General features: G+C 45.0%; 1 protein-coding gene across 1 annotated transcript; it reads right to left on the bottom strand.

The window, feature by feature from the left end:
- Positions 1–30,482: 30,482 nt before the first annotated feature.
- On the bottom strand, positions 30,483–67,080 carry SYNDIG1 (synapse differentiation inducing 1; the record flags this gene model as incomplete). Its single annotated transcript, XM_084202872.1, has 3 exons — positions 30,483–30,641; positions 58,607–58,744; positions 66,601–67,080. The coding sequence occupies 3 exons, from the start codon at positions 67,078–67,080 to the stop codon at positions 30,483–30,485; spliced, it is 777 nt and encodes a 258-aa protein (XP_084058998.1).
- Positions 67,081–71,766: the final 4,686 nt, after the last annotated feature.

Here is a 71,766-nt window from a genome sequence, read left to right as displayed (position 1 = left end):
ATTTAACTTTCCCAAAAAACCAGTTCATTTCAAGGAGTAATTTACTTCAGATTAATTTTAGAGCAAGTAATCTAAGAAGCCTGAGGAATGGAAATTTAGGCAGTCTGGAGACTAGGACATCAGGGGATTGTAGTTCTGGAGAGGTGACTCAGGGTGCTAAACTCTGCACAAGGGGAATGACTTTTAGAAGCTGGTTTGCTTCAGGCACATGGGTTGTTGTGTGGGTGTGAGGCAAATCAACTCCATACTTTTAGAGCAGAAATTGTTTTCCTGCCTTATTAACGTGTCAGGCCCCATAACAGCACAATCTGCAGAGGTTTGGGTTTGTGTTTTGTTGATTGTTTGCTTGTTTCTCATTTCCAGAAAGCTGAATGAATAGAGGTAAAGGACAAATGGCTCCTTTCTACACACCTTCCAGCAAGAGGGAGGCTGTGTACTCCTGGCTCCAGTTCTCTGCCAAGGGACCTGTTGAGTGTGTCAAGCTCCCCACTCACTTTTCCCTGCGTGCCTACATTGCCAGCTGGCTGCTGCTGCTGTTTGCAGAGATGTTTTATCTTCTAAAATAAAGGAAAGTTTTCACATCTCCTGCTCTGGATTACAGTAGGTTTCTGGAGCCTGCTTTCTAGAGGGGCCACAGCTCTCTAAGGTGAGCCCTAGGCAAGGATGCTTGTCAACAAGGGGTGCAGAGGGGAGGACAAGCTGGTAACATTCAGATCCACCCAATCCTGCAGCTGCTTTTAGCCACAGTGGAAAACCAGAGTGTCCCCTGAATGCAACCTGTTGACTTGTTGACTTGTTTCAAAAAGTCTGTCCCTAACCCAGCAGAGCTGTGTTTGTGCAAACTGTTTTAATTGCACTGTCCAGCTCTTCTGTACTTAAATATTTTGTCAGGATGGCTGTTTAGTATGGACTTGTAGTGGCCTTAATTTTAATTGTCTAACTGCTTGCAGTTCATCTGGATGGCTCCAGTCGGGCATGAAGTGCCCCGAATTAAAACGATTTAATTGAAAATGGTTTCTTTACAAAAGTATTAAGTTACTTGCTCTCACTTCTTTGCAAAAGTAAAGTATTTAGAGGCATACTGAAGTATCCTGAAACATTGCTGTGGAGAGCTGAGTGTCTTGGTTTGGAAAGACAGGTGCCTGCTAAGGAAGGCAGGGGCCTCCCCTGAAATGGAGAATGCAAACCCTCCCCACCCCTCTGAATTGCTATGAATTTTAAATTAAGGGGCTCTCAGGCAAAAGATACGGGAGCAGGAAATAACAGGGGAGCAGGAAATAACAGCTCTTTCTTAGGGAAGGAAAATAAAAAAGGGATAAAATAAAACAATGCAATACACTAAAACAAGACTGACAGAGTCAGAACTCAACCTGACACCCTGTGGGTGTTGGTAGCAGTCCAGTTGGAAAAGGGGCTGCAGTCCTCCTGGAGTGTCAGGCGTGGTTCTGTTGGAGCAGGGGAGTCCTGTAGAAAGGGGTGTCTTCTTCCTCCGCTGATCCAGTGGAAGAAGAGGCAGCTGCTGTTCCTCTGGGGAGTCCAGTGGAGAAGAGCCGTGCTGGTGTGTCACAATCTCCAGATTATATCCAGGTAGGAATGCTTGGCTCCTCCCTCTGGGTGGAGTATCTCCCAATGGGATGCTGTAGTTCTTATCAGCCATGCAGTGACATTCAACAGCCCCTTATCAGCAGGCATCCCCTGCCACGGGAGGAGTGATTGTGATCACTCAGGAAGAGAGATAAGGAGAATTGCCCACTTGACACCAGACAACTGCCATACAGATGGCAATAGAATACATCTTGCCTTGCAATCTGGAACAAAACTGCTTCAGGTGTCCCTCCTTTGGGGGACTTGGGGCAGTTCTCCCTGTCCCCACAAGACCTTGCCACCTGATCAGAGCTCAGGGACCTGTCCAGTCTGCTACCCAAAGGGGGAATAGAGGAACAGGGAAGGGCCAGGAGCTAAGTGTGTCACCCAGAGGTGCAGTGGCAGAACTTGGATGCATCCTGCACTTCCTGAGGGTTTGGCATCGTGGCTTAGGCCAGCTTAGGCATGGTGGAGGCATTCAGTTTTTGAGAGAGCTGTTGGAGGAGGTGCTGATAAGAGGGTCAGTGGGGACTCCCCCTGCCTTTGATGGCACTTGTCCTTTAAACTGAAGGTCTCACTGGGTCTGTCCTGCCTGCCTTTCAAGGGATTGCATCCTTGATGGTGAATTTCACAGTGGTTGGCATTAGATGGGGCCACTGGAGCTGTGCAAGCCCCTTGCTCAGGTAGGGTCACCTGGACCTGGTTGCAAAGCTGCCAAGGCTGGAGACTCCACAGCCTCTGCCAGGGCTTGGTCACTCCTAAGTGCTTGCTGTGTTCAAACACAATTCCTGTGTCTCAGTTTGTGACCACTGCCTCTTGTCCTCACACTGGATGCCACTGAGAAGTGCCAGGTGCTGGTTTCTTCACACCCCCACTGTCCTTAGATATCTCTGACATTTGTCTGGACAAGATCCTAATCCTGGCTGGACCCACTTTGAGCTGCAAGTTAGACTACAGACTTCCAGAGTCCTCTCCAAACTTTTATTTTCATGTGATTTTTTGTGGGGGAGACTAAGGATTGTAGATAACACTGAGGTGTGTTTGGTTTGTTTGTTTGGTGGTGAGCACCCTTCTGTAGGTAAAACCCTTTCTCTCTTTTGTACACTCTTTGTTATTAATATTATCGTGGCTATTGCCATTTTCAGTAAATTGTTATTCCAACTCTCAATCTTCTAGTGTTCCCCCATTATTGGAAGAGGCAGGGGAAAGGGAGCAGCTCGAGTGGGTTTAATTTTCCAGCTGTGCTTCAAACCACCACACAAGCTCAGCCAACAGCAGCAGCACTGAGCAAAAGAATACAATTATGGGCAATTTTGCCCGGGTTCCTCTTTAGTCAGAGCACACTTCTTTTTGTAAGAAGCCTTTAATTTTGATTACTGCAAACACTCCAGTCAAAGGCACTCAGCAGGTAGCTATGGCAACCCTGAGATAAGTTGTCTAAAATATACCAGGTAAAATAACGAGGGGATAATAATATGGTTTTAGTTCAAATAAACTATTAAGTGTGAGTAACAGTTTTGCATTTAAAAAATACGACGTATTTCTGGGCTACAAATTAGTCATGGTTCAGGGCCCATTGTTCATCTCACTGCTGTAGGTGGTCTCCAAAGAATTCTGCTAATATATGCTTCCTGCATTTGTTAACCCAGCACTCAGCAGGAAAAAAAAAATACCTGGTAGCTCCAAAAATTAAAATTGTTAAAGAGAGAAGAGACAGGGGAGAGAGCTCTGGTTAGGAAGATTACCCATGGAGAGAGAGCTACAGGCCCTTCTCAGAGTCTGACCTAGCTAATTTATTGTGACTTTGCCCTTTATATTCCTTTTGTCCCCAAACCCTCTCTACTGGACCCAAATCAAAACTAACATTTAGCAGCTGGGTCAAAAGTGTTGTGCATGCTCAAGATGGGACAGTCACTACCCAAAGAAAACTTGTGGTTTAAATTGTCTTGTGTGTTTTCTTGACTTGTGGTGAAGGAAAGGAGACCTGGTCACACAGGACTAAATAAACCTGTCCTAACATCGAGGAAGAATTTGTCCTTCAGACCTGTGACAATGGCCACAAGGATTTTGGATCATAAATCCTTCAGCAATCTTTGCAGCTTCTTTAGCTGGTTCTCTTTGAAGCATCTGGTACATAAAAGATTATTATGTCATTTTTTCACAAACTACTGGCACAGTACTGTCTGAAGCAGACATCATAAATAACAAATTATACATATATAAAATTATTTATATTGATTTATTTATATCTATATATGTATCTCCCCCTTTTGGGTATCCTCCAATATTTCAAGATAGATATAGAAAACAAAAATAATAAGCAAAGGGACTTTGCTGAGTTAGCTTCCCTTACTAAAAACAAAACATAATTCAGTGTGGTTTAGGTCAATGGAGCTGGTCATGTGAGGAAAAACATAGCTCTCCATGGGGTTGCTTCTTGAAATGGACATTGTCATTGATTTTTTGGTTTTCAGAGGCTCTTCCTGACCAATTTAAATTCCTTCTCCAAGAGCTCTAAGTATCTCTGGATGCTTGTTTTTCTCAGGTATTGGCTCTGAAAGAAGTTTTCTTTGTATCACAGCAACAGTGTCTTAAATAATGCAGTTTGCAGTGTTTAATCAGCCATTACCCAGGGCAAGACTTTGCAGGTAGGAAAGGGAGGAGAAGGTGGAAATCCTTCACCCTCTTCCAGGTGGAGGCAAATAGACTTCCAGCCCTCTCCAAAGCCCAGCAGTGTTTTCCTTTGGCCGGCTGGGCTCTCCTGCTCTTTCCCATCAGCTGTGCTTCATTATTAATCCTGCAGTGCCTTGGATTTTGTACCTATTGGTAGTTCCTGGAGTTTCTAGGGCATTCAGAGAGGAGGGCTCCTCACAGGAGTGGTCTCAGGAAGGCAGGGTGTTCTGTCAGGCCTGGGGTGAGCTGGAGATCAGTGTTCCACATCTCTCTGTCAGTCTGGGCTTCAGACTTCCTTTTCCCATCCAGTCTCACCCCTCTGTGTTTGGCACAGCACAGTCTGGCTGTCAGGCAAGATGATGCTCAGGAGCACAATCAGTTCCTCTCCAGCTCCTGCTCTTCTTGATCATTATTTGCCTTTTTTTTAATTCTTTTTTCTTTGTCTGATTTCCTCCTGTTGCCTCCATGCTGCCCCTTGGACCACAGTGAGGATTTCTCAGCCTCTGTCACTGGCTGTTCACACAGACAACAAAGAAAGGCAGGACTGAGGTCTGCTGTTGAATTTTAATCCTCTTGTTGGCTGGTGGCAGGGAATTAGCCAGTGAAAGTCACTGGCACTGACACTTTCCTGCTGCCCAAGTGCTTGACTGAGTGTTTTAGCAAAAACTGCCCAGCCTTGCACCCCAGTCTCCCAAATCTTCCTCTGCCTTTGGGTGCTGTCTCTGTCAGCTGTGGTGTGTGCAGCAGGATACTGGGGTGGGCACGGCTGACCCTGCAGGAAATGCTAACAGCATAAAAAAATTAGTTTGTATTCACTGTGACTATTATTCACAAAGTCTTACATTCTGTGTTAATGTAAACCAAGAGCTACAAAATAAGGGGTAAATCAAAGGAGGGCAGATGGGGTTGTTTTGGAACTTCCCATAACATTAGGATATTCAAAGCCATTAGGAACACCAGCATGGAAAACTGAGGTGGAAAATCCTCTGAGCCCCTGAGGCTCTGGACAAGCCTGCTGTGGGACTCCTGGAGAGAGGTTGCACGTCTGGGAGAGAGACAGGCTGCAGGACTGCCAGTGAAAGGCAAAAGAGCTGTAAAACCCCACACAATCCTGTGTCTGTCTTGCTCATTTGTGCTCACTCCTGCAGCTGGCAGGTTCTGAGGAGCAGCCTGATTTAATGGGGTACTGGGAAACTGCCCTGTCCTGGTCCCTTCCCCTTTCTGGACTACCAAAAGCATTGAGCTCCTGCACACTGAGAAGTGCAGGACTGGGTTTTATTCTTGCCTGCAATGCCTCCCTGCTTCTTGGCTTCTGCCTTGCTCTGGGTTTTACCTGGTTTCTGCAAGCAGGGTTGTGTTGTATCACCCCCTTTTTATTTCATGGAGAGATGTTGTCTCACCAAAACCCATCTTCCTATTAACCTGTGTTAGCAAACTCAGCATCTCCAAATTTTTTAGAAGAAGCCAGGGAATCATCCTGCTTTCCCAAAGTGTGCTCACCAACACCAGCAGTCACTGTAATATCCATACTTCTGAGTGTTCCTCTCCCATGGGCAGTTTTTTTCCAGCTGTGCCATGACTTCTCATAAGGCTTAACCTGGGCTTGCTCATGCAAAACACATTGCAACAAACAAACAAATGAGACACAGAAAGGAAGAAAAAAAAATGGAGCAAAAATCCCCTGCCAGCCAGCCCAAAACAGAAATGAGGAAGAACTGAGCTGCTGGTTTCTCAAGAAGAAAGGCAAGTGAGAGGTGACAGCTTGTACACTCAGATGTGGAAGTGCACATCTCTGTGGTGCAGAGAAGATTGAAAATACAGGAGTGTTGAGAGACAGATTGAATTTCCTAGGCTGTACAGCAGGATATTGCACAGAGACTGTCATTACACCATAAATTGACTCTAGAAGAGATCAGTGGACCGAATCCAGAGCTGCTTGGAGTGAAGATAGGGAGCCCTGCATAGGTGCTATGCCTCCACACTGTGCTTTGTGCAGCAGAGAGCTTAAAAAGAGAGTTGAAGGAACACTGCATGCTTCATCCTTTCCTGATAAAGCGCAGCTTGCCCATGTCTGTTGCAGTATTCCATGCAAAAATTTATAAAAAACCAAGTTAGGTAAACGCTGTTGGGCGCCAGCGTGAGCACTTCAGAGAGGCAAATTTGGGATTCCCTGTCACCTTGAAATAGGTCAAAGAATTGCTCAGTCCAGCTGGTGAAAGGTGTAATATTTACTTTTTTTTTTTGGTGATATTGATTTTAAGTAATCCAAGCTCCGTTTAGCAGGAGGAAATAAAACAAAGTGAGAAAAGATTTTGTAAAAATATCTGAAGTGTCTCTATACTAACTGAAATGTGAAATGTAGAAGAGTTTTGCCAGGGTGTTGGAAATGGCCTGGGCCACTGCCAGCTGCTCCAGAAAGGTTTTCCTGATTGCTCTGGCTGGGGTGTCTACCTGGGGTGGATTGTCCCAGCTGTGTGGTGGTGGGTGGTAGGAACCACACTGGGACAGTGATCTAGCAGCCCTTGCAGTGGCAAGGAGCTTTTGTGTGTTCAGAACATGACTGTTCTGCTAAAAGCTTGCCCTGCCACAGAGGGGAGGTTTGTGGTCAGTCTGGAGCCTGTGTAAATGGGTTTTCCAAACTCCCTTTCGGGGTGGGTGCCAGCAGTGAGCCTGCAGCAGATTTGAGCCTTGTTGTGCTGGAGGATGCTGGGTTTCATCACAGTGACCCTGGGGCCTGGAGCCCTTCCAAGCAAAAGCAGCAATGAATTCTAAGGTGCTTTCTGTGCTAAAAGCAACTTTTGTGGTCACGCATTGCCTGGCATAAATCAAGGCATCTCTTGTTGCTGCATTCTTCTGGTGCCCAGGGCTGAGGCAAACCTGTTGCTGCCTTCTCTCCGTGGGTGCAGACAAACCTGCACGGACTGGGGAGCTCAGTGGAGGTGTCCAGCGTCCCCATCCAGCAGTGCAGTGTGAGGGTTTGAAGGATGCACTTGCACATCTCAGAGCACTGCAAAAGAAGGAGGTTCCCACAAGATAAGCCACCGCCACAGGAACTTGAGGTAAGCACAGATGGCAGAACAGGAAGGCATTAATTCCAGACCCAACATTCACACGGTGGCAAGACGTGGGAAGTGACACAAACACCAGCCCAAGTTGTGGGAGTGACATCTATGCTCTGTGGAAAGCCAGACTTGGACTAGATAAAAGGGGTACCCCCAAAGGAACAACTCAGAAACCCCCACTACCAAAGACCAGGGTGGAGAAGGACCAGCAGGACTCTGCAGGGACCCACGTGATGGTGATATCTTTGTACTTAATCTTTGTCTCTCTCTCTCTCTGCCCTCCCCACCCCCTTCCTCCTAGATCTTTCTATCTCTCCACCTCACATTTACTGTTAAATGAAATCCATAGTATTGACTTTGGCATGTGGTTTCTTTTGCACCTTAATTTGGGCAGAGGTGCGGCATTCACATTTTCTGGAAAAAATCCCTTTGCCCAGGATTTTTCTCCTGGGAAGCTGAAAAGCCTCAGAGAAAAAAGGAAAACAATTCTTATCTCATTTGCTTCTCCTGTGTTGTGCTCATGTGGAATGTGTTTGGAGATTGTTCACCCACAGGTGATTGTTCCATTGGATTCTGGTGTGAGTTGTTTTGACTCTCTGGCCAGTTGGGGCCAAGCTGTGTTGGGACTCTGGAGAGAGTCACGAGTTTCCATTATTATCTTTTTAACCTTCTGTAAGTATCCTTTCTGTATGCTTTTGTATAGTTTACTATAGCATTCTTTAATATAATATCATCAAATAATAAATTAGCCTTCTGAGAGCATGGAGTCAGATTCATCATTCCTTCCTTCCCTCATCTAAGGAGAACACAAATACAATGAGAAGCATCTCTTATCCTTGAACCATAACATGTAGGTAGGCAGTGTGTGCAGCAGCCAGGACAAGCAGCATCCTGTGATAAATTAGCCCCCCTGTGCTGCTGTCCTGCTGCTTCTCAAAAAACTCAGATGTGTTCCATTCTCTAGCAGGCTGTGAGCCTTTTGACTCCTTTTGACTCTGAACCCATCTAGCAAATGGGAAAAACGTTGGACCACAGAATTGTAGAGCAGTTTGAGGTGCACTGAACCTTTTAAATGTCATCAATCCAACGGCTTGGCAGTGAGCAAGGACATCTCCAGGTAGACCAGGCCACTCAGAGCCCTGTCCAACTATGATATTTCCAGTGACCATGGATAGATATTTCCAGTGGTCTCTGGGCATTTACACTTCACTGGTGTTCCAGAGTTTCACCACCATCATTGTATAAAACTTTCTTATACCTACTCTAATTCTATCCTCTCGGTTTGAAACCATGGTAATATAAAAAAGATTTGGATGATATGGGAAGCAGAATGAGGAGGCATTTAATGTTTCTCAAGTGAGAAGTCTCTAGGGAAATGGGGAGAAAACTACTTGAAAATATATGCTGAAATGTTTGTAGCCAGAGAAAAGCTTAAATCAAGGCATTCTCCATTTTGGAAGTGCAATGTGGACAAATTTCCAATATTTTAATGAAAATGAGTCTATTTGCAATAGCCTAGGTTACCAAGAGCAGTGAGATGGATAATTTAGTGTGAGCTGGATAACTTTGCTGCCTATACCTGACCTGATATTGCACAGAATTCTTAGATACAGCCCTCAGATATTATTTTCTGACAGAGCTCTGCTTCATCCAGAAGAGGCTTCTGTCTCTGCAGCTTTGTGCTTCCATTTCCATTCCTAGCTGACAACAGGTTCCAGCTGATACTCTGTGGACAGCAGAGTAGGCAGAGGTTCCTGGTGCACTTCATGCCCAGGAGCTGCAAGAGATGATAAATTAAGATGTGCTGTGGAAACCCCACCTGGATCAATGCTGGGTTTCACTTGTCACATTTAGAGGTGTAAGGATTTCTGTGTGAAAAAAAATAGCTGTTGATTTAGAGGTGTTCATGTTATTAAGAGTCTGGTTGGTTAAGAAGGCTGTAGGGTGGTAGTGACTGCAAGACTTCCTTATTTCACTCTTTTTGTCTCTTGGCAGATGTACTTGCTCAGTGTAGAAATCACTGTTTCTGTGGCATATACTGTAGTGAGTGAAGTCAAAATTTTGTTTGAAAGTGTCAGTTGCCATGTTTCTCTCTGTGTGGCAAGAAGATTTTGATTGTTTGAAAGAGCACTCTGGTTAGAAAGCAGCAAAGAAGTGGCTTTCGGTAAAATATCAGGAAAGAAGATAAATGTAACCAGTGCTGGTCTCTTTAAGACATAAAAGTAAATGAAAGCATAAATCTGACCCCATTATGGAACTATAATAAATCTGGTGATAAATCAGAGGCAGCTGATAATGTGAGGGTAATGCCTGTTTGCAATACAATCAGCACATGATAATAAAAGATAAGTGTCCTTTTACAAAGCAATGATGGAGCAGTTCTGGATGCCTTGAAGATCACCTTGTAAAACTGCTGGGTGAAAGGAAAAAGGTGCCTGGATCCAAGAGAAGTGTCAGTCACACTGGGATATGTGGAAGAAACTGAGCTGCCTTGGCTTGCCCAGCAAGGCTGGCGTGAGGAAGGGGAAATCTGAGCTGACCTCCCCAGCTTGTAGTTCTGAATCTGCCTTTGAGGTGAAGAATCCTACCAAGCAAGAAGGACAATGGCTCTCTTGCAATGCTGCCAGATGGAAACCGTGCCTAAAAAGCTGCTGTGAAACCCTCATAAAGCGTGCAGGAAACATAAACATCGGTTGTGACTGGGAAAAGATGAAGTAAAAGCAGTAACTTACAGCCAGGGTTAACAACCAAAAATTTCCTGTCACTCCATAAAGCTTGGTCTGGGCAGTGGAGCAATGAGCAGGGCTGCATAATTATAGCCAAAGACTTCTCAGCATAGTCAGTGCAGCAGAGTCAGATGAATACTGCTGAGCTTGGGAAGCTGCTAATTAGTTTCATTTCTGTAAATTTCCATCCCATAAGCTGTATCCTCAGCTGGTGTTCCCACTTACTCAGCTCAGATATAGTGCATGCAGTGGAGTTCTGAGGACTTTCTTCCAAGACATTGCTGCCAAAACAAAAGCAGGGCTCCATCCTTCATAGATCTTAAAGCTGGATCAGCTCCTTATGGCTCTGTATCATCCCCTCCTATAATAAATTCAAGCCTTGAAACTTTACCCAGTGGTTTCTCTATCTGGCCCCTAGCTCCTGATTTAGTTAGGATGGATCCTTTACCCAGCTGGCTGCAGACTTACAGTGATTCTGCTGTGTCCTGAGGGAAGTTCCTGAGTGATTGATTTGTAGATTTGTATTAATTTTAGATATGTTCAGATTTCAGTGCTGAACAGTATTTTGTTTTTTTGGCTTTTGTTTTTTTTTTGACATGGAAGAATTCACACTTCTCAGTAACTTTGATAGCCTACATTGATATGGTTAAATAAGGGAAGAGCTCTGGAATACATTTTACTGTATAAGGCATCTATTCCAGAGCTCTGAAGGATTTTTCGCTCTTTTCAGAACTCCTCTTTCTTCTCTATCTTTAAACACAGATGAAATCTAAAAGCGCTCTTTGTTCCTATCTGGTGGTCCCTATGTCATGGTCAAGAACAGGATTTTTTTAAATTTATTTTTTAAATTTGGATTTATTTCTTTATTGTATTTGCAGGGACCCTTGTGGCAGAGAGGAATGATGAATCTGACTCCATGTTCTCAGAAAGCTAATTTATTATTTTATGATACTATATTATATTAAAGAATACTGTACTATACTAAAGAATACAGAAGGGATACTTACAGAAGGTTAAAAAGATAATAATGAAAACTCCTGACTCTTTCCAGAGTCCCGACACAGCTTGGCCAAAGAGTCAAAACTCACGCCAGAATCCAGTGAAACAAAGAATCACCTGTGGGTAAACAATCTCCAAACACATTCTTCCACATGAGCACAACACAGGAGAAGCAAATGAGATAAGAATTGTTTTCCTTTTTCTCGGAGGCATCTCAGCTTCCCAGGAGAAAAATCCTGGGTGAAAGGGTTTTTCAGAAAATGTGAATGCCACATTTCTTCTCTTCTGTAGTCAAAAATTCAAATGAGGGTGGCCAAATTTTTTGCTGAGTTCTGTGAATCAGAAATATTCTTTATGTGCTCTTTGCTCTTCTCTATCTTTTTTTGTCATGGTTTGCAAGACACTGTTAGACATCTGGGTCATTGTTTCCCCTGTCCTGATCCATTCATTTTGCTATCTGTCTTGGAGGCAGGCTGGCACGTTACCACTGAAGCCAAATATCTCATTAACAGCTTTGACAGCACAGGATAATGGCCCTGGGTTCTTCTGGAGCAGATGGAGATTGAATTGTTGAGTGTGATCCCAGTGTTAGCTGTTCTTCATTCCTCTGTGCCCTGGGATCCCACTCAGTGGAGAACAGCATCTGAGAGAGATGCTCTGATCAGGTAAAGGTCAGGATTTCCTTTCAGAGATTGCCTTCCCTGGCCACCAAGAGTCTCTGGCCTGGTGCTGGGGGCTGTGCTGTGCCCTGATGGTGAGCAAGGGGATGTAGGGCTGGGGAGCATCTCCAGTGCCTGCTCCATGCTGAGCTCCCTCCCCTGCTCTCTCTGGAAGGCTGGTCCAGAACAGCCCGACGTTAAAATGATTCAAGAACCCACGGGGAGAGTCCGTGTTTCATTTACAGCTCTGATCAGACAAACTGTTTCTTCCAGCTCCTTCTTGTAAATAATAGGAGTAGTAGCTGTCTTCTCCTTGGTAATGCACTGAGAGGGGTGGAAAAGGGTGTAGAAGGCAGAGACTGTAATGCATGAGGAGTTGACGAGCATCCCTTGATCTGATTAAACATGTTTTGAGCAGATGGATGGGCTAACTGACCTCTGGAGGTCCACTCCAATAAAAATTGTTCTAAAATTCAATGAATATGACTCATCTGAGGCTGTGTTGCTATTTTCACGTGCTTGTATGTTTTCCTTCTGAGACTGGCACTTGAATTTGCTGGATTCACTTAAGCAACCACATTGACGTTTTTAAGAATTTTAACTTCTTTTCGTCCACGTGCCAAAGCAAACCAATAAGGATCAATTGAACAAGCAAACAGGTAAAACACACAGCAGGGCCTTGCTGATAAAACTGCCAAGGTGCTCTGTGCCCTGAACCAAAGCTGTCTCCAACATTGGAACAGAGGGAATCTTTGGGATGTAGGCTGGGATGTATCAGCCACCTCTCTACTGAACTGTCCAGTGCATCCCACCATGGTCTTATGTGTGTCCAGTTTGTTTTGGCATTTTCTGACCTGGTTCTCTTCCATCTTGCTCCAGGCTTTCCTGTTGGTCTCCAGGGTCTGGAGAAAAAAAAAAAAATCAAAATTTAAAATTTTCAAAACTTTCAAAATTAAATATCAAAAAAATTTTGAAATATCAAATTTTTGAAATTGATCTTACTAACAAAAGCTGAAGTTAAGAAGACATTTATTCAACACCTCACTTTTTTCTGTGCCCTGTGTCACCAGGCTCCCCACCCCATTCAGCAGCAGGCCCACATTTCCCCTCAGCTTAAACAGTTTCCATACATAAATGTTTGCATTTCTAATTTTTTCTTTTTAATCCTCCAGGTCAAACTATTTATACTTCATGTTCACAATGGAAGTGAGGTGCTTACCTAGAAGTTCAGAAAATTGTTATCTTGGAGTTAGTGCACTTCAAATCAAGGCACTTAAAAAAAGAAAAGTCAGGTAAGTATAGATTTGGTCATGAGATTGCAGTCCTGTTTGTGGAGAGTAATTTATGCCATTTTTAAATGGCATTCTGACTCAATTTTGCTTTGATGGTAAAATTCAAATTCTTCTGGGCTTATCCTGAGTTTTAACAGGGAGATAACAGTTTTGAAGGATTTAATCTTCAGTTCTTGTGCACTAATGCAGCGTTGGCTGGGGATAGAATATTACAAGGGGGAATGCATCCTGCATGTCCAAATTTCTTACTTTGAACTGTTTTACATTTTTCTTGAGAGCTTATTTAGAAGTCTGCGGGTCAATAATTTAAATGTGAGTGAAGCTGACTCTTTCTAGCACGTCTGATCTCCTCTGCTCTGCCTTCAGTATTTTTTAGCATTCAATGTCTATTACAAATTAGATTCCCCAGTGAATATTTGCTTTAGCTCCACTCAAAAAAACTTGCTGTTGAAAGAAAGAAACTGTAAATAACTCCCCAGCTCGGGCACCCTGGCCAAGTGCCTTATAGCATTTTTCTCTTAGAATTTAATTTGTTCTGTGATTTAAGGTGCAGCATTCACACTGAGCTGAGAAGCCTCTGTGCTTCCCCTCATCACTGTCTTTATCATGGTCAAATGAGCACTTATGGTGTGCAGTGAGACCTCTCCACATTATTAATCACAGCTCTGACCTATGGGGATCCTGCTTTTTTCTGGCAGGGGAGATCTGTCTGCCATGGCTGGGAGCAATTGCAGCTCCCTGTGCTTGCAGGTGAGCATCAGTCAGCTTTATGCACTCCCCAGCTCTGCACAGCCCCTGCCCCCTCAGCCAGCTGAGAACACAAAAGGCAGGGAGATATTTTCCCATCCTGGCTCAGTCTGGAGCCTTCAGGAGGTGTAAGTGGGCCATTGCAGGGAAAACGCTGCAGTGCAGCTGCTGTGAGTCCTACCTGGTGTTCAGAGGGATAAAAACACTTAATTAGCACTCTGCCTCCTTGGAGTTTCTGTGAGAATCCTATAAACCAATTTCAAACTGAAATTTGGGCCAGCAGAGTGACAAACACCCAGGGAAGATTTGAGGGTTCTTTTCACAAGTCATCAAGCTCAATCTCTATAACTGAAGGGTGCATGTTTTTTTGGATGTGTGCATTTTTTTCGTGTTTCATAAATGCAATCTGCTTGCAAGAGAAGTTTACATTTAAAAGCTATTGGAATTCAGAGGTATTTATCTTGTTTTTAGGCTTGGCTTTTCTTTTTCTGAAAGCTGAAAAATGATCCCAGCCTGCATGAGAGTCTATTGTTGCTACCTTTTTAGTATAGCAAACCTTTTAGGTATTTAAACTGAGCAAGAAATGATTAAAATAAGAAGAGACCTGGGTTACAGCCATAATTATGCTCAAAATTTCTACTGTAAACATTGTGGTGAATTTTCAATCAGCATTTTGAGAGCAGAGGGCAACATCCAGCTCTAGTGTTGTGAGCAGGACATTTTGGGTTTCTGGGGGAAGATGTGTGCCATGTGTTGGGGTTGGCTGTAGGGCAGCTCCTTGTTCTCATGGCAAGTGCACGGACAGAAAAATGAGCTTTCAGCCCAGGGATGCTTCAGGTTAAAAGCATGCAGGTGTAGCTTGTGAAATCCCACTGCTCAGCTGCCATTTCAACCCTGCTAGCCCATATACAGGAAAAACATCCTGGACAGCTTTTCCCCACCGTGTGATTTAGGATTCCTTTTCTGATGAGCAGCCCTGTTACCTTCCCAGTCCTGATGAAATTCTCTCCTGAATCTTCCAGCCCTTGGGTTGAGGGACAGGTCTTGCTGTCTTTGGGAAGACAAAAGAGCTTCATGCCAGTCTGTGAGACATATTACTGGTATAAAATCTTTAGGGCCCTTTCAACATTTTTTAATAACACCTCTTACTTCATCTCCCACGTAACAGAGAGAGCTTTCCTCCACGTGCCCCCCGTGGTGGTGAGATGTTCTTGCTCACCAGAAATGATTGTAATGAAGAGGTGATGCCTGATACTGACTGTGGGGCAGGAACCTGTTTGTTTCTGCACATCCCACTGCGATTTAGCCTTCCCTGAGAGAGAAACTCCTGTTGGTGTCTGCTGGAAAGCATGGCCTGCATCAAGTAACGTGGGCTGCAGTGGGGATGCTGCAGAGGGAAATGAGACAAAACTTGACAGGAGACAGCTTGGTGCTTCAAACAGGCAGCCCATGAGAAAAGGCCAAACAAGAAATCTCCCTTGGCCCTGCTCGTGATGCCAGATGAGCTGACACAAACCAGGCATGGTCCTCTCAGTACTGAATTCCTTCTGCTCTTTCACCACTTCCCTTGCCCAGCTCTCTGCCAAGAAGGTTAATGCTCAAATGTCTGAAGAAGCTGCTTGCCTGTACAGTGCCTATTTTTCCTTCCATCTGCACTGGTTTTATTCCAGCCTCCTCTGGGCTGCTCCAAGTCCTTTGAGTAGCTGCTGGTGCTGCTGGAGATCTCACTCAGCTCTGTTTGCTGCACCTGTGTTGCATTTGTGGCTGCAAGAAGAACTGCAGTCTTATTGCCATGGTGGCCTGCACATTCCTGGGGGCCCAGCTGGCCTGGAGGAATGACATGGATTCTAGGATTTGTCTGCAATGAGCTGCCTTGCACCCTCCAGAAAGCTCCTGCCTGCATTCTTTATCATGGAGATCCAGCTCTCCTAGTGAAAGGCTATAGGTTACCGTTATCCTTCTCTTTCCTTGCTGTATTTCTTCTTTTTTTTCCTTTTTTTTCCCCCTCTTTCCTTAAAAAAACAAAACAAAACCAAAAGCAAAGAAACAACAAAATCTTCAAAATAATGCTGCCTAGCTGTCTCAAGATAGCACTGCTGAACTCACCTTGGCAAGCTCCACATGGTTAAAAGACATTTTTGGCAGCTTCTTGCTGCTGTTCTTGAAAAAGAAAGAAAAAAAAAAGAAAAGAAAGAACTGCAATTTTTGGTTGGTTAAGCCCCTAAAATGCCCAGGTGAGATTGCAATGCTGTTTTTTAATGTTCCCAAAAGGGGCTGGTGCTATTTTTCAGGACATGTACTGCCCATCTTGCAATTGGTAGCAGACAATTAACATTCAAATGTCTCATTTGGGAAAAATTGCAAATTACAGTGGCTAGGAAGCTGTAAATTAGAAGCAGCACAGCCCATTATTCCCAGGCCTATTTGTGTGTCAGAGTGCACTGCTAAGGCTTGATTATCCTTTCCAATCTCCCCTACCTGCAGCAAGGAGCTGTGTGAGAGAGGCTGGGTCTGGTCTGGATAGTTTATGTAGGGTTTTTCCTCTCTGCTTTTGACATTTCCATGATTTCTTGACCTCCAGGATGCAGAAGATTTCAGTTTATCCCCGAACTGATGTCCTCATCACAGCATGAAAAGTCAGCCACATGGCATTGATTGGTAGACAAAGATTTTTTTGTCTTTCTGCCCATCCTTGTTCTGTGAGGCCACGTTCAGCCCTACAGCCATTGCATCTCCTGTTCTGGGTTGCAGCCCCTCTTCTAGAAGTTTCTCCTTTCTAGACACAGGGCTATGTATATTCAAGCCAGTGCTGACCCCCCACCCTCAGTGACCCAGACATTTTGGTATCACAGCCTCATCTTATCAGTCCCTGCAGACTTGCTGGATTTTGCTTCATTTTCCAGTTTTATCTGCATCATCTCCCAGAGCACGGCAGCAAAGAGTTCTGGGCATAGTCCAGCTCTTCATGTCCCCTCACCAGGGCTGCTCTGGCTTCCCCTGACTGCTTTCTTCTTGATATTTGTCAGGTAGGCAGTTCTTAACCTGTTTATTTTATGCTTTATTGATGCTACATAGCACAACATTTTAAACCCAAATATCATTTCATACTGAGTCAAAAGCGCTCTGACGATCTAAGCCTATTACATCTGGACAGTTCCCTTTATCAACAAAACTTGTAATCTCATCACAGAGTGAAATCAGGTTTGCCTGACAAGGCCTATTTTCCATGAAAACCAATTGATTTGCCTTGTATTCCCTTTAATTCCTCAGAGAATAGATCCTGTAGGGAGATTTCTACAGCCTTGTCCTAGATTGATGTTATTTATCCCTTTCACTCTGCTTGAGGTTTTACAGTTTTGTCAAGTTGTTGCTAGCCTGTACCACACTCTGCTGTGCTGGGCTCCAGTGCTCTGGGAAGACAGAAACAGGAATTTCTTGGAAACCAGAGCAGGGGATCCCATGGGAAACAGTTTGAAGGGCAAAGTGGCTTAGGTGAAGCTGATGGGTCTTGGAGGACAGCATCCTCCAGGTGCAAGGATGAGCCATCCTGATGTTGATGGCCCACAGGACACCTCCAAGCAAGACACTAGGAATCAGGAAGCAGACCAGGGAATGCTCTTTCTCTTCATCTCCTAATGAGGGGGTTCATAGCTGTCCTCAGTCTCCTGGACTGGGCAAGAAAAATCCAGCTGAAGGTGCTCACTTTGATGGAACCAAGGCTTTAAATACAACTTCATACTCCCTGTCACTTCAGTTTGCTTTCTTCTTTTTTTCCAAAAAGAAGCCAGTTTTTACCCAACTTAATTAACAGAATGGTCTTGTGTGTTATAACCCTTTCTCTTTGCTGGTGGATCTCCCTCTTCTCTTTGAACTACAACCACTCTTTTTGACATGATTTCTTGATTTCTGGGCCTCAAGCTGGGCCCCTGTTGGGGGGAAACCCTCTTAGAGTGGTTCTGTGTCAGGAGAAGGAGATACACAGGACTTTTTTGGTCTTCAGCTTCTTGTTTATTATTATTTTATCAAAAGTTTTGCACGCTATCCTCACCAGACTCAGCGCGCTTGAAAAGCGCCGCAAAAATGGCAAAAATCTCTTGTTACCAGGTCTTTTAAGATTAAACCATCCAATTATGAAATGACACATAGATTATTTTCCCTTTTAACCCAATAACTGATCCCTGGAGGCCCACAATGTGGACTTTTCTGTCCAATTACAAAACATCACCCAAGCCCATGAAGAAGAAGGAAGAAGAAGCACAGAGAAGAAACTCAGGACAGCACCCTGTGCCCTCCATCTGGCTTCCATGCACAACACACTAAAAATCCCAAAACCTAAATTTCTCACCCAAGTGACACACCTACACTGCTCTCTATAATCTATTTCACACTTTTGTGGATTCTAGTCTACCTCGAAGTCTAGGAAACTTTCTCCATGAATGAGGGTCAAAGTCAGTGCTCCCCTGGGGGTCAGGGCACCCCAGAGCAGACAGAGAAATATTCCCGGTGCCCTGGGTTTCCACAGGTGGGCTACCAGAATTTCCACAGCCTATGGAGGAAGGAAGGCTGAGAGTAGAAGGGACATTAAATGGGAATGTCTTGCAGCAGTGCTGTGCTGAGGGCTGGGACTGCTGTCCATGCAGGGCTGAAATGCTTTTGCTGTTCAAGTTCATGTCTGCCTTAATTTCCAGAGCTGGGTCAGACCTGGGTGCTGAGATCCAGCCAAGCTACAGAGGTGGGAACGTGGTGGATGGAGAGGCTCTGCTGCTAAATATATGTTATTGTGGGCTTTTTCCCAGTGGAATGTGTTTGACTGGAAATTTTCATGGCATGTTTGCTTTGGTGTCGCATAGGAGTAGTAAAGCAGAGGAGGAAAACATTGAAAAGGCTTCACAGTGCAGTCTGAGTGGCTCTGGAGTCTGCAATTTTCAGGGTTCTCAGACTGAAGAGTGCAACCTCAGCATGTCCAAGTGTCAGAGGGGGTCATTACAAACTTCTGGAAGTGCCTGCAAGAAGGTTTACAGCCCAACTAAGCACCTCATCCAAGCAGGCTCTTGAAAGACTTCTTATGACACTCACTGCTAAAAAAAAGCTGCTGGGAAGGGAACTGCAACAGTAAATCCCCACAGCTATCAGACCTGGTTGTTCTTCATCACAGGAATTGTGACAGAGGTGTAATTGTGTGTGGTGTGAGAAGAAATAGATATGGACGAAACAACTTCTCTTTTTTTTTAAATTTAAATGGTCTGCAGAAGGTAACTTCACCACTCCTTTGTCATTTTCTGCTTATTTTATTTGGCATCTGCTGTCCATTCATCTTCACTTCAAGCTGTATCCTCAAAAACTTCATTTCCCTGTGTCTTTTTTTTTTTTTTTTTACCTTTGAGAAGCAAAGCATGACAGAGTCAAGATGAAACGAAACCTCCTTGTCTCAGTAACTTTTGCAGCCACAAATTTTGGAAATCATGAGTCCTTAATATTCCTTTAGCATTTAAACATAAAATTAAAAATTAACCAAGGGAGTCCAATTTATAGTTTGAAATTAAGTCAGAAAATTAAATGCAACTTTTTTGGTCTAGCTTTTCAGCTGCTCCATCATGTACTAATTAGCAGGAGCTGTAAAACTCTGATTCTCTATAAAACCATATAATTCTGTTAGCTGAAGTTTTAAATTATACTTATTGCTTCATTTGCTAAAAATACATGCATATATATGTGCACAGATACATAGAAAGTGTGACTACTTGAAGAAGATAAGTTAATTTCCCTGTAGCCTTATATTCCAATACAACTTATGTGTCTTAGGAGATGAAAAGGTTGACTCCTGTGAATGGATTTTTACAAAACAATGTTGGGATAACTAGCCACTCTCTTAAAGAGCAAGAACAGTTTGCACAAGTGGATGGAAATAAATATTTCAAAGTTGTCTGCAGGTGTGAAACATTTAAATTTTGGGATTCACAGCACAAAAGGATGCTCAGAAACTCCCTGCAGTTTCCCACACAGAACTGATGCCTGAAGAGACCCAAGCCCGTAGACCAATGGATGTTTCTTGTTTCTCTGAGATTGGTGAGTGGTGCTCACACAAATCAGCTCTCCCCACGTCTTTGTCACAGGAGGGAAGGCTCAGCAAGCAGAGCCTGCTTGTCCTCTGCCCAAAGGTCAATGAGAGCCATGGCAGCGGATCCTTCTCTGCTCTGCTGTGGCTGAGTGGCTCATGGAACCCAAGGAGAGGAGGAAAAACCTCAAACCTGCTCTCTGGATGAGCAGGACAGACACTGCTCGGTGTCTAAGTGGGAACTGGGCGTGGAATATTCTGTTTTCATAGCAGAGGGAACAATTTTTTTTTTGTTTTGTTTTTCAAAAGGACTAAAAACTTATTAAAACACCCCAACCTATTGATTGTTTTCTGTTGGGCCCTTCTGGGGGCTCCCTGGATGGGGGAAACCCTCCTGTAGCAGTTCTGTGCCAGGAAAAAGGAGACACACTGGACTTTTTCAGTCTTCACCTTCTTCTTTATTGTTATTTTACCTAAAGTTTTGCCCGCCGTTCACGCCAGGCTTAGCACGCTGGAGAAGCACCACCAAATGGCCACAAGATGTAGAATTTCAAGGTCTTTTAAAGTTGACTCATCTAGTGAACTCTTAGCACGTACATTATTTCTACTTCTCCACCAGTAACTCATCCCTTGACTGTCCACATAACCTCTGCACTGTGCTTTCCTTCACCAGTCACCCTGTGCCACCAACACTGCAGAAAATGGAGCAGATGATGATGAAGAAGAAGAAGACAGGGACCACACCCAACTTCCTCCATCTTCCTTCCTATCTACACCATGCTAAAAATCCCCAAACCTGAATTTCTCACCCAAGTGACGTGCTATACTACTCTCTATTCCCTGTTTCACACCTTGGTAGATTCCAGTCTTTCTCAAAGCCCTGGAAGTCCTCTCCATGGGCAAAGGTTGGAGGCAGTGTTTCTCTGGGGGTCAGAACAGACCCTGTGCCCTGGGTTCCCACAACAGCCCAAAACCCAAACAAACACAAAAAGTGAGAACCAAAGGACAAAAGGTATCGTGGTTCAAGCTTTTTCTCACCAGGCACTTGTATCCTGGTTCCATGGTTTGGGTGTTTGGCTATCCAAGCTCCAGCTTTCTTCAGTATTTCTCCAGTATTCAAAGCTTTCTTATGCTGGTGGCATTCAAGGCTTTTTTTGTTGATGCAAGCCACATCAGCAACAGTGGAGAAAATGGAAGGAACGGAGGAAGAATGGGAAAAGAAAAGAATTCTGAAGAAAGAAGTGTAGAAAGGAGCAGGAGATGCTGGTATTTCTGTTCCTGCCTGTAGCTGAGCGTTTGAAATTCATAAGCACTCAGCTGACATTCCAGAAAACAGAAGTACATTTCCTTTCACTCAATTTTTGAATTCTCCAGAGGTAGCAAGTGTTGCAAACAGTTCCTGGGTTTAGCTCTATTGTGTGTGGTGAATGCATACAGCACACCCACGATTAAGCAGAGAAATTGGAGTCAAAGCAGGATCTAGTTACACATTCAAGATGTATCTTCTGCTCCCTCCAATATATTCATTACCTGGTATTGTTCCACAGCTGCTTTCATCAACAGACATTGTACAACAACAGCAAATTGGCATCCATATGGTTATGCAGAGTTGGTAAGTCCCTCATTATTTGCTGGAAGTCCTTTGGAAAGGGTGAGTTTCACCATTTCTCAGCAGGCTGGGTGCAGATGGGGCCAGGCTGTGGCAAAGGCTCTTCCACTCCCAGGAGAAGCTGGAAATATGCTGAGCTGTTGCTTTCTCCAAAAAGCTGTGGCTAGAAGGGAGGCACTGAACTGTCCCTTCCACCTGTGGGTGATGGCTGTACACACCTGGACTACCATGGGAAAGGACACCTAAACCTTGGGAGAACTCAGGGCTGGGACCTCAAAGAGAAATGATTGCCAGGGAAGATATAGAGCTCATAAAGAACAGTGCCTGCCTGGAGTTTGATAATAAAAACTTTTACAAAGAGATGTCTTCTGTGTGAGCACCAAAACAGTGAGCTCCTGAGTCACAGGGGAGGAGCTCTGGGAGAAGAACTCTGCCCCTGGCTGGTTTTGGTGGGAAGGTGTGTTCATGATTCCTGGGGTGGCTCTTTTCAGGTGTTTTAAGGGCGCTGTGTGGCCACAGCTTCCCTTTGACTGCATGGCAGAAGGTGACACAGGGTAACTCCTGGTGGGCTGGGGACAGGGCTGAGGCAGACAAACCCTTGGAAGCACGTTTGGCTTTTCCCAAGTCAAGAGCAGCAGGAGTAACCAGGCCAGGAGAGCTTGGGAGCACCTGCTCTGAGTTTCTGCAGGGTGTTTTTCCAGGGGAAACATCTCCTCACATTTGTCTCACCCCTGACCCAGCACCCAGGCTCACATCTGCCCCAGATATCACTGAGGGGACAGGCAGCTTTGTGCCAGCTGTCTGTGCAAGACTGGGAAGTGGGAGTAAATCCTGCACCTAATCCTGCCCAGAATCATCCTCATGGAGAGAGCTGTAGAGCTTAAAATGGTGTTCAGTCACAGCTTTTTTTGTTACAAATCTTTCCAGAAAGAATTCTTCTCACACACCTGGGAACTGTGAGTCCCATTCATTCAACTGTGAGCCCCTCTCCCTGATTTTGGAGAATTCCCCATTTTCCAAAAGCTGGAGAAAGAGCTTTTTTTTTCTCCTCCAAGACTGGCAGATCATACAGCTGAAAGTAGAAAATTGGTTCATATTAATATGTGAACATGTTAATTTATGCATCTGATTGATATTATTCCATAATTAAATTATATTCCCATGGTGCGTATAACATCAGGGTTGTAGTAATACAAATAATTAGTAATTAGCTCTAATCAGATCAGTTAGCAAATGCCAGATTCCAGATGAATAAGCTGACCAGCAGTGTCTGTGGTGAGGAAAGCCAAGAAAGAAGGAAGAAAAGATAATTTGTGTTGATGGATAAGGAAGGAAGTGAAAATAACAGGAAATCCATTTTCAAGAGGACTGCCCTGCCAAAGAAAACAAGAATGCAGCCTTTAAAGATGCTCTGGGCCACGGCCATCAGCCTGCAGCTCAGCTGTTGGAAGGCATTCCAGTGTGACCTCTCACTTCCTGCCCTGAGTCCCTCCCAAATGCCTCTTAGGATGTTTTGGTGCTGCCCTGAAGGAAGGGCCAGCCCAGAAGCAGGCACAGGGCACATTCAGCCCACAGGACGTTCCTCAGCTGCCCCCAGGTGACAGCTCCCTGGAGGTGACAAGTGATGATGGCACAGCAGTGTCTTCCTCACAATGCCTGTGGCACCTTGGCCTGGGAATTTAGGAATGGGTTCCTACTGAGCTGCCCCCACTATCTCCAGGCAGCTGCAAGGGAGCTTAGGACAGCTGACCCAGGGCCATGGAGAATTTCTCTACAGAAAACTGAAATATAAAAATCTGTGAATGGGATTTCCTGGTTGAGAGGTTAATATTGCAATCGGAGAAGTTTTTCTTGGCTCAAACCAGAAAAATATTGTGCTTTCCCTGTTCTCTCAAAAAAAAAAAAAAAAAAATCAAAAAAAACCCAAACAAAGTGTTTAAAACAATTTCAGTCTGGATCTGTCAAACTAAGTCAGAAAATTCAAGATGTGCTCTTGCCAGGGAAACTGCACTTGGACCAGCACCAAATATTTCAGACAAATAATTTCTAAAGAAAGTACCTGGCATTGCATCTCCAAAACATCAGTGTGAGATATTCTGTGATTGTGAAAGGGTTTTCCTTTTTATTTTCTCAATAGTAAAATGTCCTTGAAATGAACACTCTCCTGCAGCCAAACTTCTCTGTGTTTAAATGTTATTTTATGATGAAAAATGTTCTTAGCAAACACAAAACAATTGCTGCTGTGTGCCAGGTTAATGCCAACAGGTTCCTCTCTTCGAGGGCAGCAGGAAAATAGAGGTGTGGTAAATTGTCATACTTGCTACAGAGTTGGTTGAAGTCAGTGATGAATTAATGATCAAGAAAAGCCTGAATGGGGCTTCCTGCTGATCCTGCACCTGTCTTGAGCAAGGACTAACAACAAAATGATGGCTGGGATGAACCAAAGTTATTGTTGAACCTTTTGTATCAACCATGAATGATGACCAAAAGTAACCAAGACCCTCATTAAGTGCTATTTGCACTCTCACCCCTTAGAATGCACATGAAGAGCAAAGATGATAAGCCTTACATATATGACCCAGCCTATGACATACAGTTGTCATTCTCTTTGGGAAGGACTAAAAATTTTTGTATAAAAAAGAAGGAATTTCACATCAAAGAAAAAGAGGAGAGAAAAAAGGAAGAATGAAACAAGAGAAAAACACCTCTACTTGCTCAGGATTGGTTGATGGACTTTTTCTCTCTTCCTCTCACAAAGGGATGCTTTCAGGTGAGATTTTTGCCTCCAGCTGCATTGGAACAGACCCAGACATATTTCAATGTGTATGTCTAATAAATCTCTGTTACTATACCTTCTGTCCAGACACACTCTGTGTATTTATCACCAGCAACCTCAGACTGCTTTCCCTTTGCTTCAACAAACCACACTGTTTGTGAATCTGGGCTCTTACTGAATTCAGCCAGACCTATGGCATCAGTAAATCACACTATTCATCAATCTGTCATCATGAAAGTTCTTGTTGAACTGGACCAAACTCATAGTGCTGAATTGGTAATAAATGGAAATGAAGTCTGTCTGCACCCAGCCCCTCAGAGCCCTGAGTGCCACCAAGAAGGTTTATTCTATCCCAAGTTTCTGTGTGCTTGGCTCAACTGGTGGTTGCTTGGGCTTTTATTTATCTTTTTTTTCAAATTGATGCTTCAACAGGCCACGGCTGCTTGAAAGTTACTGGTGGGAGTTCACATTTCACACTGTTTTCAGAAGTGCCACTGTTAGGTATTATCTTAAAAGTCTTCCTCTTGCATGTTCAGCCTTCAATGAGATGTTTTTGGGTCGCTTACTCATGATTCAGTTTTGTGGGTTGCCACTGGTTACCAACAATTTAATAATAATACAAGCTGTTGGTTCACTAAACTGTTTTTGAAAGAAAATCTATACCAGCTAGCCTATATGGGTTCCTTTGTGCATTTATTTATTTGTTGTGATCACTCTTGCTGCTTGAGTGTGTCTCAAATGAGTAGAAAAAACTGAATACACCAGGACTGTGGCAGGTCTTCTAAAAACATGATGGATAAACCAGTTCTTGGATGGAACAATGAAATGTAGCCACAGGTACTCTAAGGTCCTATACACAGGACACCATCTTTAATCCTGGAGATTCTAGATGGCAGGAGGACTCCAGAGAGGTGGAAGATAACTTAGATTAGCTCTGAAGGCTTAGCAAAAGACAGAGATTAAATCCATGGCTAAGCTGGATCAAGGCCTGACTCCCCAAGGCTGTGTCCTTTCCATTGTAAAACAATGAGGGGATGCTGCTGGGGATGTGCTGCTACCACTTCCACGCACAGCCGCCAGTTTGACCCCACAAAGTGGCAGCAAAAGATGCACTGGGCAAAGGTAGAAGGGAGAAAAGAAGCAGCAAAGAGCTGACTCAAAAATATAGCAGGGAAAGTCCAGCTCTCACAGCCTGCTGTCCCCTCTGCGGCTGATTATGGAGCAGCAGTGCTGTTACTTTTATTGCTGAAGTTGCAGCCTGCTCCTTGATTGAGAACAAAATTGATTTCCCTTTCTCTTTCAGCATTTGCCATCTGCCTGTATGTGAGTATGGGTATGTATGTAGAGGTACCTGTAGATAAATGTATAAATGGGTATCTGCACCTGTAGAGCACTAAGAAAGCAGGAGTCTGAAAGAGGAGTCTGAAACACCACTGAGTGTTCTGGAAGGACAAACTGAATGTGTGTGCAAACACCTGACCTTGTTTTGGGGAGGCAGGGCTGCTGAAATCCATCTGGTGCATCCCTTCAGATGCTTTTCCTCTGCTCAAGCTCAGTCTGTTGCTTGCAAGGAAATTCTTCAGAGGGAGGGCTTTGACCAAAGCAACACTGAGCTACCAGCCAAGAGAAGGTGGCTTTCTTCCCAGCCACATGGCGCTCTGGCTGTGTGCATTCATAAACTGGATGCAGCAAATTAGAGATTCTCTCCTACCTCCCACCTCACAACATCTCACTTATGGGGGCCTTTTCCTCCCCTTTGCTTCCTCCTGCAGATCCTGAAGTGCAGCTCACCTGGTTGTAAGTTGGACATGTCCAAGGAGGGAAATGTGGTGGCACAAAGGAGCGCCACCCACCTTCTGACAGCTGCTTGGAGCAGGTTCCCCAGAGCTGCCTCATCATTAGTAAACAGCAGACATATGCTGTGCTCACCACACAACCTTAAGCTTGTAACAGTGCTGGCAGCTCCTGCTCTCCTTCCCTTGGCACTGCTGTGCTCCTGGTGCCTGCAGCACTGAGTCATGCCACCATGTCTGGAGCAAAGCCCAATGCTCTCTTGCTCACAAGGGGAGCAGGGCTGCGTGCTCTGGTGACCTGACTGCCTGGCCACGCTTTGCTGAGGGTGTCACTACAGCAGCATCTGTGAGCAAAGGCATGAAGCCAGCAGAGAGCATCCTTTGTGCTGGCTGATCCTGAGAGATGCTGGTGCAGGGTGCAGAAACGGGCTGGATTGGTTTAATTGGAAAAACTGACACTCTTCTTGTCACCCATCTCCTCCTCTGCCTCCTATCTTGGATTTGAAGCTCTCTAAGCCAAGGAGAGGTATTTAGATTGCATCTTGCCCTGAAGAAATCTCTCAGGTGCAGCCCTTCTGCAGATTCTCATCCTGTGGTCTTGCCTTACTCAGACAAGTGTAATGATCTCTGAGATTGGAGCCCCTTCCTCTGCAGATGTGGCTTATTGTGCCCTCTGACTGAGATTCCAGCCCCTGGCTGGGGCCTTCAGCAGTGTTCTCTGATGTCTAAAACACAGGCCGCTCTCTCTTTGTGCCCTTTCTCGTATCCTCCTTACAGTAAAGTTCATAGGCACTTAATGGCATTACATTTTTGGCTGCCTTTGAGTTTCCTTTGCAAGTCAGCAGGTGGCATTTCCCAAATTGTGAGAGATGCGTGGCAGCCAGCCCAGAGAAGGTGGCTGTCACTTCCTCTGCTGTCCTACCCTTGGTGTACAGTGATGTTCCCAAGCTATGCCCTCTTGTTTCCTCAGCAGGGAGCTCCTGCAAGCTGGCTCTGTGGTGGGAATTGCCTGCATGATGGGAGAAATTAATTTCAGACTGAGCTATAAAAATGCTCAAGGCTAGGAGATTCCCAAATGAAGGCAAAAAAAAAAAAAAAAAATCAATGGAGATAGCAGGGAGTTATGAAATCCTGTCAGATGACAGATGCAATATTAGTCTCTGACCCAGCAAATTATTTGCTGAGTGTCTCTGTTCCCTTGAACTGTGAGACTTTCAGAAAGAAGGATTTTTTTTTTCTTCCCTCTCAGTGAATCTCCAGCACTCCTCATGTATCTTTTGAGGTTAATCCACAATGACATCCTACATTATACAATTAAGTTGGAGCTTTCTGACCCTGGGCTTTACAGTTTGGGATTTTTCCTTGCAGCTGATCTTAGGTATCACAACAGCTTGTCAAAGGTTAAAGACACCAGTGCCGTTTCTTTCTCCTCATTGAACCGATATGGCAAAAAGCTCTCGCTTCAGAAAGGTTTCTCTCCTCCCTCTCTGGGGTGGAAGAGATCTACTGTAAACTAAAGAAGATGTCCCTGCATCCAAACACAGGAGCTCACTGCATATGGACCATTCCTGCTCTTCCCCAAGGATGAGGAGAGAATGACCACGTGGAGTAAACTGGTGCTGTCTCAGAGAGAGCAGGTGTTGGTGGCACTTTCTCGTCTTCATGCCATAGAGTTAGAGGAATTTAGGTGTTTAGGTGATTGTATCTGCTCTGCCAGCCAGAGATGTTGCAGCAGGCCATGACAACATCACTTTTTTTAGGAAGACACGGGTGCCTGCTCAGCTCCCCAGTGACCCACAGCTCAGACAAGCAGCAAACTGGACCCCTACTAAGGCACAAAAGCAATCACTGGGAGCTTTACCCCCACTCCCACCTGCACTGAGGCCCAGGTCCACCTCCCCAGCATGCAAACCCCCTTTAGCTTCCTTGCTCACCACCCTGGACTGCCATTCCAAGCGCCAGCTTCAAGTCACACCGTGGGTTCCTTCAGGATGTGGAGAACAAGAACATCAACCTTCAGCTGGCTGATGTGTTCCAGGAGTGCTCCTGCTATGCAGATCTTTCACACAGTGCTGCTGTTCCTGTCTGCTCTTTGCTGGGGGGTGCTGGGGACATGGAGAGCTGAACTCCCTGTGTTTGGAATGTTGTTTTTAAAGCTGGGTGCGAGGGCCCCTGTGGTATTTTTAAAGCCGTCCTCGTGGGAGAATTTTTCCTAGCTCTGGAACTGGCTTTTGCCTCTCAGGTTAATATTCAGCCAGCACAATCACCAAAGTTCATAAGGCAGAGTCCTCAACCACAAGATTGGTTTTAAAATAACATTACTATTATTGTTTTTGGGCTTGCTTAATGACCTTACAGTACCTGTATTTGCCTTCTAATTTTTTTGAACTCCAGGTATACTTCAAATCAAGGCCAGGAAATGCTGGTTCCTTCTCCTTTAAGGGAATAATCAGTGTTTTTTTATTCAATACCATGTACTCCAAAGCTCAGGCTTTATGAGAAAAACTGACTGATTTCCCACAAATCATGCATAATACATATGCAGAATGGACTGGGAGTACATTGCCAGTCTCCAGGCTTAGCTTGTAGCCCAACAATTTGCCATCTAACATGGATGGAATTCCTCACTGTGGCAGGGGGGTTAGATCTAAATGATTTTTAAGCTCCCATCCCACTGAAATCATTCTATGGTTCTGTGAATTCAATGCCAAAAAACCTGTCAGGGGCTACAACAGGGTTTTGAGTCCAGGGACAGCATGAGATGCTGCACACAAGCACCTCTCAAGGCAGCTGGACTGGGTGTCCTGGGCCAAGTTTCACTCAGTCTAAAGCTTCACATCCACCCCCCAAAAAAGTGTCACACAAAGCACCAGTAGCTGTATACCATGTGTTTTAATAAACCATATAGCTACCAGAAAAATAGGATTGCATGTGTTTGTTCTCCCCTCCCAAAAAAACAAAAGAAGTCAAATTCAAACCCAAATAATGGAAACCTAAAACAAGAGGAAAAAACCTGTCCTGGAGCAAAGATGACACACAATACAGAGTAGGAGGAAAACATCTTTGATGACATCCTTCTTCAAAGAAACCATGTTTGTAAAACACGAGGCAGTTGAATAATAAAATGATCGTTGATTTGATTGGTTTTTCCCCCTCTGTGTGTGTATATATATATATATGTAGCTACATATATATGCCTATGCTGTTACACCCTGGGATGGGACGAAATGGTTAGACAAAAAAAAAAAGTTGAATGCAGGGAAATCTGTAAGACAAAAAACCAGTTGAGTGTGGGGAGCAAGTAAAGAAGAAAATAAATGTATCATTTCAGTCAGTGAAGGAAAGACAAGGTTCAATTCCCCTACAATTTACCACTGCTCTGCTTATTGGGGAACAGACTTGTCTCTCCATGGCTATGCCGTGTCCCTGATGCACAGCTGAGCTGGGAGCTTCTGATCTGAGTGGTATTCACTGGTCTGTGTATGAGCAGGACCCCAGAAATGTATGAAGCATTCCTTTCTCTGGTTAATTCCCATGCTTTACCGTGATTTTTAAATTTTTTTTAATTAAAAACTTATTAGTATTTCAGTTTGCGTTTTTCCCCAGGTTTCTTGCACTGACTGCTGCGCAGGTCTCCACAGCAAGGTGGAGCAGCCCAGATGAGCAATAATGCCACAGTAAAGTGCTGTTATCACAATGTGACTGGATGGAGGAATTAATTTTACAACGGGTCTCACGTTACTTCAGAATTGTACTCAGTCTGCAGAGCCGAGTCATGCAGTGGTAACCTCAGCTGTTCCTCACTGAGTGGGCCTGTGGGGCACACCTTCATCCAAAATCAAGGAAAGGAAGTAAAAATGTTTTCAATTTCCTTTTCTCCTTCCATGGAAACCTACCCCCAACAAGAAGAGTAGGCAATACCACTCTACCTGGAGGTGTCTGATTCACTCTTAGGCAAATGAGTCCTGCATCCAAAAGACAGAACAAGCCGTGTTCTTCCTCTTGTTTTCATATTGCTCTTTCAGAGAACCAGTCGCTGCCCGCGCTTTCCCAGATCTCAGTGCCGTGCTTAACAAGCAAATTAAGCACAAGCTCATGCTGGCTGCAAAGTTCAGGTGACCAAGAAGGTAATAAGAGAACAGCTCAGTCTGCCAGATGCTTGTAAACACCATATTGAAAAGAAGGCAAAGGCAAAACACCCTTCTCCACACTTCCCCTGTTTTCTTTTTATTTTTTTCTTCTTTTCATTCTTTGTCTCTCTTTTGCTCTTTCTTTCCCTTTTTTGTACAGGGGTCAATGAAGATAAGCCAGACTTGTGCATCACAAATGGTGAAGCTCCCCCCCGCCCCTCCAGCTTCCCACCCAACCACAATGCACAAGCCCACCTCATCCCGTACCTGCCCCCAGAAAGTGTTTGTCTGTTTTTGGAAAACCGCTCAGTCTGATGTGCTGGGGACTCCTGCGGTGCAGGAGCTGGCTTGGCTGGCTCCTCCCCCTTTCCTGAGGCTCATAGATGGTTGTTTTTTGACAGGTAGGCAATAAGAGCCACAGCTACCCCGACGTAGATGCCAGTTCCGATTGTGATGGACAGGACAGCCAGGAAGAGAGCTCGCCGGGAGCTGGAGCTTGCGTGGTGGAAATCCCCCTTGGCCACTGCTTTGTTTGTCTGCAAGAGATACCACAACAACAACAGCAGATATTTATTTGTTTTACCTGGTGAAATGAAGGTGTGACTCTAATTTCTTGGCTGAAACAGGATCCTGGGATGTGACAGGTTAAACTGGTGGGCAAGCAGACATTTTTTAGCCAGACGAGGTCGTCTGCACAATTGAGACGGTGATGGACCCAGCAGCATCTCAAAGGAGGGTGTCATTTTTATAACCATGGTGTGGTATCAAGCAGGGACACCAGTAAGAGATCTGTCAGCTACAAGACAGGTCTTGTATAAGCAAATGAGCTCCTAAAGTTCCAAGAGAATCTTTGTTCCCTCATTACGAGTGAGGAATCCTGCACGTTTTAATTGTATGTCCCCACAAATGATCCATGTGCTGGGGCACTTTCTTCTTCAGAGCCATCTACTACTCTATTTTTGTCTTTAGTTGGGGTGGTTTGGGTGTGGTTTTTTTGTTGTTGTTTTTTGTTTGGTTGGTTTTTTGTTTGGTTGTTTGTTTGTTTGTTTTATTTTATGTTTTTGTTCCTCAGACCAATCTGCAGCAGCCAAATGACAAGCTTCCACACATTAAAAAAAAACCCCAAAAAAACTCTTCAGCCCTTCTGTCAATGACTTTATTAGGATAACTGTCTCTTCTCATTCATCAACCTAATTTTTTAAGCATAATGCTTTATGAATATTTCAGGCAGAAACAATATCAAACAATACAGGCGAGGCTGCAGGCTGGAGGGAGCTGTTTCAAAGCAGCAAGACAGAAATAACACAGGTTTACACACCTGCTCTCACGCCCTTTGGCTTAGGTGGGGAAGGCATCCTACTCACTCTGCAAAGCCTCTCAGCAGGGTGGGTAACCAAAGATTTCATGATCCTCTTGTCTGGGAACCACCAAAGACTCAAAAGAAGATTCTTTTTTAAAAAATGCCAGGGCCTTTTGGGATCATGTTAGGGTTTCTTAAAAGTGTTGGCAAGGAAAGCAGAGAAAGCCTTAGAAAGAGCTGGTCCTTCAGCTCCCCTCAAAGACTTTCCTTGTGCACCTGCTGCCCACCACAGAACCAGTCTGGATCAGGAAGGTTCCTGTTTACTGGAGTTGGACTGAGGCAAATGCCCAGCAATGAACACAACAGAACTTTTGGATAAACCGAGGTTCGACCTCCCAAAATGAAGGGAAAATTAAAAAATGATAGAACATTTTCAAATTGGCATTTCTGAAATGTCACTTTATGTAATGGAAAAATCTGCAACATTTGGGTTGACCTCTTTTAAGTGAAACTTTGTAAAGTTTTAAACCAGCATTTCTTCACCTAAAAATAGATGGGAAGTCAAAGGGAAAAGAAACCATTAGTCAAAATGTCAAATAATCTGAAAACTTGACAGTATATCTTGATTGCTTCAATAGAAGAGGTTGGATTTGCCAAAAAATAATGAGTTGAAAGACCCAAAAGGATTCAGAAGGCTGATTTTTCAAATACTAGTAGCCTTTTTCCTGATAGGATCTTCAGTGTAGCAACAACCCTGCTCAAAAAGAACAGGGTTTTTTCCCTCGATGAACTCTTTGAGGACAGCCCTGACCTTTGTGAAAGGATTAGATCTATGGTGAAAAACCAGTTAAAATGTTCACCCAGCCAAAACCAGATATCTTGTATTAGTCATGTGCTGCCATGAAGTTTCTGAATTATGCAGCTCCAGACATTATGATGAAAAGTGAGTTTGCTTGGGGAACGCACCCGCGCCTTCACAGAAATTCTAGTTTCCAACAAATTACCTAATCTGAGTACATTTTTCTCCTCTTACCTGAATGCATATTTTGTAATTTAGGAGAATTAAATCCCTTCTTTATGGTATTTTAACTGTAGACTCCATTGATAAGGGCATATGGGAAGGACAATCTAACAGTTCTCCTTTATTCTGGTAAAAAAGATTTACATTGAGATGGAGAAGCCAACCACACAGAATCCAGCTTTTGTCTGTGAAAAAAAGAGTTATCTGAAGGAATTTGCTTAGTAATAAGAAAATTCTTTGATGCTATTTCCTAATTAGCAAAGCTCTCACATTACTACTCAATGTCATTGTATGAAAATGACAGCATTTCTGCAGGTTTAAGCTAAAAGGATCTGAAAATACTTACCAAACAAAATGCAACTAAGGCCAAAAGTAATAGTTTAATGTCTAGCAAATAATGAACAGTTTTTCTTGGTTTTCTGGTTTGTTTGTTTTTGGTTTTTTTTTTTAAACAGGGATCAGCTTTTTGGTGGTTTTGATCACTTTGAGAAAGTCCCTTGGTTTCAGGGTGAATTCAACCATCCCTTTTCATACCTGACACAGAGCAATTACATCCTGCTGAGTTTTCCATGAGAGATGTCTGTGCTTTGGCAAAATCCATGAGGTCAGGAAATGTCTTGTGTAGATCAGAGAGCCAAATCACGCCCAGCTTTTCCAAAGATTTTCCAGCAACATCTGTTTCAGAGAACAGTGTAGCCAGCACTAGTGCAAGAATGAAGACCCAAATGCTCTACCAACAAGAGTTGAATTCACTACAGACTCATCAAGCTACACCAGGTGTCTCAGCCTTTTCTAGTTGCTGCAAAAGTTATTGTTCTTCCTGAACAGAACTGTGTTATCTGTGGAGTTTTACAGAACTTCTGTCCATTCACTTCTTCCCTTCCCTGGCAAGGCTGGGGCTGGCAGACAGATGATGGATATAACAATTTATAGCAGCTTTTGGATAGGAGCAGGGTGCACAGGCTGTGATGAAGGTTGGGTGCTACAAGGCTGAAAACAGGGATTTTTGCAGATACCAGCCACCAATCAATCTTCCCTTTAGAGGCTTTGAAAGCAAGCCAGAAAAGTAAGGAAGGGTGGGGGAAGAAGGGGTAAGGAGATCTGGAAGCATTATCTTCTTTTTTTAAACTAAAATAATGAATGTCTTTTCAAGAAACACTTTCAAGGAACTTCCCTGGAGGTTCAAGTCGAGCTCCTGCAGACCAGATTCAGGGTGTCTCTGGGCTGCAGGTTTTACAGGCCAAGAGAAGATGAATAATGTACCTCCAAGCTGCAAGGCTAAAACATTCTGCTGCATCCCACAGTGACTCATATATCATACTCTCAAAATACCTCCTGGTACGCAGTATCTGCAAACAAGAAACACGCTGATCGCAATCATTAATCCTGCCTCTTCTCCCCGAGGCTGGACAGCAGGATTGGCTCCATGCAGGAGGAGAAGAGATTATCCTGACCCCTTTGGTCAGATGGTGAAAGGATTTATTTCCACTTCATGGGAACAAAGAGCCAGAAAGGTCAAGGATGCACAGGCTCCATGCAGCCACTAGCCAGATTCTGAGTTTTACTTCTTCAAGTGACATACAAAAAAAAAAAAGAAAAAAAAAGCACAGAATGAGGAGCAGCTTATAGAGATGATGCTTCTGTATGAGCTCCTGTATCTTCTGTCTTTCTTCTAGTCAAACACTCTGTCCCCTCTTTTTAACTTGCCTAAACTTGTACTTTTGCTGATCTCCAGTTTTTGGGCAGTAATTCCACCTTCAGGCTTACACCACTTATTTCCACTGATGGAGAGAAAAAGACTTCAATGTCTTTACTAAAGACATGGATGGGTAAAGGGTGAAGCCAGGATCTGGCTCTGGACCTTGATGCCAGCAGGGATGTGCCAGTCAGCTGGGGAAAGCATGGGGCTGACAGACACTCAGCACAGGGATTGGGACATGGCAGGATGGGTTTCAGTCCTGAGGAGGGCATCAAAGGGTCTATGCAGTCCAACCAAACCGCTCCACAGGCAGAAATTATGAACTAAATAAAGGACAAATTGTTCTTTGCTCTGCCAGGTATTTGGAAATTCCATTATGCCCACGGTATAATGGAAAGTTCAGCCTGTGGGGGCAAAGAGATCTTCCAGAAGTTTCTGTAATTTCAGCTGGAAGGATGGCCCAGGGAATGGACATGAGTCTCAAACAGACCTTCTCCATCTGGAACTTTCTAAGGAAACAATGGAGAGTGGGTGTCACCTGAAATGCAGGTAGTTCCAAACAGCTCCAAACAGTTTAAGTGCCTCTGTAGTTTAATCTGACCTTTCTCCATCCAACCTTTTCCAGGGGCATTTCCTGCATTGTGAGCACCTCCTTCTTTCCCCTGCAGTACCATGTTAACTTCCAGCCTTTACAATCTCCTGCCAAGCTCCTGAACAGCGATGTGGCAGGTGAAAAGCACTGGCCTGAGAAATGGTACTCCTACTGCCACCAAATTAAAGGATGCTGAGTTGGTAGAAGGAGATACACTGGGAGCAATATTTATCTCTGGAAATCCATGAAAAGTTCAAGAGAATAGAATGTGCATGGGGGGATGAGGTTGTAAATGAAGACCAGCATGAGACTGTCTCTTTTTCATGTTCAACTTTCATAAAATCCATGTTTCAGCCATTGCACCATTTTGGTATCAAAAAATTCTGCTGGAATTTGAAAATATGGCAGAGGCAAAGACACGATTCAGCCCCTGGCTGGTGTTGCCTGTGGCATTTGATTGTGTCTCTGAGTAGAGATAAAACTACAAATGTTGGGAACAGCAGGAATAAAAGACCTGAATGAGCAGAATGCAGAGAGATGTTTTCAGACAAGCTCCACAGCAACAGCTGTTCATTTGATTGCACTGGAGAGAAAGAGAGCTCAGCCTGAGACACAAAGGCAGTTCTCTTTTTCCTGGCATACACAGGACTTTGGATGTTTATGGTAAAGAAGATGATTTTGCCCTTCCACTTTGCTTCTGGCCCTCAAGCAGATGTTTTGTGATGAAGGAGAAGAAAATTTGCAGAAGATGACCGGTGGGAAGCCCAGTCTATACATACCAATTCAGAGACTCACAAGTGCTTGCCGTTGTACAAAGCTTTGCAAGGTGTTATCACAATCTTCTTACACACAAATAGACCTGGAGAAAGTCTCCTCTCCATTGCACAGGGAGAGGCAGGGCTTTTAGAACCCTGTGATGACTTTGGTAGGGCCCTGCTAGAGGGAGGTTCAGGGAAAAGCTGCATTCATCTCTTTGCACCTCTAACTTGTTATGTAAGGTTGGTGTAGAGAGCAGATTCTCTTTGTCCTGATCCAAACCTGCTGCTCCTCCCTGCAGTATGGCCACAGTGCCAAAGGAGAGGGAACCTGCTTTGTGGTTTTGGTTTTTTTTTTGTTTGGTTGGTTTTGTTTGTTTGTTTGTTAAGTTTTTGGATTTGTGGTGTTTTTTTGGGGTTTTTTTGCTGGTTTTGTTTTTTTTTTTTCTTTTTCCTGTGGTTCCTTCTATCTGTCTCTGGTGCTCTTCCTCATCTGTGATGTCAGTGTGTGCTTTACATTCATAACAATGTCTCTTCCCCCCGGCATGAGTCACACAGCACGGGAAAGGGTGGGGGATGCTGCTCAGCGCTGCCAGAGAAGATCTCAGTCCTCAGTCCTCACCTCCCACCCTTGGAAAAGGCAAGAAGGATGGGAGTTTCTGCCTTGGGCACCCTGAGCCACATTTTGGGGGGGAACAAGGGAAAGACAACAGTCACGGTTTTAAAACTGTCTCTGGGGTGGTTTCTCCTCCTGACACGGAGAGATTTGATCAGAGAATTAGTTCATCAATTTCCTCACCCACAGGTGTCCCTCCAGAGCTGAAACTAAATCTCTGGGAATTATAAACTCCCCTGGCATATTAATGGTTTTTGAGATAAGACTAAGAACTCTGGAGGTAAGATTCTCTCATTTGTTGATCACAGTAACTTTCCCAGCTCCTTTTTTTGGTGTTACAACCACCCATGATTTCCCTGCGTGTATCCCGTGTCACGCTGTTCATCTACTCCCAATCCCATGTGCTGAGCACTTTCAGAGCAGCACTTCCTGAACTGTTACTGGCAGAACCTGGTTTCCTTAGGAGAGTTTGCTTTTGGCCAGCACAGGTGGTGAGTACCACACCAGTTCTGTGGGATTGTCCCTGGAGGGCTGTTCCTGCAGTCCCTGTGGTCCTCACCAATGTGGTTTCATTTTTCTGGGAAGGAGATCCATCCCGAGCTATCTCCTGGGAAACATTTTGTAATTCAATATGTTAACTAGAAGGATAAAAAGTTATCAGGCACTGGGGATTCTGCAGCACCTGACAGTGAATGGGAGGTAACTTATTCATCTTCCCTTCTGTTTACCTTGTGTGAACTCAGCTTTTCAAAAGAGTCACCAAAGATTGAATGATGAAGATTATCTCTTTCATAGGAAAGCTTTTTTCCCCCTTTCCATTCCTCTACTTTCTCAAAGTCCACAAAAACCCCCAACAATGGGGGAAAAAAAAAACCCAAATCTTTTCTTTTTTCTTTCTTGCATTACATTTTTGTTTTCTTTAAAACTTAATCCTCTTTTCTCCCTCTCTGCTGGAGACACAAGTGATGCAAGTGGCTTTAGCAGGCAGGCACAAGAAGCTTCATGACCAGAGGGGTGATTACCAGGGAACAATAACCATACTCCATGGATTGTGTTGAGTGGGATATGAGGAAAAATGCCTGACAATAAAATATTGAGAAAAAGTTGTTCTTGGGTTCCCAGCACTGTTTACTATTAATTAAAATCTGTTTTATTGATTTTGGCATGTGGTATCATCTGCACATTAACTCAACCAGGGGCATCTCTCACCCACTGGATCACAACACTTGGAAAAGCTGGAAACTTTCTCCAAAGGTCTGAGACCAAATTCTCCTTTGGATACAATGGAAGAATTAATGTTTTTTCAAAGTGGCTACAAAATGGGGCTCAAAATCACAATGTTTCTGAGCTTGCAAGATCCTCTAGAGATAGATCTGTGTCTTTTACACACTTCTGCTGGAAAAATCCTGCAAGGAAAGGTGGAGCCTTCAGCAAACTCAGGCTTCTCCAATGTATGTGGATTCCACTAAACTTCTATTTTAACATCAATTAGAGAGAAATCTAACTAAATCACAGGGTCACTAGGATACAGAAAGTGTCTACACAGAATATTTGCTGGTTTAATTTTATTGCCTTAAGATGCAAATCAGTTTGCACTGAGCCCTTTGTATCAGCCAGCTCTGCAATACATCACTTTGCAGGGTATGAACAAGGCTCTTTTTCCTTGCAGAGAAAGACTTTGGTTCTGAAAAGATTAGTAAAGCAAGGAGCTTTACTAATGTGTGTCAAGAAGAAAGTGACTCAGTTAATCTGGATCTGGTGTTGGAAGGATGCATTTGACATAGCAGGAAACACTGAAGATAGATGATGACAGAGAGGAGACAGATAAATAGCAGGAAGCCCTAAATTCAACTTCAGGAAACTCCTGGTGGTCTGAAGTCCCCAGGGCAAGTAGGAAGTGCCAAGCTTGGCACCACAAAGCCCAGTCCATAAAAAAAGCAGGATCCCAGGAGCTTCAGTTCCTTCTGTTCATATCCACAGCCATTCCCTAACAGGAGCACCACCTGCCTGCTCTCAGAGTCAGCATTTTCCTGCCTCCTGGCTTTGGCTCCCAGCCAGACAACAGCAGCAAACACAGCTGAGTGTCTGGAAATCCGGGTTCCAGGTGTCTCCAGGCTCTGGGATTCCTCCTGAGCAGTGACAGAAAACAGCCCTGGACAAAACTGTCTCTTTCTTGCAGACACTTAGGTGGCTGTTTTTTTTTAATTTCAAAAATTTAATGTGTTATCTTTCTTTCTGATTAAAATGATTAACATTTCCTTCCCATATAAAACAAGATGTCTGGATTTTGTCAATTAATTTAACTGCATTAAAAAACCTGTAACATTCCAGAAGAAAAAAAACACAAAAGGAAAGTATTAAAAGTTCTAGAGGAGAAAAAAAGAAGAAGAGGAAGATCTTCTAATAACTTTTTTAATGTCTAACTCTACTGAAGATTAATCAGAGATAAAGGCAAGGAGCTGAGATGAAAATTTTCATTTCTTTCTGACCAAAAGCAGAAAACACTGTAAAAAATTATGTTGAACACAAATGCATGCCATCAGAATTCTTTTTTAGTTATGGAAATTAATTTTAGGAGTTTCTATACATAATGTTGAACTATTTCTTGCTGCCACTGAACTTTTCTGTGTGTATATATATATATATATATATATATATATATATACACACCCATTAACTAAACCTTACAGATGAAAAGTTACTTTCCAGCTGAAAAAAAGCATTCCTTTTGTTCTGCTGAAAAAGGGATTGATAGGGTGTGATAAAATATTTCCAAAACATTGTAGAACACCTCCTGATACAATAAATTTCTCAAAGAAACTCTTTTCTGAAATGCTATATATATATATATCTATATATATATCTATATATATATGCACACAAAGTCTTAACAAATCAATAAGAATTTGGTGCATAAATTCCTATTTGGGTGTTTACGTATTCCATTTTTAATTGCTTTTTAAGTCAACGCACTTTTTTTCTTCATGAATGTGATCCTTCTGAGGAATCAACTCTTCTTGTTAAGGCTGGGAGGTTTAAGTGAATAAACTCCTGGGAAGAGATGTTCTGGACCTTGGGGATATTTTGTCTCTGCTGCTGACTGCAGACTTGAGGATGTACTTTGGAAAACACAGAGCTGAGAAGGGAGACACTAAGGAAATTATTCCTGTCCAGGATGCTCATTCTGTGGGGGAGACCTGGTAATTGCATTACTTAGCGTGATCACTGCAGCACAAGGAAAATATCTGGCATCCTTCCTGCCTAGCCTCCAAAGCCATCCTTGGGTGAGGAAAGAAAGAATGAGGAGAAAAAAAACGTTCCATAAAACCGGCACGGTACCCAGACACCCGTCGGCGCCTTGCAGTGCCAGCAGCACCGGCTGCAGGAACTGGAGCGCGTGCTCTGGAATCTCTGGGCTCAGCTCTGTACTCAGCACAGGAAGACTCAACAAGATCCCGTTTCTCACAATGGGAAAACTTCCCCAGCTGACCTGGAGCGGTTCCCTGCCGTGCGTCACCACCGCCGTTGGCATGGAAATGGAAGGTCTAACCTTGGGTGAAGCTGTCAGCTTCACCCTGAAATTACTGCTCTGCCTTTTCTGTGACTCAGCAACTGCAAGACAAGGACTCCATGTTCTCCAGCAGAAACACATCCCAGAGCTGTCATGCCAGCAGGCACCAGCCCCTAATCCCTTGTGAGCAAAAGCCCTCCCTCCTACAACTGCAGCACCCGGAGGCTCTGCTGGCTCTCAGTGGGCAGGGTCTGCACAAGTGTGGGTGTCATTCAAGGAGATTTATCTCTTCCCCCACAGAAGAGCTGAGCTGTAGGTGTGCAGAAGACAGCCAGGTGTGTGCAGCTGCAAGGAGCCCAGCAGCACCAAGAGCCAGCCAGGAAGGCTTTGCTCATCCTTCCACTGCACAGAGAGCAGGGCAGAAAGCTGGGGATAAATCAGGGCAGTTCTCCCTGCTGAAGAGTGAGTCACCTGCCCAAGGACAAAGAACAGGTTCTCCCAACAGTTTGTCTGCCTGCAGAGAGATCCCCCCCACCCCCTAAACTGCAGGGCAATAAGAAAACAAGTAAATGAGGGAACCCTGCAGGTCCTGTAGCACAGAGCTGCTGGTTTAAGTTCCATGATTTCATGAACATCTTTCTGATGTGCCTCCATCGTGCCTGAGTCAGCTTCTATTCTTGACCTCAGGAAGAAAGCAACCTGCCTTGAGGAATGGGTCTCCAAGGATCCTCTAACTCTGGTGCTCTTTTTGTCCAGCACCTCAGCAATGCCTGCTGTAACCACCTCATGATATTGTTTTCTCCACACAGCCTTGCTCCCTGAATCTCCTGTTGCTGTACTTAGAGAAAGGAGCAGGATGAAGTAGCGCTGCAGCACTTCCTACGCTGGCACTCTGGGACCACTTCATTTTTGTGTTCCTGGTCCCCAAGTCAGAATGTTTGCTGCTTTGATCATTGCTGGTGGAAGAAAGAGGCCACCCCAGGGGTCTCTCCTCCCTTTAACAAACTGCTCCACAGGAGCAGGGTTTCTCCTCAGTGGAAACCCATTAGCACACAAACATAAGTCCTCATTGCCCAACAGGGAGGGCAGAGATTGCTAACAAGGATCTTTCTTTGTGCCTCTCAGTAGTCATCAACAACATGTTCATGTTTTTTAATATAAAATTATTCCAGTGTATACAAACAAAACCATGAAGTCTGCTTATTTTCTCCTTCCCTCTCATTCTTTTGCCTACATATAGGAAGTGTCTCCTCATCTGTGATTTAATTGGCCTGGCTGTTGATGCCAAAAGAAATGAATAGCAGGAATCGAGAGCTCTGCTCTCCAGCCTCTTGGCTTGTCTAGCAGCAGGTGGGTCCAGCCTGAGCAGCAGCTGCTGCAGCTCCCTGTGTGCAGGGCTGTTTGTCTGCATCCCTGCCTGCACATCCTGCACGGAGGGGATGGCTGGGGAGAGGCAGGAATGCACAAACACATTCCCTGCAGGAGCAGCCCATCCATCTGGTGCGCTGTGTGAGGAGGGGTAAAAGACTGGGCAGGACAGCCTGGCTGAGCAGAGCCTGGCAAATGCAAAGCTCAGCAAACAGTGCAGGACCTGTCCTCATGGTGAAAGGGTTTTGTTTCTTGTTGTCCCATCCCTTTCTTTTAAGGTATGGGGAGCAGTGTGTACTACCCTGGGCATCTGGCAGCATCTAGGAAGGAAATATGCTTCCACATGGAAGTCCCTTTATTTGGGCTGTCTCGTGTCCAAGATCACTCCATCACATCCAGGCAGGAAGAGGAGTGCTTCAAGTTTGCTTTTCCTGCAAAACCCAGCTGAGGACTCTCCTTCCTTGTTAAATACTGGATGTCACTTTTCCTGGCAGCGATCACATGCCACACTGCCACCGCAGAAATGTCCATCTATCAGCTGAGACACTGAAAGTGCACGAGCCACGGGCTTCACCTCGGCCTGGGGAAGGCTAGGGACCACTGTGCCTCAGGATCTGACAGCTCACAGGATACACATCTCGGATTTGCTAGTGCCAGGGTTTTCCCAAGACCTCAGCCAGCTAGGACCAGATGGAAGGGGCAGTCAGTGCCAAGCTGCTTTTAAAATCTGCCTCTTGTGTGGGTTCCTACGTAAGAGCAGAGTACAGAAGGAAGATCTGCTCTGCTTCTGTGACAGAAGCTGTTCAGAGTAATTCTTACCTCTTGTGGAGATGAACAGACCTGTCTGATTCACTCAGCTGCAGTTTTACACAAAAGGCTGTGGAATATGGGGGGCCCCACCAAGTTGAGCAAGGTCTGAGTGCAAAGACATCAGCAGTGGGGATGCTTAACCTTCCGCGGTGCAGATGTGGAGCTACAAAAGGAGAGCTGCTCCTTTTGGTCTCTTGGTCTGATGGAACTGTTGCATTCATCCATCAGAGGATTTCAGCAGGAAGTCATGCAAGTAGAAAAGGATTTGATGGTTAATTATTTCAGAGTTTGCTTGTTTGCTTCTCCTTCCCCCTCCCTCTGTCTTCCTCTGTCATGTCTCCACCTCACTGGGCTAATACATGTTTCATGACTGAAATACATCCTCTCTGAAAATATTCCACTGAAATATTCATGAACAACAGTTTTAATTATTTGCTCAGTGCTTAATGACTTCATGGCAGCTACTCTTCCAGAGGCCTAAAACAACTGTCTGACTTGGTGCCCAGCACTTTTCCATTGTCACCCTCTTGTCCCTCTCTGTGTCTCACTTTTTTTAAACTGTGAGTCCTCAGGGATGGGCTGAAGCATTTTTCTTAATATTTCCAAGGTGTTTGATTTGTAGAACTCCTAGGAAAATAAGGACCCTTTTCCTGGACAAGTGCTGGTGGCAGTAAAAGAGACACAGATGTAATCAAGAGCATCTTAGTGACATGAAGACAACTGTCCACACTTCTCTCTTCCACTGGAAAATACCAGAAGGCCCCAACACTTCTTGGAACAGGACAGAAATGTTATTACAGTGTGGCCCTTTGAGGCCCTCTGTTGCCCTTCAGTTCAGAGAGGAGGTTCTCACAGTGGCAAGGATGACAACCCTAAAAAAAACACTCAAAGGTAAAGATATATTGCACTTGTAATCACACTTCTATCTCCCTCTGCAGAAAAGCTGTCTGCTGCTGGAGGGGATATTTCCTTGTTACAACAGTAGTTATTCCTGCTCATTCAGAGTGATTTCTTGGTTTATTGTGCCAACAGCAGCATCATAGATACCACGTGCAGAGACAGGAAATCACTGTCCCTGGGCAGCAGGGCAGATTGGCAGTGGTGTGCCCTGAAGTTCTGTGTGGCACTGCAGAGTGGGCTGGATGTGGTTATCCATCTCTTTGTGCCATCTCCCCTCTTGGGCAGGACTGCAGATTGAAACTTCCTTCTCCAGCTCAGTGTTAGGCAACATGCCAAAGAGCACTGGGAAGGGGAAAGGGGATGATGAGGAGAAAGGTAAGAGACCCTGCTGCACGGAATAATCAAGAATAAATAGCTGGAGAACTCAAGCAGCAATCTTTAGTGGCCTTTGACTTCTGTGAAATTTATTGTAATTTGTATGTTGTGTTCAAAAATTTCCTCTTGGCAAATCCAACAGAACGTGAAGGTCTTCACAGCACAGGGTGGGCTGGCAAGGGTGCTTTGATTCAGAAAAACATTGAAAACTTGGTCAGATCTGACTTGCACCCTGCTCTGCAGCAGCCTTCCCAAACCCATGAGAATGCCAGCACAGAGCCTTTCTCTGCAGCACCAGGGGCCAGGGGTAAGTGTGTTATCCTGCCCTGGCCTTGATACTGGTTAATTGACCTATGTTTTGAACCAAATAATTTCTGTGAAGAACTGAAAAAATTGCAAGAGCAGTAGAAGAAGCGGCGCCGTTCCTGCCAGTGTCAGCTGATCCCCGCGCGGAGCGGAGGTGGCATTCGTGCTCTGCAAAAGGGCCCGAGCTGCAGCTCTGCTCACTGCTAAGCTGCTTTTGAAACTTTCTGCAACAGCTTTTTTACACCCACCCACGCAGAGAATGACATGCTCCCAGGGCTGCACGGGGAACTTAGCAACATTTCCCTGCTAGAAAGACACACAGGTAGCAACAGCAGCCAGATCCCAGGCACCTCTCAGTGCCTGCACCACCTCTCCTCCCCAGCTTCCCCTCCACAGCTGCAAGAACACTTCCACGCCTTGTCAGGGCTCTTGCTTCAAAGAACACGATCAGCCCTCGGCATCCATCATCTCAGAGCACCAGCTCGGGGCAAGGCAAGATCTCAGGTCACACAGCAGGGCCAAGGACAGCTTTGGGTCCCCCCAGCCACAGAGTTGAGCCTGGGTGACCTGCTCTTCCTGTGGCTGGTGTTCCACCATAAATGGGTGGAAATGAAGCTGGACACTTGGTGACCACATGCAGCTGGGAGGGGATACAGATGTGGTGAAGCACCAGCCTAACCTGCACTGGGTTTGTCCACGTCCTTAGTGTGCAGTGGCATGGAGAGAGTTTCTCAAGTTCCTCCCGTGAACACAGAGGTGAGGACATCCTCCCCCAGCAGACAAAGGGAGAGACAGGACCAATGTGCACCAGCTCCTTTAAGAGGTCGGGATAGTTGTGGCTCAAAAAACCCCACAGAATTCCCCATTGCAGACCCTTCTGAGAGACAGCAGCAGTGAGATATCCTTGTGGGATAACAAAAAAAAATAGCAAAAAGTTTGAGGAAGAGGATGGGAAGGCAGACTTTGCATTGGTAGCAGATGTTACAGACCTCAGTGGGACAGACCTGGGGTGGTCCAAGGACAGAACACCTCCAGACAAGTTTGTTTCTGTGGTTTTCTTTTGTGAAACAAAATCCAGTGCTCCTGCTACTTTGTTGGTACTGAAGTGAGGACTGACTAGAGTATCCTCACGACAGATGTATTGCTATGAATCCTCAGAAATCTCATCTCTAATGCTGCCAGGCTTGGAGGGGAGACCACTCTTTGGGATCCAAAAAGGCTGAAGATCACTTCTCGCTCCATTAGCAGGAGTGCTGTCCTTCATCAAGTCAGAGGCTGCACAAATGCAGCTGAGCTTGCATAACATCAAAGAATGGACACTTGAAGGGACAGTAAGCTTTCATCAGTGGGAAACGTGCCCTGGAAAGTGCAAAAAGGCTGGGAAAGTACACTCAGCTATTCCCCCTGAACAGCCTTCTAGTTTTCAAGGAAGGTTGCCATGGAAAAAAGAACAATTTAGAGATCTCAGATCCCTTTTGTTTGTTTTGTTGCTTTGTTCAATTCTTTGTGCAGTGAAGATCCCAGCAGAACCAGCGGGCTGGCTGACACAGTCAGCGACAGATCTTAAATATTCACAAACAGATCAGCCCTCTGCAGCTTGGAGCAGCCTTCCAGAGAGGGGTGCTCTGGAAGCAGCTGTTTGCTTGCATGCTCTGCTTGAAGAGGATGTCAGAACGATGTGCAGGATCCAGAATTGGCAAAAGAGGCTGATTAAAATAGCTGTGACTGCTGGCAGAGCACGGACTAAAAGCGCTCCTCTTCTGAGTGGATAAGTTTCAATGGAGGAAATAGCTGTCAGCTGACATGGACATCGAGCCCCAGCATCCCAGGAATACTGAACCCAGGGGGAATTTTTCACAGCCCTGTCTTCACCAGTAAAGCTGCAAGGCAGAACCTGAGGTTTACAGAAACAACCAGCAGGGCCTGGCTGGGAATTGGACAGAATGGGGCAGCTCCCTGTGAAAATTTTCTTGGGGAAACATAAAACTGCTCTGAGAAAAGGGAAATATTTTGGCTCCAATTCTCTGCTGTGGGTCAAAGGCAGCTCCACTGGGATGCTCCATGGCCAAGAAGCTCCAGGATGTTCCTGCAGGGACTCCTACCACCACTAAAGAACACAAAAACCAGGGTAACAATTCTGTATATTGGGTTTAAGTTCTTTTTTTTTCAGCAGGGAGGGAAAATAAAAGGAAACATTCTGCTTTTGGACCAGCTGTCAACCCCTTTTTGATGGCCAGAAATGTATCAGCACAGCCTCTTAGACTGAATTTGTAACTATTCTTAGAAAAGTGTAACTATATAAAAAACATAACTATTCTTAGATATTCACTTTAGGTTTACTGAGTATTAAGAAACCCCTGAAAATCTTCCTGCTGGAGGAGACTACTGACTATTTTCAGAGTGTAGGGGAGTTAACAAAATAAAGCAGAAAATAACTCAATTTTAGTCTAAAAATATGCAGACTTGACCTCTGCAATCCTAAAAAGCAGTGGGGTCACCATCTAGGAAACTCTCCAAAATATCACAAACAGGACATCAGACCAAGTGAACACAAACACGAGACAAATTGTTGTGACAGAGATCTCATGTGACTTCACCAGCTGAAGGACACAAAAGTTGTGTGAAGAGGTGAGAAATCACACAAAATGGACATTATACCTGAAAGCAAAGGAAGCATGCAATGTTTCATGGATATAAAGAATAATTCAGAAGGAACCAGTCTGGAGTCCTGATCTGTCCCATTACTCAGAAACAAAGTATAGACCTTAAGTAGAAAATTAAATCCTAGAGCCTTAAATGCACCCATTTATGGGAAATGGAGACCTCTTATCTCAGATGCAGGTTTTCCAGAGCTGCAAAGTGATTTCTAATCATCAGTCCCACCTCCCCCTCATTTCTTCATAAAAAAGCCTAGAAATATTAGAACTGGAATTTGGTTCTAAGGAAGATTTTTGAAGTCTGTAGAGACCTCTTAGGTTGAAAAATTAGTTGGTTGTTTTTCGGGTTTTTTTTCCCCCCTCCTCATTGAAGGAGAAATGAATGGTGGGAAAAAAGAGGCTCCAGGCATTTGCTGCCAACACTTTTCTGCTCTTTGAAGAAATGAGCTGCCTTTCAAAGCAGCTCAAAGTCAGGCCTACTCACCTGCCTCTGTGCCTTGAAAGAATTTTCCTTTTCTAATGAAGTTGGCTAGGAGACACAGACAAGACAGGACTCACCAAACCCAAGGTCTGTAAATAAGATCATTGGGAAAAGACTGCAAATGCACCAGATATCAAAGTAGCCAGTAAACTAATTTAAGAAGGAGATTGATTGCCGCTGTGTGAAATTAAAAATTACTATGCTTTTTTTTCCCACTGAAATTAGTCACAGAGGAGAGGCATGTTAATAAATCAGTTCTGGTGCGTAGCAAACAGGCATAAGGAAAAGTAATTAAAAGCTTGTAGAGATCTTCATCAGTGCCTATGAAAGCTGCAAAGCCATTCCTGGCTGCTCATCTAAACCTCTTGCCCATCTCTGCCCAGGTGAAGTGATACTGCATTTCACCCTCTTTACCTCTAGAAAAGCTTTTCCTGAAATCAAACCCATCTCACTGGACTGAGAGTGTTTTAGTCATCCTGAAGAGCGTGTGGAGAAGAATATAAATACTTCCTGCCTTTCCCATGCTCGGAGAGCATTCCTGATTTTCTCCCTGTTCAGCTCTTCTCCAGCCCTCTTCCCTGCCCTGCAGCATCGAGGAGCCTTAGCTGCCCTTCAGACATTGAATTTAATGATCCTGGTAACTGTGCCACACAATAGAAGTGCAGGAAAAAGAAAGAAGGGAGAGTTGGCACAGGCAGAGATGCACTGTGCAGAATTTTACGTCAGGACCAGAAGGGTTTTTATTATATGATTTCCTTCTTTACAGCTCCCAGCAGAGCAGCCAGGGCACAGACAGGCTGTAAACCCATACAGTGCAGTCAGTATAAATCACAAATACACAGCCATGGAATATTCCCTCGTGGTGATCCAGCACCCTCAGCCCTGTCACAGCCAGGGGGGCCCATTACTACTCTTGGTGGCATGTCTCTGCTTGCAGAGATAAGAGAAGAATGAAGAGGGGGCACAGCTAGTGGAAGGGGCCAAGGGTACTGGGGATTCCCAATACAAGACAAATATATCCCAAATATAAGAAGACTTACTCAAGAAATTTTATGAGGCCATGACAAAATGTGTTGAAGACCTCAAGCTGGGATTTTGCACCAGAAATGAGATCCCTGCTCCTAGCTGTACAAAAATGCCCTTTCCACAGACATCCTGACACTCAAGGAAGCAGATGCAATGGCTGTGAAAGATGCTGTTAAGAAGATGGGGAAAAAAAAAACCAAACAAACCCAAAAAGCAACCTGTTTTATGAGCTAATGAGCAGCCCTGGCAGCTGAAATGATCAGTGGCACATAATTTCATGTCGAGAGACATTTGTCTCCTGACAGCCATAGTAAGGGAGTCCAGCTGGGTGTTGGTGTGGCTCTCCTTTGCTGGTAGGTATGGAGATATTTTCCACAGGCACACAGGCTGCAGGCTAATGATCCCTCCTAGCTGGGGCTCAGAGGCAGCCAGCTCTCCCAGAGATCCCTGCCACAGACAGCTCACCAGGGAAGGCAGGGGATCCACGTGGAGGGGGAGCAGCTGTCCCAGACCCTTCTGCCCCAGCGGGAAGGATTAGCCCCTGCCCACAAGCTGCTGAGGCCAAGTGAAAGCATTCCTGGGAGCTGAGCAGGCAGATGCCATGGGAGATGGATTATGGACTGGATTTTCACGTGCTGCCCCCAGGACAACGATTTCCTGTGGGTTCTCAGCATGCTAGAGAACACAGGTGCCATAAAACAAGTTGAAAAAGGAGCTGTCCTGCAGCGTAGGTGATGGTGTTTGCTCATGCAGAGCTGCACTGCCAGCTCTGACAGAACACACAAGGTTTCCAGTCAGCAGAGATGTGACAACAGCAGTAAGGAGTGGGCAAGGAGAGGCATGGCTGGCTTGTGTGTGACTGCAGCTCCTGAGAAGTCACTGGTGTGTGTCCCTCAGCCTTTTCTTAGCAGTTTCAGGGTCAGAGGATGCTAGGTTCTGCAAAAGCATGTGAGAACAGACCCTTTCTCTTCCACTAGCTTTTGCTCTAAGGCCTGCCTTTCATGCTCTGAATTTCCAGCAGATCACCTCTATTTCCAGCAGCTGTATTTTTTACCCTCCAACCTGATGTCCTGGATGCTCTAGGGCTTTATTGTTCACGGTGACTCATGGAAGCCATTAGCTCTGAAAAGTAGCCCACTAAATGCAGAAGGAAATCAGCAACACAACACATGACAAAGCAGTTGTGAGAAGTGATGTAAGCCTTACTCGGTGCTACATGGCATTGAATTAATTCACATCGACTCCATGGGCTCTGCTTTCACACCCAGGTGATGTACAAAAGAGAGAAAAGAGTCTTTTAGTATTCCCCACTCTTTAAGAGGACAGACATTGTGTCTGTCTCTAACATAGTTTCCCTGTTTACCATTCTGAATAAGAACACGGTGGTGACAGACAGATGGACAAGAGGAGCTTAAAAGTCCTTGCCATGTGCAGTGTCTATGATTTCATGAGTCATTTCAGTCAGAAAAAGAGGTAATGAAACATTTGAAGGGAGCTAAAAAGACATGACATCATGGTTCTCTTTCCTCTCTTTGGAATTAGCAGCAAATTAAATTTACCTCAGCCATTTATCATTAACAACAAAACCCTTTAATTTGCTTTCCAATAAATACATGTCCCTTCTCTCTTAAATCAATTCACCAGAGAAAGGTGAGAGGCTTTCTTCTGCAAAGCAGAACAATGTGGTCTTTGAACCACTTAGAGAACTTCCATCATCAAAAAGAAATCACCAACAGCTCCACCACAGCTACATCCAAACACCAACTGAAATACTTAGCTGCAGCCTTGAGCAGCAGTTCTTGTTCTGGCTGCTGAGCTGAGCTTCCTTTCCATCTGGGCTGGCTGAAATGCCCTGGTGAGGCTCCCTGGCACAGCTGTTCATGCCTTTCAGAGCACTGCTGTGTCTGGCTGGCTTTAAAGTCAGGATTTTCCTTCAGACACCATAACTCAGTGACACAATTTTACAGGATTCACCCAAGGGGCCTTGAGCTGATTAAAGGACTCCCTGTGATTTGGGAGGGTTACATGGACAAGGTTCAAGCCCCCTTCCTGCAGGTCTCTCCTTTTTCCACTTGTGATTTTTCTCCTCTCTTTTCTCCTAAAACAGACTCCATGATGCTGCTATGCATGTGGTGAAAAGAATAAACAGAAAGTCACCTTGCCAGAGTTTACAAGTGGTGGTATTTCTGTATTTTACCACTGATCCTCAGGTTGCAACTTGCTAGGAAGAATGATCTTACTTGACACAATTAGACTCACAATACCTGAAGGTTTGGAACAAGGCTGATTGAGGAAAAATTGCTCAAGTTTTGACAGAACTAAGATATGGTAAAAATAAGAGACAATACCCCTGGGATTTAAATATGGATTTTGACTGTGGGGGGTACTGAATGTGCTGGGAACAAGAAATTTGTGCTCTCAACTGGAGAGCACACTACAGAGAGCCACTGAATGTCCCAGGACAACATGGTCTGCACCATATTTAACAAAGTGAATCTTTCAAATATGTGTGGCATCCTGAGGACACATCAGGAAGGGCCCAGGTGATGATGCTCAGGTCAGTCAAACTGAGACTGGGTGAACACACTGAATCTTTAGCACAGATAATTTGGACAGCCTTGGGACCAGCACTTCGACAGGATCCCATGAGGTCACAGAAGTTCTTGCTTTACAATGGCTTCTGTGTAAACCAGGGCTCCTAATTAATTGCTTAATTAGTTACAGCCTGTAGAAACCTGCTCAGAACAATGCCATCTGTGCAACAAGGTCAAGGAATGAGGACACTTTTTGGAACAATGACTGAGTGTTGTGTCTTGAATTAAATTCAGAAATATGAGGCTGGGACAGGTACTATTTAAATTAGTACAAAGTCCCACCTGCCTCTGGAGCAAATCCCACTTCCTGGGTTATCTCACCTGGGAGGGTTTGGAGTGTGCTCTCTGCCATTATCAGCCCAAGGAACACTGCCAGCTTCTGCAGCACGTCCTTGTCACAGCAAAGGGAAATGCTGGGAGAAGCTACTTGGTTTGGATCTGTGGGAAATGAATTCTCCACAGTTCCTTCTACAGACTCCTCATCAAATGAACGAGCCACAAAAAGTCCAGGTGCAAGCCAGACAAGGCTCTCTGAACAGAACTGGGAAGAAAAATTGCCTTTCTTGCTCTCACCACTACATTTCTACCCCTCCTGGTAGAAACAGTAGTAGTAAGTAAAGATCCCTCGTGGTGATACACCTCATAATTCTGGGACAGACAGAAACATCCCCTGGCCACCACTGGGAATGGGAATTCCCAATGTCTGGTTGGAATTGCACCCTTTCTCCTGGATTTCATGATGGCAGCAGGGTGAAGAACAGGGTCAAGCAGAGACTGCCAAGCCCCTCTTTGCCAGAGGATGCTGGAAGACCTCTTCTTTTGCCCCTGGTCTTGCCCATCCTCTTGCAGGAAGCTGAGTCCTCCTGCAGACACGTGTGGGCTGGCAGGAGCACCCCTGACTCTTCCACACTACCCAGAAATAATGCAAGAAATGGCAATAATGCAACACGTGGAAATGTCATTGATAGCTTCTTGCTCATCACAACCCATAATGAGTGTCTTTAATACCAAATTGGCATGGGGGAAAGTTTTCCCAACAGGAAAAAGCTGACTTTTTTTCACCCCAGGCAGATAAAATTGCAAACTGGTTTTATTACCAAGAGTAACAATTTTATTGCCAACATGACAAGAATGCCTCAATAGGTATATCTGAATGTTTTAGATGCAAACTGCACAGATGCAGGTAGATCCCAGTCCATTTCTTTTTAGCTCATTCTTGTAGCTTGCCCCAAAATAAATATATAAAAAACTTGATCTCTTTCCTTCTGCTGGGAAGTCAGTCAATTCAATGAAGAATTACCATTGTCTAGGAGGCATCTTTGGGTGCCTAGCTCACTAGATTCAAATCTTCAGAGAGATACTCTGCAGCCTGTTTGAAAGAGATGTGTAGATTGAAATCAGGAGTGATCAATTTCCTCTGCTGTGCATTCAAACAAAGCAGTAATTCAGAAGCCCTCACCAAAAGAGATGCTGGGAGATAGCAAGCTGTATATTCAAGATTAGAATATAGCCCTGAGTCTCTGCTACATGATGTTAATCTTTGATAAGAATATTAAAAAACTCTGTGTATGTTGCAGGCAGATAAAATATTAACCTTAAGCCTCAAAAACACCCTCACCCATTTACTGCTGCCTACATTGAACTTCAAGTGAGAGGGTGATTCTTTCACTGGTCTTGTTTTTTAAAGGGTGCTGCCACAGCAGGAGATGAAAGAAAGGTCTAGTCTATAAACAGCACCCAAAGAACTGCTCTAGATGAAGGTGCTGCTCTCCTTGCCACAGCAGACTGCAAACAGATCACTCACCACCTTGCATGTGAAGATTTTCAGCACCTCACAAAGCATTTTGGCCTTCCCTGACAATGGAAACAGACGTTGGGATGGCCAGGAGGAAGGGACCATGTTCCATTCCCAGACCTGCAAAAAAGTGTCTTCTTTACTTTCTCCTCATGCCTCTTTCAGCAACGCAGACATTGGGAGGTGCAAAATAATGTGCCCTGTTTCTGCCCTCAGACTGTGAACATGCTCCTTCTGTTTCCTCTCCTGGAATATAATTCTTCCTGGAAAATCTACCTTTGCAGATGGAAAAAAAAAAAGGAAGTATTCAGCTAAGTGAAGATTACTAACAAAAGCCCCAAATCCATTTCCAGAATCCTGCTAACAGCATCCCTGCTCTCTAAATTAAAAAAAAAAAAAAAGCAAAACACTAAAACCCCACTGCTTAAGACTAAAAAGTTACTTAAACTTAGTCAGAATTGCCTAAAAGTCAGGGAGACTGAACCCCTGATCAATTCCTGTGGAATATTTCTTGCCCTACTCTTCTGATGACTCCACCAGAGAGGCCTCTGGGTGAATTTGTGAATACTGCAGGCACTTCCAGCTCAGTGGCAGCTGTGGACTGAAACAATCCTCACATTCTCATAAAACTGTGATGTAACAAGTCAATTGCAAAGCAACAAAAAGTAACAGCAGGATGAAGAGGGTGCCCTCCTGGCACCAGGATATTTTATACCCTTGCACTAGGACTATATTGACAAGTCTCTGGGGCTGTATCTGGCTTAGCAAAATGTGTGAGGCATAAATAACCGGCAAAGAAAAATTCATGTACAATACTTGCTATCGTGCAGGATGCTCTTGAAAATATAAAAAAGATCCCTCATCTCCTCGAACGCTTCAAGTTGGTCTCTCTCCTATCTCAAAACTTCCTTGTAATTAAACACCTGCATAATGAATTAAACTCTCCAGGGAATGTTATTTGCCAGCTACTTTTTCAATTATTTAAAATTAGCTTAAGGGCTAAAGCAATCAGGTCATTCATTAATTTAATTCCTTTTTGTAGCCGTACTTCGTGACTTGGAAATAAAACTACAAGATCAAAAGGACAAAGAGGAATGAAGAGGAAATTATACCAGACACTTATAAAGTTCCCTGGCCCATGACCTCAGCCAGGATGCACAGTCTCTGCTGGTACACAGCACACTCTAAATGGCCATTTTCTTGTGCAGACAAACACTTCTCTGGAGACATCTTCCCAAAGGGAAAAGTTGGCAGGAGCAGCGTCCATGCACACGCAAAGCACTGGCTGGCAGCCAGCTCCCACTTGGACAGATGAGAGCTGGAGATGCTGGGAATTCATCAGCCCCACTTCAGAGCAGCTATCTTTGTCTGCAGAACTGCCTGGGGGAAGGGGGGAAGAGATCCTCTTCTACCCAATCCAGGGTGAAGCTTTCCTCTCTTCTCCCAAAGGACCAGAAGCTGCAAACTTCCTGAATGTATCAAAGCCCACCACAAGCTTTTTGCAGAGGCAAAGGACATCACCCAAATGCCCCAAACCAGGGGCCAGGGTCATCTATTTCTGCTTTTCCAAGCACAGGAAAGCCAGCACTCTCTGATGGAGACATGTGTGCCTGGCTCCTTCAGCAGGCAGCTCCTCTCTGTGTCGTGCCTGGGAACAGAAGCCTTGCTATTTTATTCAGCCTGGCAGATCTGTCACCTGCCTGGTGGGAGGGAGGGGAGGAGTGTGGGCCAGCAGCCAGCTGGGACCTTCTGCAAGGAGCCCATGGCCTGGTGGCCTCCCAGGACCAGGGCTCTCAAGTGAGTGCAGTAGCCACACTGTCAGCGCTGTGCCATCTCAGCAGCACTGAGCTCCTCTAGGAAAACTTCTGCCACAAAAGACCCTGGCAGTTCCTTGGGAGGAGGAACTCATTTGGAAGTATTTTCACTCATTCCTAGCACAACTGGGTTTAATTGTTTTGCACATCACCTTTTGCAGCAGAAAAACTGCGACAGTTCAGAGGGGTAAAAGGGCTCTTGGGTGTGCCTGTACTCACATGGAGAGAGCTGGAGAAAGATCCCAGGGATTTGCTTTCTGAGTGAGCAGCACAGAGAGCTCAAACGTTTGTGTGACAGCCAGCAGAGACTGGGCTGGGCAGCCCCAGAGCACACCCAGCGCCCTTTACCCAATCTCTGTGACTCAAAGCAACAGCCCTGCTTAAGAAAAGAATTGTGTGACTTGGTATCTGGTCCAAGACAGCAAAACAAAGGCCTTTTATTTCCATTAAAGCTCATCCTCTTTAGACAGCTCTTTTGTTCAGGCATTACTTGGACCAAGAAATAATGCGGCGTGGAAAAATCTCTTGAAAATGCAAAAGCCTCCTGTCTGCTTTGCTAGCATTGCTTCAGCAATGCTGACCAGCATATCCTGCAAGGATAGATCTTGGCATGTCACTGCCAAGTAAAGAAAAATACCACATTTTTTGTTCTTCTCTTGCCTTTTCTTCTTTGATATAAGAGGTTGCTGCATCCCCTGTACAAACACACGCTCCTGGCTGTGTGTCAAGCTCTTTATAATAGACTATATTCATTTTTTTTATGGAGTAAAGTGGGACAGATAAGAAAAAAAGCAGGGTGGATGGATAAGAGCAGGGCATCACCAGCCAGTCTGCTGGAGTGTGGCACATCATACTGCTGTTCTGTCTCATTGTTTTCCCTGTTGATACAGGGACTATGAGCCACCTTTCTAAGGAGCAAACAGCAGACAGCACCTGGCTGTTATCTCTCTGTCCTCTTTTTTTGAAGTTGGATGTCAACACCTTATACCAGAAAAGCAAGGACAGTGAAATCCATGTATGCTGAGCACTGAAACTCTGAAAAAAGCTAGAATTCATATCATTTTTTACCTTCCAGTGGGAACATGAACATTCTTTCCTTCTCCCCAGCGACTACTGAAATATGTCAAAATACAGATATTTTCCTAAAGCCCTGTCTCTGAAAACTGGATGAAAAGTAACCAAATATTTCAGAAGCTATCACGAAGAAAGACAAGCTACTCTTTTTTTTTCTGCTCACACAGGCCTTGTTTCTGTGTGAAAACTGTAGAAAATCCTTTACCCAGCGAGACAACACCAGCAAATAATTAGAAAGCTTTGCATCCCTGCATGCCCCTGCCAGGGAGGTAATTACAGCAGGGAGCCAGCACAGCAGACGGGCAGGGATTGCTCCCCTGTGCTCCCAGGGCACTCTGCTGCCTGGCAGGTCTCACCTGCTGCCAGGGAGGAGGGAGGGTGGGGAGGCTGTGTGAGAAGCTGAGCAGGAGGAGAAGTGTGCAGAGGGGATTTTTCCAGGTGTGTGTCCAGGTCAGAGTCGGGTGGAGGTGTTGTGCACGCTCGTGTTTCTGCCTGTAAGGGAGCAGGCAAGAAGTGAGGCTCATTCACAGCATCAAAGGCTCAGCTGTCTCATAATGAATCTCTGTTTACAGTAGGGAGGGAAATGTGTGACATGGTATTGCTCTCGTTCCTAAAAATAAAAGCAGGGAGAAAAAGAGGATTCATGCAAAAAGACCTTTCAAGATTGTTATCACCACCCCACCAGCCCAAGCAGAAAGCCTGACAGCCCCTGAGAAATCATCTGACAAGTTCAATGGTAAACTTGACAAGACAAAAAAGATATATTTTTAAAGTTCTTTCTTTGATTTATGAGGCTTCACACCTGCCTACAATCTACAATGCTAAAAATATCTTTGGAAATAAAAACTGAGGAACCCGCAAGACTCCAGAGGGTGGAGATTTATGAAAAAATAAACATAATGAGGTGGAGTTTTGATCACACACTGCTTGTGGGGAAGAGTTTTTGGTGAAAGATATAATTTACTTTCCTCTTTCCAAAGGTTTTCTTGCAAAATGCACAAAAACTCCTTTGATTGAGCTCTTCAGCTGTTGACAAATGAGACAATCCAAACAACGGCAAGGCTAAAAACTCACATGCCTCATTCTGGAGAAGGAAATGTGAGAGAAGACAGGACACAGAGAGTGGAGCTGAGAGGAGCAAAGGACTGGGCAGCTACAGGAAGTGGGAACAAGACTCTTGTGGGAAGGAAAACACAAACAAAACCAGAAGGAAATAACTGAACACAGCAGAGGGATGGCCTCAAAGCTCTGTGTTTTTCTTAGGGAAGATGAAAAGCAGCAAGTCTCAGCTTTGCTTGGGATAAGATCACCAGGTGACATCCTGCATGGAAAACTGGATATCCCAAGAGGAAAAAAAAACATGGTGAGCTTTCTTTCAAAGTGCCCTTCTGAATCCACTGCTCCTCCCTGCTGGCTCACCTGTGGATGCCCACCTTCACTGCCACCACAGAGCAGACCCTGCACAGCTGCACCCCTCAATACAGAGGCTCTGCAGGAAACCCCAGGTCAGCAGCACACTGGCAAGAGCCTTGGTGGAGACAGCAAGTGCCACACAGAGCAGAAACATCACCTGCAGGAGAAACTTGGCTTTCATGGAGCACAAGCCCCCCAAAATTCAATCCTTCTGTTGGTAAGGAGCACCTCTGCCGTCTTACAGCATCCAACCTTGTGTAATTGTTTTGCAGCATGACGCGGGCGTGCGCGTCATGAATGTGCTGGCAGGTGATGCAGGAATGAACAGAGCACCTATGCCTGTGGAATGAGCTGTACTGCAGATACATCTGCTGCAGACAGAGGCTTCATCTTCAAATGACCAGATTTTTAAAACAAAATTCACTGCCGGTGCTGTGTACTGCATCAAAGAACCCATCCCCCCTCCCTGAGTTTCCTACGTGCTATGATTTATTCCCAGATGGCCTTTTTGGTACAACTGCTCAGGAAACTTTGGAAAACACAACATTTTCAAGAGCTGAAGAAACTGCAGAAAAAGAGGTTTGATCATGAGCAACAAAAGTTGATCTTCAGCTATACTTCTGGCTTTTGATTGAGAAGGGGGAAAGCTGGATTATTCTTCTGAATTAACAAGTGATCTCAAATGTTATGAAAGTGTTTAAGTTGAATGACCTGTATAAACAGAAACCACATATATGGTTTATGTGTCCAAGTATGAGTTGATATCACTGTCAATATTAGCTCAGCAAGGTGCAGGGTTTTGGTGGTTTGCACCAGCTATCTCAGCAAGTTCTCAGCCGCAGGAGGTTTGGGCTTAATGTTGGTTTCATTTTTCCCCCGGAAAATGACAGTCTGTGGAATGTGGGGTTTTGCACGAGAATCATTTTTTCCAGGTGTTTTCTCAGGGCTATGATGGACCTGCTGAATGGGAAGGCAGGGAGAGAAAGGAACTCCCTGGGAGCTTGGGGAGAGGACAGAGAGATGTGTCTTTGCTGGATTGGAACAAGCTGGACCATCTTTCTAAAGAGATTTGAAAATTGAGTTTAGGCAGCCACATTCAGCTATTCTTCATCATTACACTAAACCAAAAAACACCCAAGTTTTCATTTTCAAATGCCAAAATCCTTCAGCCTAGTACCAACAATTTTCCCTGTATTCATGCTTTTTCCACCTTCTGTATTCTCCCATGGAAGACAGAGGTTCCTACAGATTCCTACAGACTCATGCTGGCTCCTGGGATCCATTCACAGCTGGATGCCCTGGCCTTTGCACGCTGGTTCTCAGCACATCTACCTTCTCAGCCATATTGCTTTTTAGTCCTAATCACATTGGGGGTTTTGTATTTATTGGACCATGCTGTGCTTTCTTTGCTCAGATAAAACTATCTCCCAAACAATCAAAACTCGAACAATCAGAACTTGTTATTTTCCACAGGACAAACACTAATTGACTCAGAGGCTTCCCAGAGTAAAGACAGACTGCTCATTTGAAGCTTAAAAAAAAAAAAATTAGTTCTCTATCTCTTTTCGAGTTTTTTTTTTTTTTTTTTTGATTTTGAAGAGTAGGATTCTTCAGATCTGAAGAGCCTGCTCTGGTTTGACAAATCAGCAGGGCTGGTAGATGTTTAGTGCAGGCAGATTAGAAAGACAGCTGAGAGGGTGAATGTGAAGGATGCTGTGGAGCAGAGACTGTAGTTTGCAACAGGCACTAGAGAGAAATATAATCAAATGTTTCCTCGCAGTCGCTGATGAGGCTGCCAGTGTGACTCCTTCTCTGTCACCTCACATTATCTGCCATGCTGGGAAACTCAGTAATTACATTGCAGACACTTATGGAGACATCCTTGTCGAAACAAATGATGGGCACGAGGTGATTGCGAGTTAAGCAATGTTAAGACTGCCTCGTGAAGAAAACAAACCAAAACACAGTCACTTCTTTGGTATAAAAAAAATATTTGCATATTAAAATTTGAAAGGAAGGACTGACTGAGCAATTTTTTTCCGTGGGAAAGGAAATGGTTTCTGGAAAGCAAATTCACATCTGCAGAACAGAAATTATTTTTATACTTCTGGAAGGATATTCTAGCTTATCAGCTTGGGACAAGTAGATCTGTTTTCCCAATGGGAAAGCCAAGTGTTTGAGCCATCAAGGGTGTTTTCTATTCAAAAGCTCTGTCCACAGAGGATCCTTAGCTGGACTATAACCTGACATGGAACCTGACCATTGCCAACAAAAAGCTAGAACAATTTGTAGACACCTCCCTCAGCAAAGTGTCTCAAAAGGCACCACCACTGCCACAGGTGGGGAAGATGCCACCCCGTGAACTACCTTCCACTGGAGATGTCTTAACCTTACCTCATGGGACAGGTAAAAGGCAGCAATTCCCAGTGGCCAGAAGCAGCAGAGCATGGAGAACACAGTGAGGCCAAGATGATCCCTTGGTGGCATCATCAGGAAGTTGTCTTCACTCTCGGTGTCACTCGAGTAATCGCTCTGGAGCGGCAAAAGAGAGAGACAGAGACGTGCTGGTTAATGACATTATTCCTCTTCCTCTGCCATCAGCTAACTCCCTCACCATTTGCCCATTTCTCCTGCTCCATCACAGCCGTGGCCAGCAGCTCTCCTCTTCCTCACCCACTGTGTCACAGGCTCCAGCACCGTTGGGTGAGCTCGAAAGCAAGAAAAGACAAATGTAAAGATATCACTGCAGGGAGCTGAAAAGGAAGCCCATTAAAGGAAGGGGATCTCTAGTCAGATGAACCAGGGTGAATATTTCCTTTCAAAAATAAAGGAGGATAGGGAGAGGGAGAAAATCCACAGTATTGCTGGAACCACCCCTTGAAATTGTGCACCCACCTGAACAGGTGAGATACAAAATCAAAAAATGCTTTTGATTTTTCAGGTTTTTGATTTTCAGGTTTTTGTGTGCTGGCATAGTATCTGTGGAGACCACCTTTCTGATATTTCAAATTGCCTTTTCTTTCACATAAAGATGAAATGAAGAAAAGATTTCTCAGGTAACTTTGGCCCGGTGCTGAATCATAATATTATCAGTTATGCTGCTTCCCAAAGGACAAACTGACCCACTAATGAGTTACCAAGGGTGAGAGAATAATTCTAATCATAAAGTCCTGACCATGCAGACCAACTGTGAACCAGAAGGGTGAAAAAAAAGTTTAAAAATCCCAGAAAGAAATCCAACAGCAAAAGGTACCTCAACTCTTCCAGTTAAACACATTTGGTTTCCCCAAGCAAACCTTCCTTCCCAACATTCTCTTTTACAACAAGACACCTCATCCTGAGCTTACCAAGAAATCTTCTCCATTCAGAACCCCCCCTGACATGGGGATTATTGATAATTTGGCTACCTAGCTCTCTGTCTTCTCTTATTCCTGGATCTGCAAGGGCTGCACCCTGACACTGAAGAAGCTGGACATTAGTCTTGTTGAGAAGGCAGAATTATATTTAGGCTTCCCTTCCCTTCCCTTCCCTTCCCTTCCCTTCCCTTCCCTTCCCTTCCCTTCCCTTCCCTTCCCTTCCCTTCCCTTCCCTTCCCTTCCCTTCCCTTCCCTTCCCTTCCCTTCCCTTCCCTTCCCTTCCCTTCCCTTCCCTTCCCTTCCCTTCCCTTCCCTTCCCTTCCCTTCCCTTCCCTTCCCTTCCCTTCCCTTCCCTTCCCTTCCCTTCCTTTCCTTTCCTTTCCCTAGCACCATTTCCCAAGTTTGTTGGAGAAATCAGGCACTGGAAGAGAGAAAGCCACAAAAAACATCTACACAGGAAGGCAGAAAGGAGGGAAGCCAACTCCATTTGTAAGGTGCATTTAAGATGAGTTTCATCACAGCCTGTAAGTGCCTGAGCAGATAATTTCTGATCAGAGGCAGCTCTTTCATTCTGTAAAAGCTGAAGTGACTGAAAGAAGAATAGAGGAAGAGCAGACACAAGGTACAGATTTTTTAACAGAGATGGTGATGAACCCTTTTCTGCACTTGTAATGGATTTTCTATTTTTTTTAAAAAAAGCCTTTTCTTAAATCAAGGCTGGCTACCCCTAAAAGCTATGAGCTTTACCTCAGCTGAGACATTACAATTGCTCTGCAGACAGCCTGCCAAGCACACTGGAGATGTCAGACAACAGGGTCTGCTCTGAACTACAGCTGCCAGCAACCCCTGATGGATATTCAGGAAGCAGCCCTTTCACTTTTTTCCTTCAAAGCAACCAATTCAGCAACATGCACACACTGCATACAAAACTAATTCCTCATGTGGCCCTGTGGGATCTGCCTTCAAATCCAGATGGTCCAGGGCTCTGGTTTGACAAAGACCAACACAATGCTGCTCCAAGTTAATATGTGCTCTGTTTCCCTCCACACAACGCCTGTTCCAGTAATGCAGTTAAACAGGATGACCTGTTCTGACCAGCACTCTGCATCCTTCTGCTCTCCTGCAAGCGTTCTGAGCTCACCTCCATGCAGCAGATGCTGAAGGCAGCAGCTGTATGGAAGCTCTTCTGCCAAAGGCTGTCGTTTATCACTGCTCTGCCTCCAAAACACACACTTATCCCTGAGCAGCAGGGGGATGATTATTTATTATTTATCATAACAATTATCTTGCTGATAACCTCTTAAGAGGTGATGTCTCTAAAGCCTGCTATTTATTTAATTTTGCCTATTTATTTATTTCTTTATACAACTTTGAGTTGATTGCCTTTCAGTTTTAAAGGCATTTAAAGGAGCCATAATCCCCTAGCACTGACCTGCTGCAGCTCCTCTTGTTTCCCCAACTCCCAGTCTAAAAATTGCCCTGTCAGTCAGGCAGCCAGCCTTGCAGAATGGGCTCACAGAGGTCCCTCCTTGCCTGGAAAACTTTTCACATGTAACTTGGCAACACCAAAACGCCACAGGCAAAACCCCCTGGCTGCAGCTGCCCAGGCCTATTCTTCCTCCTTGATCCCTGGACTCTGATCACCTCCCTTGTGATGTTTTCTGGACCCCCACAGCCAGGCTGCTCCTCAGGAACTGGCATCCAGCACATTGCCCCTGGAAGAGGATCCCTGCAGACAGCAATGAATGGATCTGCACTAAAACAAGCTGGGGCAAGCGCTGTGACCCTTGATGATTGTCCCCTTTTTGCTTCTCAGCTGACACAGCAGCCCTCAAAGACGTGTGCCAAATATCCACCCTCTACAAATGACAGCAAGCAGCTCATCCAGGGCTCCTGCCACTCACAGGCTGCATCCCAGAGACATCCCTGCACAGCTTCAGCCTGAGAACTCAGGGAAGTGATGATGAGAAAGGGAATTGCTACTATTAACAAGATTCATAGGAGGGCACCTGGACACTGCTGAAGGTGACTTCCCAGCCATGCTCCCTTCATCTGGAGCTGGTTAATTGAGGTTAATATCCCTTGGCAGGGCTCAGTATTGCCAGACTTGAGTGGCTTCTCCTTCAAAGGAGAAAAATAAGTCAAATGCAAAGTGCAATCACTCTTGTAACCTGTTAGCAATGAGCCTTTGAAGGAGCTCAGGGATACAGAGTGTGTCCTGTGGGTAGGATGAGTCAGTGCAGTGACTGCATACCTGAGTGCCACTCCTCTGAGGAGCTCATGCCTGGGCACCACACCTCTGACAGCACACCTGTGCTCTTCTGAGCGTATGCCATGGGACAAAACCACTGAGAATTACATTCCCATATTCTCAACACAGCACTAGATGAGCTTGGGCAAGGATTTTATGGCCCTGTTTTCCTCCATTGCCCAGGTGCAGAACAGGAAAAATGCTGTACACCCAGTTCAGAGGAGAGCTGTGACAGCCAGTGAACTCATCAGTAAAACCAGGCTGCAAGAGCCTGTCTTTGGGTTGCAGAGCTGTCTGAAAAGGGAACCCTGCCATGCACAGCCCCCAAGGAGTGTTCAAATGTGCCTTCCTCAGCCAGGGGAGGCTGAGGACAGAGCCCAGTGCAGGACCACAGGCTGGAAGCATTGACAGAAAGCATGTGTGATTTCGTGGGGCTTGATGGGCATAAATCTCCTCAGGGTCTTCTCTTCATGTTGCAGGAAAAAAAAAAACGTGTCAGGAGGTGCTTGGGAACCTTGGGAAGAGTGGTTGGGTGGAACAGGATCCAGATTCTATCTCTACAATTTCATGTTCAGGTCCAAAGGATGAGTTTTCACCACAGAATCCAGCAACTTCTAGTGGAAAAAAAAACCAAAAAGAAGAAATGTATACCTTGAAAGCACTGCATTTCTTTTCTTCCTTCACTCCCAGAACATTCTATTTGTTTTGCTTTTAGGGATTGTTTCAGACATTGCTGGGTGCTGGGAAAAAGTAAGAGGGTTTTAAGAGACAGCTCCAAGGTATTCTTTTATGCGACGTAAATGAATAATTTAATTTGCTGCCATGAATAGCTTGGGTTTCTCTAAATAAGCAATCTACCTAGTGGCTAGGAGGGAAACTAGCAGGAGTATAATATGACAAATGCTATTTTTGGATAAAAGATGGCACATGAACTCTAACAGGAGGGTATTTCATCTTGTAACTCATTTCATATTTCACTGCCGCCACATTTGACAAGTTGTCTGTCTATTAGTTGTGGCGCAAAGAACTCATAAGATATTTATAAATTTTACAGAGATACCTAAATAGGGAATCATTTGATTTCAGGGATGGGCATGGAAGAGAGAAGTTTAAATCCCTGACAGAATGTGCATCCTTCTGTTTTCATGCCTGGAAATTGCTGGAGCAAAGCGGGGCTCTATATGCTAATGAGAGCTGTTTCTGAGATGTTTTTCCCTCCAGACAATTATGATTTTCTTAGGCAGACTGAACAACACTCCATCAGGACCTGAGAAGCACTGCTAGTAAAAAAATCCCTACAAATAAGTTGGTGAAATGCTGCTGCAGAGTACAAGCCATGATCAGGACGTCTCCTGCTCCTCTGTCACACATCCCATGTTCTTCAGAGTCCCCAGGCTTGGGAAGGCAAGAAGGTGTCTCCTTCCCAACAACTTGTCCAAGACATGTTGAGCTGGATAGACCCATCCTGAGGAAGGTCACAACTAACAGAGGAGCAAACCCTGCAGCTTGGCTTGGTCAATCCTTCAAACCAACACCGAATTTATCGAAATGGCTGTGCTTTTTTTCCAGAACCTTTCTCTACTGTAAAGTTTTCTGCCAGAGAACAGCAACCTTTCTGGTTATCAAGAGCCAAACTATTTTCAAAAAAGCAATCATGGTAGGAGCAGCCTGACCTGCAATAAAATTATTTTCTACATGTGTGCCTCCTGAGAATCTTGCATTGAGGTGGGGGGACGCTACAAAGCGAGGAGATCAATTTTTTGGCATTTCTATGAAATTAAATATCCATCCTCAAAAACTCTAGGTAGGAATTCTGGTATAAGACAGGCAGTGCCAGGGACACATGGAGAAAGAGCAGTGACTCACAACCCTATGGCTGGTGTGTCTTCCAGAGGGCATTTTGCAGAGATGCTCAAGCTGGGACTCCACTTGCCTTGCACTGACATGTGGAGAACAGGAGGTAGCCCTCCGTTTTCAAGAGAAAAGAGCTCTTCTGCACAAAGCTGCTCTCTTTGCCAATGTTTCCAAAAAGGGGCTAATTTATAGAGTTTTCTTCTTTGTCAGAAAGAAATGCCAAAGCAGACATGAGCCCTGGTCTGCTCTGACACTCTGAAGCTTCCATGCCTTGGCGAGCTGTGGCTTGACAGTCAACGTGACAAGATACACAGCAATGTCCTGTGCCACTCTCAGTGGCAGACTCCAACCCTTTAGGACTCCCACAGAGGAGAACCAAAATTTGCATCTCTGTTGTGTCACCCCCTTCCTTCTAACTTCTGCTCCCAGTCCTGGTACTCACTCTTTCCCATCCCATCTATTAGTAATCTAAAAAAGCATTTGCTTCTTGTCAGTGACTGGCAGGGAAAATTCTTCCTAGTGTGACACACTTGTGCTGTGTGATTCAGGTGCTGGTTTTGTGTAGCTAACAATCTGGCATGGCTCATCACCTTACACAGTGACTGTTTGTCCTTAAATAGTGCTCTTCCACTCCCAGAGTCTCCACACGTGAATTTAGGTCTCTAATGAAGCTGTGCCCTGGCCAAGCCCAGGAGGCCCTCACACATCTGGCCACACAGACACAGCCTCTGTCCACCAGCCTCTGTGAACCAGAAGAGCACAAAACAGCAGACACGTTTTTTCCTGGTCTGGTGCTGTCAAATTCCTCTCTCCTCTCCAGCTGCACCTGCAGAATTTGGACCTTCCTGGAATGGAAGCTACTTGCCATGCTGAGCTACTTCTGCTGCAAACAGCTGCTCAGCAGGCTGGTCCTTTGGGATCAGGGAAAAAATTCATGTAAGAGTGGGAAAATCTCAGCGCAGCAATGGAGACAGACACTGGTCTCAAAGCAGAGACTTCTAGCAAAGCAAGAGCTTCCAGCTAACCAGGTCCTCATCCAAACCATGCCTGGATTTCTCCTCCCCTGTTCCTAGTGGAGGAGAAATTTTGATGGAGAGGACAATCCACCAGAGGAGAGGGTGGTGTGTTCTTTGTGAATGTCTTACTCTGAGCACTTTGTCAGCACCTTGTCACGTAGGTCAAGATGGTTGTGCACACAGCTGTGTTTGACAGCACAGTGTCACCCCAAAGGGTCAAACGAGACTGGGAATCTGTGACTCCAGATGCTCTGTACTCATTCAAGAACTGCCACATTTCACCTCAGGAGGTCTGTTTCCAGAGAAACAGGTCTGAAAGAAGAAGGAGCCAGGGAAAAGGATGCACACTCTGTCAGAGCATGTTACCAAAATTTACTGTCTCATTTCTCCCCTTAAGATCAGGGGAGGATGAAGTTCTACAGCTGGTTTCTAAAACACAAATGTTCTCTGTGAAAAGCTGATCAAGTTCCTCCAGTACCACTTTGAAGAGGTTTTTTCCTTATGCTGCTCATTTTCCCAGCCTTTTTTTATCTCATTCTCCTAAAGTTGACTCAAGAATGTCTTCTTGACTTGAATTGACGAGAGTGAGATTTTTTTTTGCTGCCTGAATGTCAGGCCAGATGTGTCAATAACACCATGTGTGCCGCAGTCACTTGTGTCACCGTTGCATGAGAGAAACTGGGGCAAAAAGACAGCAACCAGGAAATTTTGTTTTGATTAAGGAAATTATACTTCCCACAGTCAATTCTGAAATTCTGTGGAAGGGTGTGATTTGAGCTAATACTCTCACATACTTCAGAGAGAAGCTTTCTGTCTCCCTGTGGAGGCACTGAATACTGCATTAATGGCACGCACTGTGAAAAACACTCCCCTCTTCCCACCTTATCAATACAGAGAGAAAAGAGAATAAAAGGGAAGTCAGGCTCTTGCTGGATTTCCCCTGTGCTGATCACAGGGTGACACATTGGTATTACAGGAGGTGAAAATAGAAATTTTAGGGCTTGTTGGATCTTGGTCCTAACCGAAAATCAGAGCAACAGAGAAACACGACCAGTGTCCCTATCTCAGCTGTGGCATTCATGTTTGAAGGCATAGCTTTGCTCTAGACAGCCAGAGGGTCTTTGCTAGGTTAGGAGTCTCTGATCAATGATGGAGGAAGTTTTCAGATCACCAGCATTACGTTCACCCTCCATTCCCACAAACACTGGCAAACACAGATCCCTGCCACACTTGGGCCTCTGGTTGAAATAAAAAAAAAAAAATAAAAAAAGCATCATTTAAGAAAGAATGAAGTTGTTTCCATAATCTTCCCTGTTACTTTACACAGAGCAATCAATGAGGCATGGGACTCCAGAAGACATCATTGTATTTGGGTCTAAAAACTGTTTAGCTCCATCATAAAAATATCATTTATTTCAGAGACATGGACCCACTGCAGCTTGAAACCCAAAGACTTCTGTTTCTGCGTTCTTTTCAAGACAGAAATGCGTTGTGTCTGAGCCAATAATTTAAAACATTCTGCTCAAGTCAGGTGAAGGCAAGAGATGATGTTGGCCTGCTGAGTAAGATGGGCTCCATGCAGACAGACAGACAGACAGACGCTCCCAGCCTTACACAGCGTTTAAGCACACGGGTCTGTTTCTGACCAGCCTCTTCAGAGGCAGAAGGGAAATGCTGATCTCCATGAGGCCCAGTGGGAATTTTGCCATCTGTATCCACAGATCTGGGACCTTACCCAACAAATAAAGATGAGCAAATTCATTGTCCTAGTTGGAGGAGAAAGTGACACAGCTGACCCAAAAAGCAGCTGATCCCCTGCTGTCCCCTTCGAGGGGGTGGTACGCTCAACCCCAAACACGCCCTCCTCCTCCTCCTCCCAGCCTTCCCCACGTACCCCCAGTGACATCTGACCTCTAGTTCCTGGAAATCCTCCTCTTCCTCCACCTCATAGGAGAGGGTGTGGATCTTGATGTCGTCGGCGGAGAGGTCGATGAATTTGCCCTCGGGGTACTCCAGGCTGTCCTTGGCGGGCGAGCGCTCCTCAATGAAGGTGGTCTCGCAGCACTCCGAGCCCAGGCTCTCGCCCCACGAGCGCAGCACGTTCTCGGAGTAGAGGATGATGTTGGGCCTGTAGTGGGACTCCACTGTCTGCTGCAGCATGCTGGGGTCCAGCAGCTGCTGCACGGGGTCGCTCCTGCCGTTCTCCGGGCGCCTGGGAGAGGGCAGGCTGCCCGCCCGGTGGCTCTGGTACTGGGGCGTGGGGTACACGGAGACCAGGCCATCCCGGCTCTCCGCCACCAAGTTCCTTGTGTTGATCAAACCATTCCTTTTCCCAGCCTCAGCGATCTTAGTGTGCATCAGCACGCTGTTCTGCTCAACCAAGCCATCCATACTGGGAGGTGTCCGAGGCAGCGGGGCCTTTCTTTTGCTGGGCCTTGGAGCTCACGCCGGGCGAGTGGATCCCATTTTCCTGATGGAGAAAGGGAACAGAAACAAAGGTGAGGTGTAGGGGGATAGAATATAAGAAAATAAAGATAGTGTAGAAAGTAATCTTACCCCTAAGGAGTTGCAGCTGGGCCAAATATCAAAGATTGGGAACAGGCCTGACTTTAACAGGCCACAGCTGTAAGCAATGAGAAGAAGAAGAATGCTATAAAAGAGTGGGGTGGGTGGTTGAGAAGGGAGCTGGAGTCTCTTGGCTCCTTTGTGAGAAGAGTCAGTGCTCTGAGGAGCTGCCCACCAGAAACACCAAGAAGGTGTGAAACTTTTGTGATAAGGAGACAGCAGCATGGAACCCCTCCAATAAGATGACGACAGTGAGGTCAAAGGGAATGAATTGAAGGACTCAAGTCAGCCTGTCTTCCATACAGCCTCAAGGGAAAACAGAGCCCCATACATGTGTACACCCTGATTTAGTTCTCCAAATGTAGCCCCCCTCAGGGAGGCAAAGAACACCTGCCCCAGATCTGTGGGATGCAGGGAAGCAGATGAGTGAAATGTCTCGGCAGTGATGGACCCCATTGAAGAATGGCTTTGGTGCCTGCTCCAGCCTCCCACAGGTACACAGCTGTCGTGCCAGGAGCAACACCCCCTTCCTCTGAACACTTTGTATAAGAGATGGGGGGAAAAAACCCAAAAAAGATTAAAACAATAACAACAAAAATCTCCTAAAAGAACCATTTTCAGTTCTCAGAAATCTGCAACTGCAAAAGATGGGCAGGTGCTGTGTTCACCTGTCGGTGTCTGCAGCCACCCTTTGCCCTTGGCAAGTGCTTTACTATCCTCTGAAAACCCATTTTTTCCAAACTAAACACTTTCTCACCAAGCTGTTAGTTTTTCTCAGGTGCAGCCAAAGGCAAATGCCTTTGAAACACTTCTGTACTGGCCACAGGAACTGTAAATTCAGGGGTTTGTTTCCGGGCATGAGCAAAAAAATTACAGACATGCTACTGGCTTCAAAGTTCTTCATACTAGATCCTCTAAGACCAAGTTATTAATGCAGGATTACCTGTCCCCACTGTGCTGTCTGGAGGAAACCAAGAATGAAATACACAAGCACATAAACTTATGTAATTTTTTTACTCAGGGCTTTCTATTTCCCTTTTATGTTGGACAACCTCTAACAGAGCAATGTCTAGCAAACACACAGTATTATTTCCTCTTAACTCCAGACTCCAAACACCTTCAGTCTCTCTTTTGGATGCAAGAGGTATTTAAACCACTGCTAAGAGCTGTTCTAACACCACCAATTAAGCAAGAAACTTGTTTAACATACACGAGAGCTTGACCCAGAGTGCTGACATGTTTACATTCACAGCACTTGGTTTAACATGCAGAAGCCCCATTTTTATTGTGTTCAGTGCTTCTCTTAAGTGAGCCAGCAGGAAAGCTGCAGAAGAGAAAATCCACCATGGTGGGATCCCATGGAAGTTCATGTGCAATCCAGGTAGCAGGAGCATCCTGCTGGGCCTCCAGTGCTTGAGCACAAACTTTCCACCTCCTCCTCCCACCTCCCCCAAAGAAATTTATGAAAATACATCCCCATGAGCAGAAGATAAGAAACACTCATCAACTAAAGAGTAAATTCTCAGATTTTGATCAGTTTCTCCCGAGCTGGCTTGGAAAATGTGAGAGCCCCCCTGATGCGTAACATCAACCATCAATCCTGCTGAAGCCAGAGGGACTTCACCCAAAAACTGCAAACCCTCTTGCAAACATTCTTATCCCTGCCTCCTGGCAAGCAGAATGAAGTGGTCAGGAGAAATATGCCACAGATGTAGCAGAAATTGGGGGAAGGCTCACAAATCAAACAAATGCCTTCCTAGAGAAATGGTTGAAGAGGTCAACACTTTGTCACTGCATCAATGGCTGGAAAACTTGGGTCAGGCCTTGCATCTGCCTGTGGTCACATCATTTCAGCAAAGTCTGGCTTAAGTAGCACTCAGGAAAATGCCATTTTAGGGCAGTTTTATTGCATGCCTTGTGTCGGAATTCAGGACATCCCTCTGACTGTCCTGGATTGCCCAAACCTCTGCCAGGGGGCTCAGAGACCCTGGCACAGCACCCAAGACACCTGTGAGTTTGATTATGACCTACAGAAAAAATTACCAATCTTATATGAGGATCTGCAAGCCACAAAAGTTCAAGTAGAATAAGAGTTAGTTTGTCACAAGGTGAAAAATAGATTTTTTTAAAGTTTTTAGAATGGATGTTCAAGAAGCAAGATAGAGGGATCTGGGTATGTCCAGTCTTTGTCCTTCTTCTTCTTCTTCTTGGCCTCCATCTTCTGCTGTGATGCTGGCACTTTTAGACTAGTTTAGAGTAGAAGCACACTGTCTGTCATAGGTGATAGGTATTGAGAAGTTATGGTAAATAATATAGATGTAGTTTTTAGCATAAACAGATAACACCGCCCTGGGGGCAGCCAGTGTGCCTCTGTCTGACCTGCTGAATGGACCTCAGCAGGCCAGAGAAAGAATTTTATAGATAAGAAACAATAAACAACCTTGAGAATGAGAAGAGAAGAGAGAAGAGAGAAGACAGAAGACAGAAGAGAGAAGAGAGAAGAGAGAAGAGAGAAGAGAGAAGAGAGAAGAGAGAAGAGAGAAGAGAGAAGAGAGAAGAGTTCTGACCCCTTCTTTGACTGCCAGGCTAGGAAAAGAGACTTTCTAAGGCATCTCGGAGTCACTCTGACAAAGCAGAAGTCCCAAGATCCTTGGAGCTGCATTTTCTCTCAGCCCAACCATGGATCTAAACATCAATATGGCAGGTCCTTCCCTTCTGTGCATTTAAACCAGTCTTGCAGCTTCTGAGTGACGCTTTCCCCTTGGTAATGGGCAAAAAGTGGGAAAAAACATCCAAAATGAGGCGAGGACAAGGCAGGGAGCATCCTTCCCTCACAGATCTCCTCTGACAACAGGGATAGTGCATTGCCCAGGACATCCTCCCTGGAGTCCCACATAGCAGGGCAGGCAGTGTGCCTCAGGGAAGGTCAGCAGGGAGATGTGGATGGCAGCATGCAATCAAGGTAAATGCTTTAACCCCAGGTGCTTTTTAATCTGTAGCTGGCTGCCTGCCCTACCAGAGCCTGACCCAATGTTCTTGGCCCTGCAAGAGTACTGCCTGATGGGAAGGGGCTGATGAGACTCGGGGCTTTTCAGGATAATACGTTAAGAGGGGGAAAAAAAAACAGAAAGAAATAATTATATCAGTATTACTCCTGAAATGGGATCCCCCAGGTTGAGATGGGGGCGTGACAGACAGTGGCACATGGTCACTTAGGCTGGTGCTTAGGGGCAAAAGGCACCTGTGTCTGTGCAGTGGCTCAGAGCCTTTGTCCCTTGGGCATGGATCCAGCCACTCCACTTTCACCAGGGGCTTTCATGGACATGGCCTGGGCCAGGCTCACAAGCCTGTGACTTATAGGTACATCCTAAAATTAAGATTGCCCCAGTTTCCCTGCAGCCCAGAATCCCTGGATGGCAGTGCCAGAGCAGGTACCCTCTGACAGACCACCTGAGGAAATGGGAGGATGCCATCTCTGCTGGAAGCCAGCATTCAAAGCAGAAAAAAAGCTCTCATTACCTATGACCACAGTGAGGTTTCAGAATGATGTTGACAGGAAAATGAAGTTCATCAGAGCTCTTGAAATAAGAAAGCTTTTCAGTCTGCTCCAAGATGCAGAGTTAATTTTAATTGGTGGGATTCAGGTTTCTTCTGTCTTTGCATGGTTTTAATTGTCCCACAAATCACTCACTGGCACTGAGGCCAACCAGAAATAATTCTGCATTTTCATATTTGAGACTGGAATCAGAAGGAAAAGCCAAGTTCAAGTTATTAACAGATATATAATCAGTATATCAACCTTCAATCTAATGCTTACCTTGGGGTTAGACATTTTTACCCCAGTCTACTATAAAAAGTGTGTCCATTAATTACTTCAACCTTCGCTCTTTCCAATTCCTTGGATTCCCCCTTCCTCCTTTCTTATTTTAATAAGAAGCTGCAAGCAGAGCCAAGATCTCTAGTCTGCAATGCTGTGGTTTATTGAGCTATCACTGGTGTTACAGCAGAGCCCAGCTACAGTGAGGAGCTGCACTGAGAGCCACGCTCTGCTGGGTGCTCTGCAGCCTCCTGCTATGATGACAGTGCCTGACAAACTAATTAAGCACAGGGTGTGAGACAGAGGAATGCCAGCTGCAAGGAGGGCAGGCAGAGAGCAGCTGAATGCTGTGCCCCAGGCTCTAGCAGACAAGGAGCAGAAGCCAGCTCTGTTACTGCCCACCATCCCAAAACTCCTTTGCTCTCTTGGAACCTGGCAGGATGCTGTTTTCCATCTCTCTTAGCCTTCTGGAGACCCTTGCCAGGCACCCAGTGTCCTGTGTGAATAAGCAGTTGGGAAACTCTGGGTACAAACCCCTGAATTCCGAGCAAGCCATAGAGTTGGAACATTGGGCTATGGCTGAGCAGCCCCAGCCACCTCCTCACAGCAGAGCAGAAGGACATTCATCCACACAGACCAAGCACCTCCAGCCCAGCAGACTGGTTTGTTGGCAAGAAAACTGGAAGATGAAGGCG

The sequence above is a fragment of the Fringilla coelebs genome (assembly GCF_963513975.1).
Source record: "Fringilla coelebs genome assembly, chromosome: 3".
In the NCBI taxonomy this organism is placed as follows: domain Eukaryota; kingdom Metazoa; phylum Chordata; class Aves; order Passeriformes; family Fringillidae; genus Fringilla; species Fringilla coelebs.
Note: the sequence above shows the minus strand (reverse complement) of the source record. Positions and strands in the feature narration are given on the sequence as shown.